A 72,089-nucleotide genomic window follows, 5' to 3' on the forward strand; every position below is an offset into this window, starting at 1 on the left:
GCATTCCATACTCTCAGATGTAGGATCAGACATGGTATGTTACTTCTGCATCATATCTCTGCTTGCTAACAACTGAATGTTTATCTATTGAATTAGAAATCATCTGTGTACAGGAAGTCAGCTAAACATAATTGTATTCATCACATTTCAATTATATTATAGTTATTACCTCAGTCATCACTAAAAATATGTAACAATATATAACCTGAAACTACTAAATCTTCTTTTTTTTTTTTTTCCGAGCAATTGGCACCCAGCCAGCCAGGATACTTACAGGCTTCTCAATCTTCATGTCTTCTTGTACTGAACAGCATTTTAAAAAGAAAAAAGTAAATGAACACTTCATTTAGAGGAGATTAGTTCTCCTTTACAGTTTCATTTTAAGATGTTGTGGAACGGTAGCTTTCTGCCTTTCTCATTACTTCTATAAAAGTTTTTTCTCACTCCCATAAGTATGGAAAATCTTATGCCAGAAACAGTGAGCTAAACCCCACCTTGACATTTGTGCATTGATACTAATCAAGGCTAATCAGGGTTGTCCCTGTGGCACATAGCAACACAATAGTTTTTCTAAAAACAATTACACCCTACAGGTCTTAATTCATTCTTTTAGAGGCCGAAAACATTGAGTTCAACTATCTATGTGTTTCTCAGTTTGGTTTCTACAAATTGAAATTTTATAACTGACTGAATAAAACCCATGGTTACCTTAATTAATCTTGTCCTATTTCCCTTTGCTTTTCCGATGAAGATATGTATTTTGTTTGATCTCATAAAGAGCAGTCACTAGTGAAAACCACTTCTTGACATATTATTTTTCCCCCATGTCTATGATCTACTTTGTGTGTTCATCAGTCCTTAGACAACAAATAATACAGGATTAGCCCTTTCCCAGGCATCTTATGGAAGCAACTTGTTGCACAGAATGAATGTTTCTTGAGAATCTTTTCCAAGAGTCTCAGTATTGATTTTATGGTGATATGTTAGTGCAGCATTATGCTTACTTTTCTGAAGCATGGCTTCAAACGTGTTTGTGCTATTCTTTCTATGCAGCCAGTTTATATTACAAAGTAAGAAGAAATTCATGGTAGGGAGCACTACACATCTTCCATATTTACTATAAGCATTACAAACTCAAATTTGCTATCATATATAATCATCCTATGTGTTAGATAATGATGCTGAGCAATAGAAACATCTTAGCATTTTTAAGAGTGGTTTCATTACACAAAAGAAATTATAATTATTTTTTTCTTTTTAATAGCAAGTTCATACATTTACCTTGATTTTATACAGCAGTTTTGAACATTGTTTAACTTTATTCTATAAATATTGTTTCACTGAAATGACCACAGTGTAAGTCTAAGTTAGATGGCCTCTGTTATTTTCAGAGAAATCTGGAAAGGTGTACCCAGTGGTCTGTATAGAGAGCTCAGACGTCACTTTCCATGGAACTTATGACAAGGTGGCGGAAAATTTTAGCCATATTTTGGCTGTTAAATCAAGGAAAAAGATTATCTTTGCCAAAAACCATTAACTTTGTGATTCTTTACCTCAATATCTGCAGCATTCTGCCTGTTATCTGTTTTCTCTCCTCATTGTCCTGATTGGCAAGGGAAGTACAGGTCATCCTGCAGTGACACCTGAACACAGCTGCACAAGCTGCTCCTTGTAATGACAAGCTTATTGTACAATAGCAAGAAATCAAAATGCATGTTTCCTGGCAAGCTGAAAGCTATCACTTTCAACAGAAGGGTAACTAATGTAATAGGGAAAAAGAATCCTTTGCATTCATATCTCTTTGTAAAAGGAACTATTGCATAAGTTGTGTCTGTGGCAAAATATGCTGAGGTCTGATTAATAAGGAAGCTGAGACAATGGGAGGAAAAATATTTTATTAAATACAAAAAGTGTTCCAATCAAACAAAATACAAGCCCCATCAACAACGGCTTGAAAGAGACTATCTTACTGCCTGCACCAAATGTGTCTGCTTTTTGAAGGCTGCTTAGGTAAAAGTGAATTATACTGCTCATGCATTCAATACTATATTTTTTTATGCACCACTTGTTATAGATTACAATAGTTGACTGAAAACACAGATATAGCAGTGTTAGGGATATTTGTTATAATTTTCTGGCTAGATAATCTGAATTTGTTTCCCAAGCAGGTGGTTTCTATGGAATTAAAGAAGCAGAAAATTGTTTCTGCAAATTGGAATTGATGAAATGTCTTTTTCTAAGGCACAAATGGAAGTAATTGCTGATGAAATTATGTGTTAAAATAATTAAGGTGAATTATTTGCTCACTGCTTTTGTATGTTTTTTGTGGGTTTATTTATACTTTATAGACAAACTGAGTGACATGCTTCATTCCTGAGTATTTATAATCATACTGCTTAATTGAGCTGTCAATTCCGTGAAGAAATATACCACAAAAATCCCCTAAAAACCATCCAAAGGTTAGGATTTAACTGAAAGATCCCGTTTCAGAAACAAATGGAGAATTATATTCAGAGTTTTGTGAGGCAATTTTTTCAATTTTGTAAAATCAGATTGGTTAAAGTAGAAATAGTTTAGGTCTTGTGCAGTTATGGTGGTTTTCTTTTGAAATTCTTCAAATCAAATCTGACTTAATTTTGACTTTTCATAAGGTAAAGACCAGATTTTTCTGAGGTTCTTGCATCTTCTTAAATCTGTTACTTTTAAAGATATTTACTGCAACTCTAAAACTATTTGCTGATCTTTCCCAAATCTTCATATTTGAACCTGGTCTCCCAAGGAAACTTCCTTGAGATTTTGACTTGTCTAGACATTTCTTGCTGAACATTTTTCAACCTTTCTTGTTAACTCAGTCTTTCAATTTAAACAGGACCCAGAAGCTAGGGATGCTAAGAGAAAGCTTATTTCCTTCTAAGTCCAGAATGGATCATTACAGGAAACTCTTGAAAATTTCCAGATATAAAGGTGTCAAAAGTAATACAGAGAAAATAGTATCAAGAAAATCTCTTCTGCACTTAACTACTCCAATAACATAAGTGGGCAATTGGCTTGAAGATCCAGGTTCATCATGAAATGAATGGTTTCTCTATCAGAATCAAAATTGATGTGCTTATCTTGGTCATTACATCTGCTTATAAACGCAGGAGAGAGGGTAGACAGGCAAATGACACAAGCAGATTTTAAACATCAGAGTGAGAATGTTCTCATGAAACTATATTGCATTATGTTTTCAGAGGTTATATGAAAATCATTTAATCATTTAATCTGACTTTACTTTTTCTTTTTAACATTATCTTTTCAGATTTTGGTTGAGGTAAAAGAATCAGACCTTTCAGTGTTATATTTACTTTTATTTGCCTCACATGACCATTGTCTCTTCCTTTCTGTTGTGTGGCTTAAAAAACCCCCCTAAAGCTGAGCTTAAAAAAAATATATGTATTGTTTATGAGCAATAAATTTCCTTTCAGTTTTTAAAAATTACTTTCTGCTTCTCACATTTGCCCTTGCCTCACATATTCCTTTACATTCAGGAAGAAATAACAGAAAGTTCCTGGTTAACATAAGCATTTCAGCTTTTAAAGTATTGCATTGCATACTTCTCAATAGATTATTAAAAGTTTTCCAGTTTCATTGGATCAGAGTCTATCAGGCAAATGTTTCTTGTGAAAGACATGGCTAGGAATTTCATTTCAGTTTATATAACCTAAAATTAGGTGTCTTCAATGTGAACTGATGTCTAATTTCCCTCAAAGTTGAAACAACTCTAGGGCTTGATGCACATTTCTCAGCATAGGCATTCAATATAATCTGAAGTGCACCAGAGTTTGAAGTTCCAACTGTCAGCTGAAAGACACAACCCTTTAGGTCCTGTGACTTGCCAGTGCTGACCTCTGAGATGGCACGATGGATGGAAACTTCTGTTCAGACCACACAATCAACATCCTAAACAATACAACTAGTAAAATCTCAAAACTGTTTAGCTAACTAATCCCTGTATATTCACTTGAATCAAGTTCTGCAATTTTTGTTTGGCAGATCTCTAATAAAACTCAAACATATCAGTACACATGTAAATGTCTACATTTATATGTCTTCATTCCAACCTTATTTCCATTCAGGCTTTTTGCCATATACCAAATTTAAGACAGCTCTTGTTTTCCTTTTAAAAGCTGAAATTAAACCCTAGTTTAAGTTTTAACCCGAACCACACAGGTTGGTGTCATTGGTAAACTTGCTGAGGGCACACTCAATCCCACTGTCCATGTCACTGACACGGATGTTGAACAAGACCAGTCCCAACACCAATCCCTGAGGGACACCACTCATTACTGGCCTCCAGCTGGACACTGAGCCATTGACCATAACTCTTTGCGTGTGGCCATCCAGCCAGTTCTTTCTCCTCCAAGTGGTCCACCTATCAAATTGATGTCTCTCCAATTTAGAGACAAGCATGTCTTGTGGGACAATGTTGAACGCTTTGCATAAATCCAGGTAGATGACAACTGCTCTATCCCTGTCCATCATTTTTGTAGCCCCGTCATAGAAGGCCACCAAATTGGTCAGGCATGTTGGCTGTCACCGAGCACATTGTTTTTTTTTCATGTGCCTTAGCGATGCAGTTCCTCAATGCAGTTCTTCAATGTTTTTATCTTGTAATGAGAAGAGAAGAATCAGGTCATTGCATGAGACTTCAAGAAATTAGGAATAGAGAATTTGAAGTATCTATACCTGAAAATCTTCCAATCTGATTACATATCTAAAGGTACTAAGCTGGACTGAATTAACAAGCTTTCTAAAATAGCATACCATTGCAACAGGATTTTTTCACTAAGTATATTGAAAGTTTAAACTTCCTATAACTGCATCAAAATATTTTAAAAATTAGATTTAAAGCTTTTGTCTTTTAAGTTATGAACTTTTCCTCTTCACTTTCTTATGAGTTGTGTGTAGCTATCTGAAGTAAAATAGTGAAAAATATGAACAGAAAATAATATTAATCTTCTAGCAATAAGACAAAATTATTGGGTTCAGCTTTAAATTTGCAGAATTATACTTAAAAGGGTACAAAGGCTCATTGATCAGCAATGAAGCTAGATTAGGTGAACATTCAAATCAGCAAAATACCTAGGCAGACTGCCTAAATTCATAAAGTGCTTGCAATAATGTTTTATTTCAAGTCATATCTCAGACTCTTACTGTGATGTGTAATACACCAAGAGAAAAATTTAGCTCTACCATCTTGCAGAGATTGCTTCCACAAGGTTGAAATTGGAGGTAAAATAGATTTAAGCAGCATCCTGAACAGACACTAGCTGATCATTGACTTAATTGGAAGTGCTGAAACTATTTTATGTGGTAGAAAAACTAATCAAGATTTATTAACTTCAGGTAACAAACCCATTTGAGAGGGCTCTGGAGAAGCAGAATAATCAAATTTGATACTTTCTTGGACAGGAAAACCATCACTCACAACAAATGTTATGCTCACAGTTCTCATTTGTGTTCCACATTACATTTGTTGTTGATTTGTAGAAGTTCTGTGATGTTTCAGACTCCGCTCCTTCATCTGGACTATGTAATTCTCAAATAAACAAACTTACTATGATAAATTCTAATTCAACTCTGTCATTAGAGAACAGGCATATTAGGCTATCCATATTTATCAAACTTCTCATATCCTCTCATTACTGTTAATAACGTGTAACACTCTAAATGCTCAAACATACAAGATTAGTGAAAAGCCAATTACAGAAGGTGTTCCAGAGATACTCTCAAAACACTGCCACTCTCAAGGCCTTTTTCAAAAGGTGTTTCTAACATGTGACTCTCACCTATAAGTTCCTGTTCCTTCCATCTGTAGAGAAGTGTCTATACTTTTATCATAGCACACTGTTGCCCTTGATGTTTAAATATTACAAGGAGATAAAAAAATGTAGCCATCCTATTCTATTGTTGAGTGCCCATATCACTATGTTTTTTGTTGTTTTTTTTTTTTTTATATGGTTCTTCTGTTTAGTTGCATTAAATGACTTCTGGAAGTCCTTTAGACTTCAGTAGCTTTTTTGTTGCTGCTTTTGCAATTATGTTTTTTGTTTTTTTTTTTTTTTTTTTTTTTTTATATGGTTCTTCTGTTTAGTTGCATTAAATGACTTCTGGAAGTCCTTTAGACTTCAGTAGCTTTTTTGTTGCTGCTTTTGCAATAAGTGTATAACTTCCTACCAGCCTTCAGCTCTCCCATTAAAACAACAGATATTTGAATAAAACTATAGCCGCTACATCAGAAGGCACAGACAAAGAGCAAGAAATGGATTGAAGGATGAATAAGGTGGTTCTACTGAAGTCAGTGAAAAGTTTCTCATTGGCACCATAACACAGCTGCAGATAATATGGTTTTATATCTTCAATATTTCAATATCTAAACTATTTCAAATTAGGTGGAAGAAAAAATATCAAATGAAATTCAGGAAAGGAGAAAATTATGAGGGCTTTCACATTTCTTTATGGTTAACCCTGGTTATCATGATCTTCCACACAAATTTAGTGCTTTCCATAGTACTAAATCTACCATGAATATATGATTATGTGAACAACTAGTTATCAACAATATTAAGAAATTAACCTAGTTACTTCCAGAGTGCACTGACTGATTTTCAGAGAGAAAAGGCAGTCTTTTCAGTGAGATGATCAGGGTCTATAGACAGGCAATCTGCACATATTTTACATTGCAACAGGTAGAGTTAATTAGTTCTGCAGAGTTTTATGAAGATATAGGTGCACTTTCTAAATTTGGTTTAGATTTAAACGGTATTATTCTTGTTATTACTATGATTTCAATTATCAGTGCAATGACGTACTACACAGCTGAGCCTGAGGTGTGTTCACACAGGGTGATTGTGTTCTCAAGATATATTCTGAGTACACCCTAACTTTATTTATTTTTCCATGAGTTGTTTCCTGATGCTGTAAAATTTTAATTTTTTTCTGCCTTATCAGATCAACTTGTAAACTGTGAACATGGCTGCTAGGCTCTTGCATAAACTTTCTTGGCAGCTCCTAACAAAATCTCTTTGTGCAAATGTTTATCTTCTTGGAGATGGTATGCACAAACCATATATTGCAGGTTGATTTTTATTTTTTGCATAGCCACATGTGGGTTTTTTGGAGTTAAAAAAAACAAAAAAAATCTATGTCATTTATAATTTCCTCATAGAAAGGAACCTCTTTATGAGGTCAAGATATATGATGAAAAAATAGACAGATATAGCCAACCAAAAGGTTGGACTTAAAAAAATAGAAAGAGGACATAGACTAATTTATATTACACTGAATGCAGTGAGTCTTTGTACCATTTTACAGAATCCTCAAACTGAATTTTTAAGATGGGGGGCTAAAGCAATGCTTTTTTGAGCAATAGATACTGCAGCACACACATAAAGAGACATAAATACACAGAGGAGGTTTTTGACATATACTGGGTTAAAAAGATATTAAATATCTAGAAACTTTAAAAGCAAGACTTGAAATGTGACAAGTTCAGGAGAAAACACCAAAAACACATGCAATGGGATATGTGGGGGGCAAAGTGAAAATAGCAGATCGGTTTACCAAGAAAGAAACAGAAAGAGCTGCCAAAACACAAGTGAAAACAAGACTTGAAGAATCAGTCAAGGATGAAAGATATGGGGAGGGTCATAAGTCCCTGATTAGAATTTTTAATCAGGGATTTCTTCTGTGTTGTGAAACATACTGTAATTTGTCTAAATTTAAATTAGTCTGCTATTTTTTCTTTCAGGCAGAATTGTTTAAAATACCACCACAAAAAGCAGGATTGATGAATCCAGGGAGTGGCTTTTGTAAAGAAGCTATACATCTCATACTTGGGGCTTATCTTTAATTTACACTTACACAAACTGGAAAATATTCTTTCAAGTTCTGAAAAGATACTGGCTGACCTTTATTACTATGAAGCTTTCTTAATAAACATGTTTATCTCCTCTGGATTTTCAGATCATTCTAATACGTTATACATTTTTTGTTCAGCATTAAAAACTGTAATGGAATATCAATTTAGAGATAGACACATACATGAAATATTAAAGTATAAAGACATAATTAATACAATCTTTACTTATAATTTATTATAAGTGAATTTATGAGCAATTGTTTACACAAATTAAGTTCCTGTGCACTTGAATAAGATAAATTTACAGCTTCAAAATTACAGCTTTTCTTTCAAATATTAATTTTTAGAAATCTCCATCATTATAAAAATACATACATTTTGTGGGGATCTGTAGAATAACAACGTTTGGATCTCAGAGAATAAATGTATAACAATATTTTTTTAAAAGTGAGTTTCAGAACCTAATAAAAAAGAAATGTGGAAATAATCCACTTGATTATTTTAATAACTAAGAAGGCCCATTAATATCTGATTATGAGCTCATATAACTGTCCCAGTTGCCTCAGTATTAAATAAAGATTAAATTCTACATTATAAAGCTGGTAATTTCAGTTGCTGACAGTTGTGATTATAGCCATAGTAATGGCTACAGTTATTCCACTGTACAATTGTGGCCATAGCTATACCAAGAATTACTCAATACATTTTTTATACACTGAAAAAAATGTTTAGATTAACCTTGAGGCTTTAGCAAGGAATTTTTAAACATTTGTTTTACAAACAAAATTTATGAAAGCCTAATTTAAACTGCCTGAACTTCTTTAAACATGTTTTTTAAAAAATGTCAGTACAGAAAAGATAATGCTGTATTATAAGTTAATGTTAACCAAGTTAAATATGTGCTTAAACCTTAAGCATGTGAGTAGTCCTGGCATGTAATCATTAATTCCATAACAAATTAAGCTTAATACACCACAATTTCTACTATCTATGGTGAATTTCAAGTACTTTGCACTGGAAAAAAAAAAGGGAGAGGCTCTGTTGGACACAGCCATAGATTTCAGATGATCATCTTACCAGCTTGTACACTTCAGAGAAGACAATAAATCTGCAACAAAGATGATAATCACAAGATAAGTGGCTGAGAAATTATTCCAGGTGGCTTGAAAACACATCAGGTGAGACAATAAGCATCTGAATAAGAGCATTCATACTACTAGAAGTTCAAGCATTTGATTATTCAGTTTCTCAGCTGGTATAAATATTTGAGGCATAAAGGTGTAGGAGTTAAAATAGTGCCAGACAAGCCCTGGGTATATTTTTTTTCGGTTTTACTTCAAAATTAAAAGGCAAAAACATTCCCTAGTTCCAAAATTAAACTTTCATTTTTCATATTTTCCCATCTTAAAGTGCTGATAAATTAATTCTGGTCTCCTGAACTAATATTTTTTTAGTGAGCCTGAATTATGACCAAATTTATTCAGCCAGCCTTTACTTGAAAATGTCAAATAAAATGACTGATGAGTATCACAGAATCATAGGATGGTTTGGGTTGAGAGGGACTTTACAGATCATCTAGTTCCAAGCCCTCAGCCATCTAGAAGGGCAGGGACACCTTCCACTAGATCAGGTTGCTCAAAGCCCTATCCAGCCTGGCCTTGAACACTTCCAGGGATCATCCACAACTTCTCTGGGCAGTCTGTTCCAGTGTATAAAAAAAAACTTCTCCAAACCTCATAACTTTACTGCTTGGTTTCCACTTCGTTGTACCATATAGCCAGTCACCTCATGGCTGTATGAACATGAGGCCTGAAGTTATACACTGTCTCTGCTACACTGTGAACACAACAGGATGGCAGCCTGTTCTCTGAAGAAGTGCACTTCAAGGGAGAATATTGTGTGGAAAAGTAGCTTCAGAGCTACTAAACAACACAACACTGACCAGTCATGGTTACCTTTTCCCTTTTTGCACCTTAGCTAACAGCCTTAGCTATTTTGTAGAAAGATATTGCATTTGGTGTTTTTTTAAACTTAATTTCCTCTACGGTATATGAAGAGACATCTTTCCATGAAGTTACAGTGAACAGAAATAATTTTCATTAGAATTTCCCTCAATTTCTGAGGAAAAGTCAAAATATTAAAAGTTTATGTTTTCAGACTTACAAAATGGTGTAAGTCTGGACTATAGCAACCTACTATTTCTTATTTCCTCAAAGGCATAAAACTTCAAGTGCATTAACGTCAATGTGCACCATGTGCCAAGTGCTTCATTAGCTCGTGTAGTCAACCTTTGTGGGGTAAACTGTTCATGACTTCAGCCTCCTGTGCTTACTGTAGGAAGTAGGTGAACTTCCTTTTCCTGGTGTTTACTTGTAAAATTATAACATCAGAGTAGGCCAGTCAAGATGGCTTTCACAAATTGCAGGCATGAAACTCTGCTATTGTCTGACCTGTTTAGAATACAGCTATCCTAATGATCTGTGCCCATGAGCCTTATGAGGTTTCCAGTTAAACATTAGTGTCCCCAAACCTGTAAAATGGCACCATGGTGTATTTTGCAGACCAGATTTAGCCATACACATAGTATTTATAAGCCTAGCATGGCCTGGCAAGATCATATATTGAAATCCCGTTACTTTTTTATTCTGGTTTTATTAGGACAATAAATACTGTCTTCAAAAATTTCTGAAAGCTCTCTGGTTGACTTGAATGTATTACCCAATAGTGTGTACTCACTTGACTCCGTGACAGTGCGGACACATGAGCAGTCTCGTATCATTAATCAAGTTCTCCTTACTGTTTGTGGGAATGTGTAGGAATTTTCTGAACTTTCTGCTTATCATTGCAAAGGGACTTAACTGAGGACTGATTATCTGTCCAGAGATCAAAGTAATCTGGAACTAAGCATTAACAGTATTCACTTCTTCAAGTATATTACATCTCTGTTTCCCCTGCAGTTTATTTACAGAAAGATGACACTTCTTAGAATGGCAAGCATCCTTTTAGCTATACGTATTACCATCTTGATTAATTTTTTCTTGTGTTTTAAATGGGTTCTCTTAATATAATAATTTTAGATGATCCACACCAATTTTTCACACCAAGATGAAAACAAATAATCTGCACTGGGTGTCAAAATTTAGTTTGTCACTATTTACATTAGAAAGAACTTGTCTGAAAAATTGCCAGCTATGTCCATTGCAATTTCAAGTAGTCACATCCCACCTTTCTGCCTTCAGTAAAGGGTAGCACATGCTCTCAGAAAGGAAGCACCTGTTATGAAACACCTGTCCCTTTTTCAGTCCTTTGAGATCCCTAGTAAAAGACCATTGGGAAAGGCCATATATATCATTAGGTTTATCAAATTTAACCAGGAGTGACTTTTAAATAGCTGATAGATACTGTCAGTTGTTTAGAAATAGAAGGAAAAAAAAAATCGGAAGAATGCCATGCATACGATAACCTTCTTAAATTTAAAGCTTTGGTAATCATCATGTCTATTGTATTTAAAAATCAGTGAGCATACAAAATGTGCAGCTTCCACTTTACAGTCTTATTTAACTATTAGATTTCAGATCATTTTCTTCTTCCAGAAAACATTGTAGCTGTGCAGGCACAGAAAGAACTTATTTTCACATGCTTATTATAGAAAAGAAACTTTCCAGAAACATGAAGAGGTAATAATGATCTCAAATGACAATTGAATTCATACACAAAGACCAATAAATGCTGTTATTAAACAGAACAACTCATTTTAATGCCCCAAATCACCTAAAATTAAGCTTTTTATGTTTTCTGCACTATACTATACACTCCCATATACAAGATATTTCTTTAGGGGCGATGAAAGCTTTTTGACTAGATTAGTGAATTTTTTATAAGTTCAACTTTTGGACATTATTAAGAAAAGTTTCTGTGAATTCCATATGGAGACAGGCTGAGAAATTTGGGGCCGTTCATCCTGGAGAAGAGAAGGCTGTGTGGAGACCTCATAGCAGCCTTCCAATATCTGAAGGGGGCCTGAAGGGGGCCTAAAGGGTGCTAGAGAGAGACTCTTCATCAGGGACTGTAGTGATAAGACAAGGGGTAATTGATTCAAACTTCTACAAATTCAAAAGCACTCCAGATCCTTCTAACAAAACCAGCTGCAAGTAACTCACCCAGTTGTTTGTTAAAAGGCAAACTTATGAGAAAGGTGCTATGTTGGCAAGTAAGTCTAACTGACGTTATGTTCACAGTCACAGGATAACTGTATGTGGAGGAAACATCTCCTAAACTAAATTATTGTTAGAGTAAGGCTAAGACAAGAACCACCAAGAACCACCTGTAGTTACTGAGATCCCTTTAAATATTATTTGGGATAGAAAATTATTGCCATTAGCACATTTTTTTTTTCTTTTAACTGATGTTCCTAAAATTATATAAAATCTGCTTTAGATCACAGGAAAACATGTAAGCGCCAGAAGCACAGCAAGAATTGAGGTGTGCCGGGGTTGTAAGCGCTCATGATAAGAAGTTTTTCATTATTCATTATATGGCAACAATTTTGTCAGATTATAGATGAAGCACATGAGCTTTGCAACCTGGAGACATGACTTTTTATTTCCTAACATTGGAGTCCTGGGGTTTTCTTAGGCATGAAGTGACTGCATACAAGGCTTACAAGCCTGTGCATGTTGGTCTCCCTCTTTGACTACATTCCGTTTCACGAATTCTGTCACTACATGATTATCTCACAAGAAAACACAAGGAAAGATAAAGAGTAACGTCTCTTCAAAAAAGAAAGAAAAATTGCATCTAGAAGAAACCATCCACTAGATCCACTATGTTATACCAGGGTTACTTAGCATTAAGTATGAGACGGCTGACTAGTCAATATGTTTATTCACTGGTTGTTAAATACATGCAAATAAAGTTTTTGCCTCTTAATGTCAACTCCCAAGGCATTTATTAGCAATAGATAACCAGTATGTTATTATTGTTGCCTTTCTGATGTTAACTTTCTATTACCTAATGCTACCTAATTTTGATCAGCTTCTTACATTTCAGAAGTTGGTACAGAACAGAAACTTACCTTGAAAACAAAAAACAAAAGCTCCTGCTGAAACCTGCTTTTTTATTCCATAATATATTTTGGAAAAATATGTAATAAATTTCACGCATCTTGCTGGGGTTTTTCTTTCTGGGTACTTGAGAAGTCTGCTTCTGTTTATACTACAATGACTATTTACATTATTTATGCAGTCTTCCATGAAGAAGCCATTCATCAGCAAAACCACTATCAAGCAACTTTAAATGTACAAAATATCCTTTGGCTACTGGAGTGATTTATAACCTTCTACTATTAACACTACCCCCACCAACAGATACTCAAACACTATGTATTTCTGGGTTTAAATAAAAAATTCAGCTGAAATATAATGATGCAATATGTCAACGATCCTTCAAGAAACCCATATTTAAGAAAATAAGTTTTTTCCACAACAAATCCAGTCATGTAAGTCTAACTGCTCATCTTTCCCATTTCTTGTCCAACTTAAATGTCTTCATGATGAGATGAAGCAAATCTGAGGTATATTATAAAAGAAAATAATGTTCTTGTTTACAAATGCAAAATACGTTTTTTAATATAAAAAATGGCAAAGTCATTTCATGCTTCCTATTTTTATCAGATGAACAGAGCTAGTTTTCAATACTATCATGTCAGGTTGTTGTTGTGAAGAATGACCGTAACATTGATCTTTCAATAGGTGGCAGTCTTATTCATTATAAACTCCAGCAATATATATGGTAGGACAGAAGATGTATATGAAGATGGTTTTCATTTTTAAATCAAAGCCAGCAGCAACTCCAGAATATAAACATGCACTAATGAACAGTGTACTAAGCTGGCAATTGGGAGAACTGGGTCATAGCTTCAGCTCTGCCACTTCTGCTGGCCTATGGCTACTATTTTAGTCTTTCTGAATGGGATTCATTCAGATAATCTAATCTGAGACACAGTTTGAGTATCAGGAACAGTCAGAGACCTATGGTTAAACACGTAATCCTAGACTCCCTTTCTTATCAAGTGAATTAAACATTTCTGGAGTGCATCTGAATCAGATTGCAGCCTCTAGAAGTGACTAATTCCTTCCATTGGCTATAAAGCAGACTACAGAGACGTTTAACTTTTAATTAGGTAAACAAGATGAACATATTCCACCCTTTATTTCTCAGTGCCTATGTTATTTGTCCTGTCTCTAGACATTAGAGTAAATACTGTTCACTTACTATGTATACAATGCCTAGTTTAACAGGTTTTTGACTGTACCTATAGCCCATGAAGAGTGCTTTTTAGGGCATAGTTACATGCTTGAAGCATTTTTTCTGAATATAAATTTAGGTCAGTGACAACAATAAAACCTGGGGGCTGGTTCACAGTGTCCCTAGAACATTTCCGTTTCAGAAGCAAGCTAAGCAATTTTTTATGCACACAGGATATAGCTTTCAAGAAATGTAAATCTGTCCATAAGGACACGATGGGCAGGGGAAAGTTTTATTTTCTAGTAGTAACTTGAATTTTAGATTTTCAAGAATACCAGTAATCTAGTTTCTATGCTAATAAAAATCTATTTTCCTTGAGTTTGGAAGATCCCAAATGTGGTGTGAAGGGTACACTACATGGGAAAGATGATAACAGCTAACAGCTTCACCTTCAAGTTCTGGCCAACACATTCGTGTCTAATTACGTTACTTTAGAGAAAGTCATTAGTACATAATTTAAAGTAAATACTAAAAATCAACAAATAAAAAAGACTGGAAGATATGAGAATGAAGCTTCTAAATTATACTATTCCTTTAGTTTCCTGAACTTTTCATTCCACTGCTCTGGGGTAAGCATAGCTGAACTGTTTTTGTCCAAATATTAGCCTTCATTTCGTGTGAAGCTTAATACGGAAAATGTACATGAAATGTAGATCATATAGAATCATAGAATAGTTAGGGTTGGAAAGGACCTTAAGATCATCTAGTTCCAACCCCCCTGCCATGGGCAGGGACACCTCACACTAAACCATATCACCCAAGGCTTCATCCAACCTAGTCTTGAACACTGCCAGGGACGGAGCATTCACTACCTCCCTGGGCAACCCATTCCAGTATCTCACCACCCTAACAGGAAAGAATTTCTTCCTTATACCCAGTCTAAACCTCTGCTGTTTAAGTTTCAACCCATTACCCCTTGTCCTATCACTACAGTCCCTAATGAATAGCCCCTCACCAGCATCCCTGTAGGTACCCTTCTGATACTGGAAGACTGCTATGAGGTCTCCACACAGCCTTCTCTTCTCCAGGCTGAACAGCCCCAACTTTCTCAGCCTGTCTTCATATGGGAGGTGCTCCAGTCCCCTGATCATCCTTGTGGCCCTCTTCTGGACTTATTCTAACAGTTCCATGCCCTTTTTATATCTTGGACTTAACTTTGGTGTATCTTTGTGCTGTGAAAACAAGCATCTGAAGTCATCTTGATATCAAGTTTTTTCATTTTAAATTCCCTGGCATCTCATAAATGCAGTGCAGTCAAGAAAAAAATTATTGAAAATATAACTGAATTATACTAGTTAGCCATATAGAGCATCTTCAGGCAGATTTGATTACAGTTTCTATTTGCACACGATTGGTGTCATTGTATGGTACTGCACACAGCAAATATTTCAGTACTGGGTCAAAGACATGTCATACTTTAGAAAGAACAATTATAATTATTAACAGGATATAAAATTGAAAAGTAAATATCAATAAAACATTAAATAGTGTTTAAATGTGAGAACATATTTCTCTTTTTATGTAACTGTCAAACTTAAGTGAATATAGATTTACCAGTCACTGACCACACAGTTCATTTCATTAAATTTCACTCTTTCTAATCTGAAATACCTATTAAACAGTCATTGATTTAAACAAACAAACAAGAAAACAAGCAAAACTTCAATTAGGAACATGATGCCAATTTCATATGAGTTTTAGAAAACACATGCTGTTTTACTTGGCTTATTTTAGCTACTCTGTCACTTAATATTGCAATGAGTCAGAAGAAATTACATGGTAACTGCTTCAAAGCCTCCCTGGTTCCAGAAGGTGGGGTTTTGGGGGGTGTTTCTTTGTTTTGGAGTTGTTTTTTATTTTATTTAGAGTTACGATTTGGGTAATGAAGTAGCATTTTTTCTTAGGAAAATGTGATGCCAGGCACTAAAGTGTCATGGTTAACTTTACCTCTGTCTGCTTTTTTATAAAGAAAACAGTTTAAACCAGAAATGCCTTAAGGATATAAAGCCAACAAAAAGGATTAAAATATTAATCTGTTACCTTGCTAAGATGAAGGAGATGGACAAGATCAACATTGGAAGAGAATACTGAAATAACCTTTTATTTATAGCATCCAGATAATGTTGTTTCTTAATCCTTTTAGACATTTATCCTTAAATTAAGCTTGCATCTTATAATTGTACAGAATTTGCCATAGAGAACTTTCCTTGGTACAAATCCTTGCAGGCAGTATACGTGCAAAAGTATAATGAATATCTGATGCTGAATTAGAACAAGTGAATCAGAACACTTTGAAAAGGCAAAATGGCAGTTTTCTGACAGGACTTTAGAAGTGCTACAGTAATTCAAAAATACATTAAATTACCCATAAGAAAATACAATTACAGTCAAATGTTCCATCAGTGAAGTAAAAATTTTATTATTTGTTTGTCTCGGTAAGAATGAAGAGATAAGAAAGAGGTTATAATTTCATCATTTTCAAAAACAAGATACTGGTTCTGCCTTCATTACTTTTGACTCCTCTAATAGCTTTTTATTTTCCTAAATGTGCCTTTGGCTTAAAACTTCCCTCCAAATAAAAATCAGTTTCATTCCTACATACTCAGACTTTTCAACTTTCATTGACAGTACTTACTTCTTATGAGACTAATAATACTCAAGTAAGATGAAATACTACTTAAAAATAGCCTTAGAATCTACATGATTGTGGTTGTCTTCTATCAGTGGTATAGCCTGCCTTAGGTCAAGTACCAGCTTGCTTAATCCCCAATCCAATACCCGTTTCAGCAGTTTTTTGACAGAACTTACTAACTTAAGAGAACCTCATATCTAACTGAACCTTTCATTCAGCCTCCAAGAACATTATAGATATGCCTCTACTGCATCATGCAAACGTTATCTTACTCACTTGGCTCCCCTTTTGCTCTACCTCAAATCAGATTACTTCTTTTCTCTTAAAGGAGAAGTATTTTCCCAGTGCTGTTTTTGCAAGTCAACTTACCATCACTATCTTCTTACTTTTGGTTCTGTCCAAGACAGTCACTGAGAAGTGACTACAGCTTATTTTGTTTGTTGTATCTATACATTGCAGCAAAGTGAATATAAATATAGTCTAAAAGTTTCAGTTTTGTAAGTAATGTGATAATTGAAAGTAAACAAAGCATCAACCGTTTCTATATGCAGTTTAGAAAAGAGTGAAAGCAATGAAATGAAAAGCTTTGGAGAAGCTATATAGACTCAAAGCCTTGTAATTGAGTAAAACAATTTGCCACAAGAACATTAGTTCAGACTGGTATTAACTTTTAGTTTAGGAAAAGACTTTTTAATCATACTCAATGTAATTTAAAAGTATTATAGGAAGAAAGATGATGATATGGCTCATTGAGATATGCCACAGAGTGATTTCAATAAGATTTTAAAGCTAGTTAAAACCAGTCACATTACAAAATTATTGTTTACAGGGCCAAAAATATACTTTAATATCCAAAGTGCCTAAAGCCAAAACCAAAATAAGATCTAGATTTTACAGATTATGCAATCATTGAAAATCTTTCAAAGCAAAAGCCCAGCACAAACCAACAAATCAAATCATATCCTGACTTTTGTCACTTGCTTTGTGATGTGGATTTGTATATAACATTTGTATACAACAAGAAATTGCTATGTTTTCATTACCAGTTCCCTGTCCCAGAGGTAATGTCTTTCCTGTGCAGCTTTATTTCAGTTTAAGAAACCCTGCTAACAATAATTTCAAATTAAGACAAAAGAGTCAATTGCCTTTGAAACTTGGACATTAATGTCAAATTCACAATGACATTTGTCAACAAAATGCTCAGAATATTTATACAATCCCTGTTTTCTGATTTCCTCTGTGCATACAGAGGTAAACAAGGGATAGGTATTTTACTTTTAATAGAGTTTGGAGTTCAGATCAAAATACAATTACCTTTATGGCCTAACTTGTAGATAAAGTCTGATTTCAAGCTGACAGTTGGAAAAATTTCCCACATCTAGTTTAATGGCTTTGGTATCAGGCATAAATCACTAATAAGAAATGGTTACTGTATATCTGATGAGAGTCATTACTTCTGTAACTGACAAAAGGCTGGGTTTTTTTGAATGTGTTGTTTAACTTTGTCACCTAAATTTTTCATCAAGCATTAGCTGTGTCAGCTGAAAAAACATCATATTTTGTAAAGTGTGCGTGCAACTGTAATTACATGTTCATGATATGCAGCTTTAAAACAATAAGAATTAAGGAATTAATAGGTGTTAATATAACCTTAGATTTAAATGAAATCTGAGCTTTTAACTAATGTAATTAGTTTTTTAAATTCAGAATTTGTTGAGCCAGTGGTACAGGGTCTTACTATTTTGCACCCCTCACTCTGAATTCTCACTGACTATATTTGCATAAACGTGATGCAATTATTACAGGGGTAGCTTGTGAAGCATAACATATGTGGCTGAGGACCTGATGCTATACTGTTATCTGGGGGTTTAATCTTGTTATAGTTACTAAATGTCCATGTCCACTGGTAAATCATGGCATTAGGAATTTGTCAGTATTAAATTCATAGTGAGTTTCCAAAGCCAAGTTTGTCAAACACTAATTTGTAATAAATATGCAACTTCACTGCTACCACTTGCATTCACTAGCATCAGTTGATGTTACCATCAAAACCAAAGATTATCTAGTCCATTAGTAAAGTAGCAGGGAAGAACTAAAGATTCATGGGTTTTATCAAAACCAAATGAACATTCAGATTAAATATACAAAGTACTCTTGGGTTGATAAAAATAGTTGCTTATATATCGCTTAGACCGAAGAGCACATATCTGACAGTTCAAGGCTTCTCAGAAGCATTCTTAATATTTTTCCACCCAACATTGAAAAAATTGCTTCATTACAATTTAAAGCAGGAAAATTACATTTCTGCAGGTTCAATTTGAAGCAGGGTTCTTTGATATTTTCATGTCAAGTTGAGAAGAGAGTTTTCTATCTGAATTTGGAAGATGTCATATAAAAATTATTGCCCTAGCGAGTTAATAAACATTGAGTAAAGAAAGCATTCAACTTCAAAAAATCCAAGATTTTCAACTTCAGAAAAACATTAAATTTATGAAATGCTGACATGTTTCAGCCTCTCTCTTCCCTTTACCACAAAGAATTCGAATCGATTCAGAAGATTTTGGCGTCAGCATCTGAAAATAGATAAATACATGTATAGACTTTCTTTTTTCTGAATATCTTTATTGCTACAGTAGATAACATTAAATTCTGTTACTTGTTAATGCATCATTTCTTAATAAGGAATAATCATTGATTTACTTTTAAAATTTTTGTAAGATATCTGGAAATAACTATGACAATAAAATGCCACTATTAATACTGTGGTAGTAAATAACTGACTTTTTAATTCAAGGTTCTTAGTTATTTTACTTGCCAAATTAAGATCCACTAAGACCATTGATGGTTGAGATAATCCTTGTGTATTTCTTCACTACCACAAGCCCAAACTTGATGAAAAGTTTTTGCTTGCACCCACAGTCACTTTTTTGTAGGAGTTGTGTGCCATCGCTATTAGAAGTCTGTGGAGGTCTTTACCTAACCAGGGGTTTTAATATTTTTTCTCTTTCTCCCCTTTCAATACCTGGTAGGTGTTTGGAGTGTTTTTGTCCCATGTTTTTTCAATTGTTCCTCTGAATATTTCGGTTTGCCAGACATTCATTCATGAGTTACTTTAGCTGGTAGCCATGTTCCTAATGCCATGAAACTATTCTGTGCATTGCCTCTAGGATTTCTGTTTTTTCTACCTGTGAAAAACTGGACTCTGGACAAATGGAGATAGGTGTCAAGTGGGTTTCAAGTATCTCCAGTAGGTATTTTAGGTAGCTATCTTCCCTTTAATATTTCTGACAATGATTATTCTTTCAGCACCTTTGCAATATGATACAGTTAACATCCAATTAGCTTTTCATCTCCTAGTTTCAGTCTGCAACTGGTTTCAGTCTTAGAGACTTATCAAAGATTGCTTCCTAATTCGACATTTTAATGAAGCGTTTGTAAAAAAAAAAACCAATATTCCTTAGCTTAAAGGCCAAGTAGTCTGGTTTACCTCCATATTGTTTTACCACAATACTGCTCCACAGCACTTCCTTATTTGTATGAAAGTCATGTGATCCAAGCTATATAAAAGAATTTATTTAGGAAACCCCAATATTTACCTTATTTAACATTATAAATGACACAAGCTTCCTATTTCCATGAATCTGCTATTTCTCTTTATGTCAAATTTGGTGGGGTTTTTTTCCTTTGTCTTTTCCAGAGAGAGCTTAAAAATTCAAAACAGTATCTAATTTTACAATTACAGAATCACAGAATCCCAAGGGTTGGAAGGGACCTTGAAAGATCATCTAGTCCAACCCCCTGCAAGAGCAGGGTAACCTAGTGTACATCACACAGGAACTTGTCCAGGCGGGCCTTGAATATCTCCAACTTAGGAGACTCCACAACCCTCCTGGGCAACCTGTTCCAGTGCTCTGTCACTCTTACAGTAAAGTTCTTCCTGATGTTAACGTAGAACCTCCTATGCTCCAGTTTACACCCATTGACCCTTGTCCTACCACTGGATATCACTGAAAAAGCCTAGCTCCATCATCCTGACACCCACCCTTTACATATTTGTAAACACTGATGAGGTCACCCCTCAGTCTCCTCTTCTCCAAGCTAAAGAGACCCAGCTCCCTCAGCCTCTCCCCATAAGGGAGATGTTCCACTCCCTTCGTCATCTTTGTGGCTCTGCGCTGGACTCTTTCAAGCAATTCCCTGTCCTTCTTGCACTGAGGGGCCCAGAACTGGACGCAATATTCCAGATGCGGCCTCACCAAGGCAGAGTAGAGGGGGAGGAGAACCTCGCTTATACTCCACTGTGATGGTTTGACCTTGGATGGATGCCAGGTGCCCAACAAGCTGCTCTATCATTTTTCTCCTCAGGGTGTGTGCGTGTGGCGGGGAGGTAGAAAGAAACTTCATAGGTCAAGATAAAGGCAGTTTAACAAAGCAAAAGCAAAGGCCATGCACAGAAGCAAAGGAAAATTAAATATTTATTCTTTATTTGCCATCAGCTCATAATGTTCGGCCCCACCCCAGAGAGCAGGACTTCAGTACTCATAGCAGTTGCTTCAAAAGAAGAATGTCATAATAACAAATGCCCCCTCTTCATCTCTCTTAGCTTTTATAGCTAAGCAAAAGTCATATGGTTTGGAATATCCCTTTGGTCAGTTAGGGTCAGCTGTCCCGGCTGTGTCCTCTCCCAGGACCTTGCCTTCCCCCGGTCTACTGCTTGGGGAAATTTTGGAGATACAGCTTTGATGCCCTGTGAGTATTACTCAGCAGTAGGCAAAGTGTATCATTAACACCTCTGCAGCTACCAATACAAAGCACAGCACTATGAGGGCTGCTATGAGGAAAGTTAACTCCAGCTCAGCCAGACGTCATACACCCACAAAGAGACCCATAAAGCCTCTGATGGCAAACAGTATCTCATAATCTTTCATCACACTTAGAGGCTGACGAGGGAAACTTGCTGCTTCATGCCTGCAAAATATTGCTAAAGCAGTTGCTGGAGTCAAAACATGTTCCCCAAAATATATGCATCAGCAGTGACCTCAGAGAATGAAACATGAGGAAAGATCTAAGGTGCATTACCAGTATAAATCCAAAAGGATACATTTATGTATCTGTCTTCAAAAAGTTCTCATAACTGGTTGCATGAAGCAGTCCAGAGAAAGCGGACAGCATGTAATAAATTTGGGAATCTTTATTCTGCTTCTTAGAAGATAATTTTTTGGTTGCCAGAGGCTTACTATAAGCCTGTATACATGAGCTAAGCATACAAGTGTTCTCAGCATTAAAGTCACCTGCTGCATAGATGAGTTTAATGTTCAGTATTATGTTAAATACTCCTGATGAATGAGACAGATTTAATGGCACTAATAATATTTAGTTAATAAAGCTTCATAATATTTGAAATTCTATGTAACTTGTTTGAAAACAAAAAAAATTTGCAATATGCAATTTTATTCACTTTATGGCAAAACAATCATTTAAAAAAAGGACAATATCTGAAATAGTTTCTATTAATTTCTGTAGTTTCTTTTAGATCACATGTGAAGAAAACATGCACTCACATGTAAGACATACAGTTATGAATTATAGGGGAAAAATTCCCAGTATTAAACTTGTGATCTAAATTATTTATCTAGTGTAATGCAAACTAGAGCTTACATTTAAATAAAACAGTATTAGATCACAGTTGGAATGTAAAGTGCTAATAATTTGTTTCTATTATTTTGAGAGACTAAGAATTTTAACATTAAAACATCTTACAAAACTTTCTTCTAAATGAAAAAAATAACTTCTATATTAAAATAGTTATTGTGATTTCTTATTTGAAATAAGGACTTTGTTTTGGGAATATGATTCAATGTCTGCTTGGTATTTCATGGTGTAAAAGAGTGATAAGATTTTTCATTAAAGGGAAATCCTGCCTGACCAATTTGGTGGCCTTCTATGAGCTACAGAAATTATGGACAAGGGTGGAGCAGCTGACGTCATTTACCTGGACTTGTGCAAAAATTTTGACACTCCCATCCTTGTCTCTAAATTGGAGAGACACCAATTTGATAGGTGGACCACTCAGTGGGTAAAGAACAGGCTGGATGGCAGCATGCAAAGAGTTATGGTCAACAGCTCAATGTCCAGCTGGTGACCAGTAACGAGTAGTGTCCCTCAGGGATCAGTGTTGGAACCGGTCTTGTTCAACATCTTTGTCACTAACATGGACAGTGGGATTGAGTGCTCCTTCAGCAAGTTTGTTGATGACACCAGGCTGTGTGTTTCGGTTCATACGCTGGAGGGAAGGAATGCCATCCAGAGGGACCTTGAGATGCTTGTGAGGTGGGATGATGCCAACCTCATGAAGTTTAACCATGACAAGTGCAAGGTCCTACATCTGGGTGGGAGCAATCCCAGGCACAGTTACAGGGTGGGCAGAGAAGAGATTCAGAGCAGCCCTGTGGAGAAGACCTTGGGGATGTTGGTAGATGAGAAAATGAACATGATCTGGCTTCAGTGTGTGCTCCCAACCCAGAAAGCCAACTGTATTCTGGGTTGCATAAGAAGCGTGACCAGCAGGTGGAAGGAGGTGATCCTGCCCCTCTTCTCTGCTTTTGTGAGACCTCACCTGGAGTACTGTGTGCAGTTCTGGTGTCCTCAACATAAAAAGGACATGGAACTGTTGGTACAAGTCCAGAGGAGGGCCATGAGGGTGATCAGGGGACTGGAGCACCTCCCATATGAAGACAGGCTGAGAAAGTTGGGGCTGTTCAGCCTGGAAAAGAGAAGGCTGCATGGATACTTCATAGCAGCCTTCCAGTATCTGAAGTGGGGCTATAGGGATGCTGAGGATGGACTCTTCATCAGGGACTATAGTGATAGGACAGTGGTTAATGGATTAAATCTTAAACAGGGGAAGTTTAGATTGGATCTAAGGAAGAAGTTCTTTACTGTTAGGGTGATGAGGCACTGGAATAAGTTGCCCAGGGAGGCTGTGAATGCTTCATCCCTGGCAGTGCTCAAGGCTAGGTGGGACAGAGCCTTGGGTGACAGGGTTTAGTGTGAGGTGTCCTTGCCCATGGCAGGGGTGTTGGACCTAGATGATCTAAAGATCCTTTCCAACCCTAACTATTCTGTGATTCTGTGATTCTATATATAATGTCTTCCATAATATATTAATGTATTTTATATTAGCACATCTTAATTCTTTGAAGTGTTATAAGACCAGCCTCAAAAACAAATGCATTCAGTCTTCAGTAGGTAGAAAGGTGGTAACCGTAAAAGCAAAACCAGATATAATTTGACCTAGGAGCTATTGTAAAAGAAAATCAGCATGATTTCCCATCTTATATGTCTTGGGGGAGTGGTAGGAGGTGAGGGAGAGAAGGAGTATTAGAATTGTTCTTTGAAATTATAGGTGTGGATTGAGTGTTTAATAAACATATACATTGCAATTAGACAGTGATTTCCCACATAAATCAATTGTTAGAGTGAGCTCAGCTCTGTAGTGTCTGTAGAGGCTTTGATGACAATATGTAGGTAGCAATGTGCTACCTATTTGAGGAAAATTAAGAATAGGTTTTTTACTGCCAAGGTTTTTTGATACATTGATAAAACATTGCATTTGTTACACCTAGGGCCATGTCTTTTAAATAGAAAAACATTCAGCCTAGTATAGAGTGTAGAATCTGAACTCAAAATGGAACAATTTTGGAAATATTAAAGTTGAGAGTAGGCATGAAAAATATTTTTATATTTCTTACAGTCATTAAAATAAGAATGGTTCCCTGTAGAGTCTACATCTTTTTCATTGCAATAAATATTTTGGGGATTGCTCTCTGACACAGAGGTCACCTTGAATACTTTGACCCACACATACTTTTCAATTTGCTCACTCCGCAAATTGAGTTGTCCTAGCTCCCAATTCATTCCACGGGGAAATCATTAACTGATCAGGGGCAAAAGCGAGCAGAAGGTGCTTGACCAATTTTATGTGATGAAAAAATGCGATCAGAGGTAATGTAAGAAGTTAGCATGAATAATGGAAGGGGAAAAAGTAATAATCTAATTACATTAATTTTCTGTACCAAGATCCCATCAACTGAAAATTTCAAAAGTCAACTTGCTGACAGATTTACCATGACCTATCTTCCTTCTTTTGCCACCCTGTTGGAAAGTACGTCATTTGGGAAGTGGGTACTTCTGGAGTTTTGTTAATCTAGAGAGAGCAGTGAAACAGATTAACAAAAAAGGCTTCATCCTTGTGACAGATAATGTCAGAACACTTCCTTTTTTGCACTAAGTATTTAGCCAGTGGAAATTTTATAGCTCTGAGTTAGCACAGTGCTGTTGAAAGCACAAAGTTCCTTATATTATCACTAATAATTGTTTCCTTTACAATTGATTTATTGCTTCCAAACATGTGTATCAGTCCAATTTTACTCTAATTCATCCAAAAGAAAATAACTGTTATTCAGAAAAAAAATCTGAACTGGAAATTCCATCATGGAATATTTCAGTAGATATATGATTTATTTTTTTTAGCAAATACCTTTAGACAGTAAAAACACATGTGCAACATAACAACAGAAAATCCATCAGTTTTGCTACAATCTTTATACCATCAAACATTTGAGATAAATATTCTGTCTCTGTATAGAACTACTGAGCTGAGTAATATTTTTAATAGTACTGTTGTATAATAGTTTCCAGCTGTAGAACAGGGGCCTTTTAAAGAGGAACACCAGCTCCATTTTACTAAATTAATCAAGTACAAGGAAGTAAGTGGAAGAGGTGGAAGATTACCACTGATTAAATGACTCTTCTCTGACAGGATCCTTTCTATGATAAATTCACAAGTATGCTCACTGTCCAGACCCGCTTATGGAATCAATTCAGAAAAAAAATAAAAGATGATATGAGGAATGAAATAAAGCAAAATTACAAAAGCCAAGTATGAAAACTGACACTCATTTTCATGTCAGAAAATAAACAGCAAATATTTAACTTTTCCAGAAGATATTTAAGAATTTTCTAGTTTAACTTCACTCTTTTTTTTAAAGAAAATATAATTTGGGAGAAAATAATGGAAAAAAAAGTGTTCATAGTTCTACAGGGTTGCAAATTCTGTAATTATTAAAATCCCACATAATTTTATAAGCATAATTAAAAAAAGGGAGCCAGAGGTGGAAATGTGAAAACTCGATAATGGAAGCCAAAATAGGCAACCTTCATTAGGAGTTTCAATTATAAAAGCAGGCCAATTAAACTAATCCCAATGCCAATGAAGTTTTTCAAATTTTCAGCAACAAAAGTAATTTAATCAATTCTACCGAGTAAAATAAGTGGCATTTCTTCAGTAGGTGTTGTCCATGTAATTAGAAAAGGTTAATCAATTTTTCTACATAGTTAAGACACATGAAACAAGATATTTGCAGGAAAGCATGACTTTACGACTTCAGAAAGACCTTTCATTACAAGCAGTAACTTTCCAAATAATTTTGTATAGAGTATGTACCCCTTCTTTTTTCCATTTTGTTTTGCTAATGAGTTGTTGTCATTCTTTTGCTGAACCATATTTCAGCAATTCTGTTTCTGTTGACTACTCAATTTTAGTAAACCACACTCAAAGATACAAAGAATCCTCTTTATACCATGCATGACAAAAGAAATAGGGTTAGCTTTAGCAGTGTGGGCCCTGTGTGAATTCATTATACATATGAGAAATTAGTATTCTTTTAGAACTTAAAATCTTATTTTAGAACAAAATATATATATTGTAGCCTGCCAAGTGGTCCCTAAATGTTTATTTCGAAATCAGAGGGCCACATATGAAAAATATGAAGCACATGAAGTGTAAAAGTCAGTTTACTTAAGAAACTTTCCAATTATGTTTATTTCAAAAGATTTGGGTTTTAAAACATGTTAACAGAAAACAGGATCATAAAAATGTTTTTATTGGTAAAATCCACATGAATTGCTGTGCTTTGTCATTTGTGCATTAAAAATTTTACGGTAGGCTGCAGAGACTTTTTTATTTTTTTTTAAATAACCTGCATGTGCCTGGATTATCATGGATCCCAAGCCACAGTAAACTTTCTTGAGAAGACCAATAGTTTATTTCTTGAAAAAACTTCTGCCTTTATAAATGTTTTATTTCATACAGTATTGTGCTTTTGCTCAGATTAGAAAATCAGTATAGTGAACAAGTTATTATAACTTAGAATCATAGAATCACAGAATAGTTAGGGTTGGAAAGGACTTTAAGATCGTCTAGGTACAACCCACCTGCCATGGGCAGGGACACCTCACACTAAACCATGTCACCCAAGGCTCTGTCCAACCTGGCCTTGAATACTGCCAGGGACGGAGCATTCACTACCTCCCTGGGCAACCCATTCCAGTGCCTCACCACCCTTACAGTAAAGAACTTCTTCCTTATATCCTTATATCTAAACTTCCCCTGTTTAAGTTTTAACCCATTACTGCTCATCCTATCACTACAGTCCCTAATGAGGAGACCCTTGCCAGTATCCTTATAGCCCCCTTCTGATACTGGAAGGTTGCTATATGAGGTCTCCCTACAGCCTTCTCTTCTCCAGTCTGAACAGCCCCAACTTTCTAGGACTATGTTCATATGGGAGGTGCTCCAGTCCCCTGATCATCCTCATGGCCCTCCTCTGCACTTGTACCAACAGTTCCATGTCCTTTTATGTTGAGGACACCAGAACTGTACACAATACTCCAAGTAAATTCACAGCAATACATATAATTTTTTTTTTTCTGGAGAAAGGCAAAGTATACATGATCATAGTGTTCTAAGCTGGACCAAATGAAAGATGCAGAAGCCTAAAGTAGGTCTTAGGCAAAGATTGTAAGTTTAAGTTTTTGTGTCTGTATTTAATATGTCGTAAACACAAACGGTACAACAGTTTTCACCCATTATCTTGTTTCATTCTAAGCTTGAGGAACTTTGAGTTCTCTCATCCCTCATTTCAAAAACTTTGTCTTTTTCTGAAGGGGATCCTAGCATTACAAATTGCAGAGAATACATTGTCATCAAGACCATCACAAAATGTTCTTGTCATTGCTGTATTTTGACTAAGACACAGCCATCAAAGGATGGTTGTGGTCACTTTTACATCAATACAGATGATCCTGGGTCATCTCCATCCTTCTTAATACAGCTGTGTCACTTCACACACACACAAAGGACAAGATTTTTAAGGCTAGTAGCTCATCTAAGAGGCTAAGCAATGCTGCTTTTCCTTATGTGGTGACAAGATAGTTTCTCTTCCTTTCACCCTAACCTCTGCAAGTGTGAGGGAGCAATAAGATCCAGTGAGTCCCTCAAGGAGGGGAAAATGGAAACAATCCCTGTCAGATGAATATACACATCAGTGTCTGAGCACGGTTAGCAAAGAGTAAACTAGCAACTGAGTTCTCAACAGCCCCTGACATAGCAAGTGACAAACTAGATCCATCCAGAGAGTCCAGTCAGAAGCAAAAGGACACAGGGACATGGACAAGCTGTAAAATAAAACTAAAGCATCCATATAAAATCCACATAAACCCAAAAAAGCAAACAAAAAGCTGAAGACCAGTGCTCTTACACTTCAGGTAAGGCAGGCCTAAGCTTTCAAGGGGTCCTAGGCTGAAGAATAGATGGTGTAGGTCTAGGAGAGATGGAGGTCTAGATGAGGCTAGACATGGTCATTAAGGGCTTTTTGGTGCCCTCAGGAACATGACTGGAATTATTTCCTCTAATTCCTCTTAGATTATTTGTGATAGAAATGGCTTATCAAGCTGTTATGCTGCAATTGAAAGTTCTCATTTGTCATCCTATAATTACCTTAGGCATAGGGCTATAAAAATACTCTAAATGAGTAATTTGTTTAGGTAGGTCATTGATCTTGAATTAGAAATTCTGGATGCAGCTTTGTACTCCAAGGGTTTTTTTTTTTTTCCTCTCTGATTTAAATGCACTTGGCACTAAATTGACTGTTCTAGATCTCATTTCAGTGGCCACACCTAAAGGTTTCTTTTTGTGCAGAAAGGAAGACAAACCTTAAAGTTTCTATCCTGCTGTTTAGGATACCCTCCTGGCAGCTGGACTAGGGATTCCTACTTGTTCAGGCTCAGGCGGTTAAGCTTTCTAAGCAGAATATTGAATAAAATACAGATGGCATCATCCTCCAGTATCCAAGGTACAGAAAAAGCAAGATCTACTCAGTTTTTGTTTGGTTTTATTAGTTGTTTTTTTTTGTTGTTACTTTTGCCTTTTGAATATTTGTTTGTTTCTTTGTTTTGTGTGAGGGGTTCTGTTTTGGTTTGTTGGTTGACTTGGTTTTCGCTTTGGTTTGGGTTTTGGTTGGTTGGTTGGTTGGGATTTTCTAAGTAATAATAGGCAAACACGCTATTACTGGGAGGGCATTTTGGACTCAGGAACTGGTTTGCATGGAACTCAGCAGTATGGAGCGAAGTTAAGCTCCTGAAGTCCAGACAGAGAATTAATCAATTTATGCATGAAATTTTCTCCTTAAGCACAGCATGGTTTTTGATCCTCCTCTCACTCCCTTTTCCCTCCTAGTTCTCCTTGTGCACTCTATCAGGACTTAATACTGAACCTTGGATTCTGCTCAGAGTATCAACTGAGTGCAAACCTTGAGGTAACTCTATTTGCAGTGTCCAAGTACTTTTATGGACTCCATCACCTTGTTGGTGTGTGCATGTCCATCTCAGTGTAATTGCATGCTTTTTTCATAATCTGTAAACTCTGTATCCCTTACAATTACATTTACAGGATCTCACCTGATTATTAGTACCCTGATCAATAAATCTTTATCTATCAAACCAAGGGCTAGTGCAAAATTGACTTGAGTGTAATTTGTGTTTCATGGTAGAATCTATGTATAGTACAATTTTCTTAGCATGACTAAGTTACTGTAGTGATACCTCTGCAATAAGAAACCGAAGTGGGTATAAGGAACAGTTAATTAAAAATATAGCTTTCTTTTGTTTTTTGTTTACGTGGAGAAAGTAAAAGTATCAGCTGTCCACAACAGCTGAGAGTGCTCTAATTTTTGGATAGATGTATTTTCCATCTAATTTTAAGTTCACAAAGACCAGATGCTTCCAATAGTTGCTCTAACCAGTTTCTCCATGTTCAGTACTCTGTGATTTGCTTTGAACTAAGGCTTTTGCTTTCTCCCAAATCTTCCATTATTTGTATTTCCTAAGTTGTCAGGCAAAGCAAGAGATATTAAGGTCAAAACGTGATTATTTTTGGCAACAAATCACTGCTCTCAGAGTATTTTCTTTTTAGACTCAAAGGTTAAATTATTATACATGGCAGAATATATACCGCTATATAATATTTGTGCATATTTTTCAGAAAGAAATTAAAGCTACAAAATTCAATGCTTCTTGTAAATTCTTGCTAAAAAAAAATAAAATTAATTTCCTTTATAAAGATCCATGTTCCCAGTTACATTCATATTGAAGGAAATTTGAGTATAGCCAATTGCTTGCATGAAGGTTGGACTAATTCCTAGAATTGTTCCGGAAAACTGGAAAAGAAAACAAACTTCAAGATTGAGTTCTAAATTTTTCCGGATCAAATCTCAATATTACAAAATGCTGAGCATGCTATCACTAATCCCATGAATAATTAGGCCCAGCAATTACAACTGTTTAGCCTCAAGGATGAGGGGCTCTCTCAATGGATTCATCTGGGCAGTTGCAGTATTTACTCCTCAGTCCACAAGTAGTTGCTCTGCTGGAGTGTGTCCAGAGCATTTAGCATATTGTTAGATAAGCACTTAAATGAGCCACATATTGATCTTGTCCTCATGCTTAGGGCTGTGCAACTCATAATTTTTCAGCACAGGCTGAAGTGATGACAGACAATTAAAGAAAGATAATTGCAATGAACTCTGTGTATTTCATATGTGATGGGACGTAAGGAGGAGCTGAGTTCCCAAAGTTTATTACCAGAGCCCTGGCATAGAGGTAGTTAAGAAAGAAAATGTCAAACCACACCCTCTCAGTGAGAACAGCACATCCATACACAATTATTCTGGCTGTGCTGAAAGAAGAATTAAACACAATCTTTCGCCTACATAGAAAAGGAAGTGAAGATTAAACAATTTATTATTTTATGTGTACATTTTATTCAATTATTCATTCTGTCCAAGAAATACAAGGCATGTACATCCTCAACTGTTAATAATATTTATCTATCTGGTCAGGGTACATAATAAGAATGAATAGAAATAATTAAAATACCTCAGATTTTAAATGCTTAATGGTCATACTTGATGAAGAATACCTGCTTCACACTGTTTGCAAAGAAATATATTTGTACTGCTAAAATAACAAAGGCATTTGATTACTTAAGCCTTGTATACATATACATATACATCATATATATATATATACATATACAAAGGTCTTAACTTGTCCTCAAACCATTTTTGCTTCTACTAGTTTCAGGTGTATCCTCAATTATTAAATGGATTTTAGTGCATACACTGAACCTGTGTCCCTGTGACCTATGTATTTTATCTTGAGATTTTTAATTTGTTGTTATCTCCTGGAGGTGACTGCTTATGTATTTGATATCCTTCACTGTCTTCTCAGCTTGGAGGAATGGGGTGTCCTATAATTTTAGTCAATTCTGTGTATCTTTGTATCTCAGGAATTTTGTTGTTAAAGTAAAATCATAGATAATCCCTCATACTTTGTAAGAACTAGTTAGAAAGCATTTTAGTTTCTTTTTGTACAAAGTGTCATCTTTTCATAAAAATGCATAAGTTACAAAAAAAAATTGAAAGGCTGTTTCTTAAATCATTAATATAAGAACAAATTTTTAAAGACAACCTAGTATCAGGAACTCAGCCTTTCTATGTGTTTTAACAATACCACAACTCTTTTCCCCCCACTTTTTTCCTGGTTGAGCTACACTGAATATTGTGACAGATTTAATCTCTCTGAGAAACTAGTTCACAGAAAAGAATGGAATGATGCGATATCCACATATGTGAAACAACATGTCAATACCAAGTTTAAATACATTTGCATTTGTTTCTTTTTAATACACCCTTTTAATTTGTTTGTATTAATTGCATTTTTCTATTACATATATTATGGCTTTATGTGTCTAAGAGTAGAAGTATAGAGAAAACAATTAAATAAAATGACACTTTGATGGAAACAGAGAAAAAAAATTTTTTTAGGGATTCATCATCCAATTTTGAGAAACTAGAATTTAACTGTAAAATAGTTAGCTAAGGCAAGCTAACTATTTTATTCATATCTGGCTAAGAACAGTATTTAACACTGGAGGACTGGGAATTCTAAGGACCATGATCATAGCCAGATACAGCTATCCAAATGAAGTCAATCTTTATTTTTATTAGAACATTCTGTAGTTTTAATGTTTTTCTAAAATTGAAAAGGGACCTTTATTATTTATAAATTGGCTCTGCTTTTATGCTTTCATCTTTTGTAAACTGAACCAGCAGGAGAAAATGGAGAAATTTGTACACTTTTTAAAGGAATCAAGGAGTTACAAATAATATCACTAATACTTCTAGCTGTAAGTAGGAGCAGTAGTAACAAGGAAACTGGAAGCATCTATGAAATGTTAAGGGGGCTATAGACATCAACTTCACTCAGTGTTGTCTCCGTGTTACAAATCAAGTGACATTACCTTGAATATCTAACTGCTTCCATCATTCAAGTTTTTCTTTTCACTTCTCATAGAATAGCAAAATATCTTTCTGTGCTTGCCTTTTCTTTCTTCCTTCCTATCTTTTTTAGTATATTAACTTAGTCCATTAGACAAAAATAACTAAGTACATTTTGACTTAATATACCTAATTGTTCTATGTATTTAAATTGTAATATGAACAGCATGTTCTTATGGCCCATACTGTAGACTTTTACAAGCACTAAAGAGTATTGAACCACTAGGTCAATGTTCCACAGATGTAGAACATTAGGTTACTATTTCAAAAAGCATTACCAACATTACCCACCATTTGGTATGCTCAGACAGCTGTGTGTGCACTGGTAACTAGTGTTTGGCTCAGTTTACAAATGTAATCAAAATTTCCTCATTCAATCCATTTCCTGGCAACTACAGTGATTCACTAGTAAATTGTCTGCCTATAAGCAATCTGCAAGCATCGCCTCTTCCCCAAATTGTTTGCATTATCTGTATTACCTTCAAACTTTAATAGGTATTTTGTGAGATATCAAGAAATGGATTAGTCAGAGATATTAGGTTTATCATATGATAGCAATTTTTATGGCTGCATATTCCAAGTAATCAAATGTATGACCCAATTTATGCAACTTCAGAGAAAAAGAGGAATCATAAGATGTTCTTCCATGAATCTAGAAAACTCTTTCTCTGGATAGAAGATTCCCTACTGACACCTCCAGTTGAAGAGGGCAGGCTTATAAACTCATAGACATTCATTAGCACAGGGGTCTCCAGTAGGCTAAAAACTCTGTAAGTCTTCATGGTTTTAGGACACGTTGCTCCTAACTACTGTGATAATAAGTATTTCAGTGTCCTTTGCTCAGCATCACTTCTAATGGGTCCTCATGATTAAGCTTCAATAGATCACAAATAGGAGTGCTTATGAACCATTCTTCAAAAATCTGCTTTCAAACACATCCTTGATACAATGAAAAATTCGGTGGTATGCAGTTACAGAAGAAAATCAAGACATTGAGAAGAACTTAAAGGCAAAGGAAACCATCAAGTAGATAACGTCTATGTGTAAAAGACACTATCCAAAGACTTGAGGTTTGTATGATCTAGATTTAACCATGATACATGAACAGGAGTGACAGAAAGACAGGCCACATGGGGTGACCTGGCTTGAACATTCTCCTTATTTCTATTCCCAACAAAAAAATTTGGCAACAGAGCTGGGGTTTGTGTTTTTGTTGTTGTTGTTTTTTGTTGTTGTTTGTTGGTTTGTTGTTTTTTTTTTTTGTAGTTTGGTTTTGGGTGGGGTTTTTTGGGGTATTTTTGGTTTGGGGTTTTGGTTTTTTTTTTTCAGTTAAATTGTAGACTTCTTGGAACTTTCCTTACAGTTGTGATGTCTTTATGTAAATGAGGCACAGACACTAAACTTGTCATATCTGAGGAAAGTTAAGCTGAAAATATACTTTCGTCCCTGTGTAGAAATGTCCTCTGAAATTCAGAGTGCCTTGCCCAAATGTTTATGTTTGTTTTAGTCAATAAAACAGTCCAGTATCCGTTCTCTGGTCCTGAAGACAAATGCAATGGCCAAACCCTGCATTCAGATAAGAGAACTCTCCAAAACAGGGTGTTTTCTTCTGGAAAGGGCTGTCCTGCTCTTCCATGGGCTCAATATCATGTACAGGCATTGCCTAAGAGAGCATTTGTGGCCCTGGGCCAGATAATGCCAGGAACTGTGCAATCAAACACTAGGCTGTTTGCAGTATGTTAACAGTTTACTGTATGTCACTGCTGCTAATACATACAGCTACTTACATGCAAGTGTTCAAGACTGTTCCCTTGCCCATATAATTTATTAGGGCACATATAACAAATGCAGTGAGGATTTGGGGTGTGTTGGATTGCTTGTTTGTTTGTATGTTTTGCTTTTAGATACCAGCAGAGCAATAAATTCTGAAATATTTTAAACTATCTTTAAACTGAAGATGGTGGATTTAATTTGGATGCCTATGTTTTGGCTTAGAAGGCATATAATAATTTCCCAGTCTATCAGACTTTCTGTAAGAGCACCAAATTACTTGGCCTCTCTGTGTTTCAGTCCCACACCTGCAAAGTTGTACTTCCCATTCTTCCCAGGAGTCCTGTGAAAATTATAAGGTTGGCTGACTTTCTGGCAATTGTAAGTTTGTCACAGTGCACACACAAATAGAGAATGATTGCTTCTAGCTGATTGATAGAACAAATTTAGTCTATAACTGCCTTGAGTATTTTGGAGTTCAACAGCTATTACCATAGCAACTTGTTTTAATAACATCCAAAGTGCACAAAATACACTAGAATTAGGTTAATTCTGTGGTTAGACACTGTACGTAATATGCAACTATCTGGATCCCCATGGAGACTAAAAGGAATGCACATTCCAAACAGAAGCTTAACCAACATATCAAAGCACCATACCTGCCAATGAAAGAAGATTCCCCCCCCTTTTAAACAAAATGCCTTTATTATCTGCAACATTTGTTTAAAGGGGAACTTTTCCTTTTAAACTACATGATCTTAGTGGAAACAATACTGTGTATAGAAACTCTTAGCATTAACTAACCTGCCTCTGGAGAATACTATGCTTTAGAATTAAGGAGGAGGTTATCCTTTTTCAACACATTTATGTGCCACCATATACCAAATCATTGTGAGAATATGCTCTTTCTGATAACTCTTTAAAAAGTTTGCTCATGTACAAAAGAATAAATTCTTCAATTTCAGTTCATCTTCCATTCAGCTCAAGTAAGCTTTTAGATAATTGTTTTCTTTTAAAACCCATTATCTTTTCATTTGGATCATTAATATTTAAGATCATGAGTGATTATTACAGATAAGTAATATACTTTGGAAGAATTACTTTAATGATTATGCACCATGAGAAAAGTCCAAGAAGAATCCCATTTACTTTCAATTCATCTCTTTTGAAAATAAGACAATAAAACATTCATAATGTAACATCAGCCTTCTGTATGCAACTCTCTTGGCAGCCTTTGGATATCATACAAAGAAAACACACTCAGAATGCTGAGGACAGATGAAATAAAATTTCATAGAAGTAGATTTAAAGGCTTTCTCCCCCTCCATTTACACAAATTCACATAAAATACATATTTCTATACTTTGCCTTCTCTTTCTATTTCTGTAGAATTCAGTTTCATGTCCCCTTTCTAGCCATTTAGGTGTTTGGGTTCTTTTCTTGCACAAGTTAAAACTGTCTCCTATAGTATCAGACAGGAGCAAGAAATTTAAAATTTAATTCATGTAATTAATGTAATTCTGCCAATCCATATAAGTAATCCCATGTTTAGCTTCAGGTTAAAAAACAGCTACATGTATTTCCAAACAAAATGATGGAAGAAATATAACCAATGGGTTGTTTCACCACAGAACGTGACATGGAACTGTTGGAACAAGTCCAGAGGAGGGCCACAAGGATGATCAGGGGACTGGAGCACCTCCCATATGAAGACAGGCTGAGAAAGTCAGGGCTGTTCAGCCTGGAGAAGAGAAGGCTGCGTGGAGACCTCATAGCAGTCTTCCAGTATCTGAAGGAGGCCTGTAAGGATGCCAGAGAGGGACTATTCATTAGGAACTGTAGTGATAGGACGAGCAGTAATGGGTTAAAACTTAAACAGGGCAAGTTTAGATTGGATATAAGGAAGAAATTCTTTCCTGTTAGGGTGGTGAGGTACTGGAATGTGTTGCCCAGGGAAGCTGTGAATGCTCCATCCCTGGCAGTGCTCAAGCCAGGTTGAATGAAGCCTTGGGTGACACGGTTTAGTGTGAGGTGTCCCTGCCCATGGCAGGGGGGTTGGACCTAGATTATCTCAAGGTCCTTTCAAACCCTAACTATTCTATTCTGTGATTCTATGATTCTAATGTGTGCAGACACTCTTGTTCAAAATTGCTAGTTTGTAATTACTGTCTAAATATTTATATTTTCTTAACAGCTTCACCTTGTAGTATGGCACGTTACTTCTTTCCTTAAAAATGGTCAAAAATTTGTCGAAATGATCCTCCCATTTAACTGTTTCAACTGCCTCATGCTATCTAGACTCTATGAAGAAAGGCTTAAGGACTTGCCTCACCAGTTCTTCTGCTATGCCAAAGAGCAGTCACATGGATTTTTGTGCCAGTTGCAGCTAAATAAATGCAAGGTGATATTACAAGGAAGAAAACATTGCCATGAACACTGCTTGAGAACTACAGTTTTCAACCAAAAAGTCAGTGGACTCTGAATATTCTTAATTTTTATTTTGAACTTAAATGGGGGGTGAGGGAATCTGGATGGTTGGGAGAAAAACCAGAACTCAGAATATTAAGTACTGCATTGTATCATGTATAAAGAAAGTATAAATATTGAATTATTTTTCAATAATAACACCTATCTACTTAAATGTTAACATTGACATGTTAGAAAAATACATTTTGAGTACAAATATATATTGTGGTCGCTGGTATTATATGAATTTCTTTACAAATAAATAAAAACTTCCAAGAACAGCCCAGCTGCTGAGAAGGATTCAAATGTGCAGCTGGCCAATGTTGTGCCACACGACAGTGTCTAAGTGATACAATTATGAAAGGAAAAAAATTTCTTTTAATGAATTTGATCAAGATTTCCATGCAAATACAAGCTTGACAAGCCATAACAGCACAAAAATTTCCTAAGCTAGTGCACCTCCCACTAAGAATATTGCTCTATATCTGAATCAGACATAAGTCAACATGTAACAATTATTTAGATGTAACAATTATATAGAACTGGATAAGGTGGCATAATGTAAAACAAAGGTCTTTTTTCCCCATTGACTACAGAACTAAAAATAATATTTTAGATCATTGCTATTTTCTTTTCACTTTGTTGCGACCTCAAGAACTAGAGGATATGGTGCACAATTATTTTTGTTTATTTGTAATCATCAAGGTTTGATTAGCTAGCACAGTTCCTCAGCAATGACCCTGAGGTTTTGTTGCCTCACCCAAGCAGGTGTAGACTAGAATATTTGTTCTTACCTTTGAAAACACTTCAGAAGATGATATTAGGCAATTACTGAGACTCTGGCCTGTAGAAGTCCACTGAACTTGTAATCTGCCACCCATCATTCTGTAGCTTTCAGGTGGCTGAACTCAGGCTATAAAGAAGAAATATTTCTGTTTCTTCTTTTATTCAACTCTAATAGTGCAGCCTTTGTTCTTTCATAAATATTTTTTGAAAATGCAGCTTGGGTTACAGTTTGATCCGGAAGAACTCCTGACAGAAAAAGGAACAGGAAATTAAAGAGTTGGTGTGTATTCATAGGATTCCAAGGTTTTTAAATCCTTTTTTTCCTTTTCTTGCTTTCTTTCTAGCAATAACAGTAACATCTGTGCTTCAAACTTCCTTCTCCTCTAAAGGTGATAAAAATTTTAAATTCATGCTGAGTTGTACCAGTAGGTATTACAGTGTGAGCTGAATTTTATCTTCTTTTTCCCCACTGATTTGGGAACATCCCCGTATGCCTCCAATACTAATAAACTTTTATTTTCATTGTGTTGGTATGATGTTCAAGATAAAAATTAAATATTAAAAATGTTGGGTTTGCATGTATATATAATTTAAACCTATATACACTCAAAATAATTTTTATACAGCTTGCTTGATACAGCTGGTTTTTACTTATTTTCTCAGATCCACCTGTAGAGAGCTCTGGACTTTCAGAGTGGTTATATAAAAATATATTCTATCCTTCTTCTTTTTAAAATCATTATTCTGCCACATTAGTGATATTTAAGATTATTGCTTTGCAGAATTTTTTTTTGGGGGGGGAGGGGAAAGAAATGGATAGATTAATTTGTGTATTAATATACTTGAAACCTAAGAAAAATGGATGAACTTCATCAGTGTAGTACATCAAGTTATATAAAGACACACTAACAAGACACTTTAAAATTAGGTTAACTTTCAGTTTGAAGAGATAAACGAAAGGAGAGGTTAAATTTCTCAGATGAATAGGGGGTAGAAACAGAGAAGTGTACATTTTAAAAGTCATGGATAAGTGTTGATTTGTCATACCATACACTTCAGGAAATATGAAGGTGTAATTAAACTAGTAGAGGAAAAAGGCACTAAACTGGTCAAAGCAAAAAAGGATATTTTTGTAGGGGGCAACTAAGTCAGCTTGTTTTACTGAGCTTATCAACACTGAAAGGACTGGAAAGTATAATATATACATATAATCTATATGTGAATATGAAATATATGTGCAACATATATAAATATGTATGTTCTATATATAAATATGCAAGACGTATAAAAGCTGAAACGTAACATGAGATAAAAAAGGTAACGTTAATATATTTAGTCTCAAAATGAATAAAGGAAAGAGATTTTTGGAATAAGTGTCTTAGAATGAAAGACAGGGAGGAAACAATTGATTCTTAAGAGGCTTGGTGTGTTTATGGTACAATTATGAGACATGGTTTCCTGACAGAGTGTTAGGCACAATGACCTCCACATTTGCAGCTGCCTGAGTTGCTGACCTCTTAATGCTGCCAAGCAACATCTTTCACCATGTTTATGGTTTGTGATCACTCTGAATTTGAATTGCCCATTGCTAGAAAAAGCCTAAAGATTTGGTAAACATGTTTGGCATGAATGTCACCCATTTAAATATATATAACTTTAGGAAAACTGCCAGAAGGAAATAACAATGAAAGTCCATATTTTTCATTCAGTCAACAAATCACTCTTGCTCCAGGAGATCAAATTGAAGTACGTTTGTAAAGTTATTTCTCTCCCAACCCTGTTGAGACACAACAACTAACCATATGTAAGAGCTTAGTTACAATAAGCTGTAAAAGGGCTAACTTTACTGTCTGCAACTAAAATGTCCATTAATGGAGCATGTAGTGAAACATTACTATTAAACATTAATTTCTTTCAAGCCTATGGTAATTTAGGAAAGAAGTAAGATTTTTTTTTCATAAATAACAGGTAGTGAAAAAAGTATTTTTTATTCCTACGCGATACTGACTTGCATCATCATACTGTGATATCCAAGGGGGAAAAAAGACAAAGCAGCTTTCCTTTGCATCTATAAAGTAGAACAGAAAGGTCTTAATGTATAGTAATAGCCTCTGTAAATGCTTACTCTGTAGAATAAGACTAAGATAATGTTAACATGCAAAACAGACATTTTTTAAATCCTAGGTACCTGTCATATACACTTCTATTATAGCCAAAACATATCAAAGGATCATATAGTCACATACAAGAATATGTTCTTAACAGTTCTGGTCATCGCAAAGACAATTTGGCTCAAACAAGGTCATGTCCGCAGGTGAAGATAACACAATTTTCTGGCATTAGAGAGAGCTGAAAAAAAAAACCACCAAACCAGAATTTTCTTCCCAAGAGTAAATGTTATTTTTAATTGGTGAAAAATAGAGCATACTAATTCTATCTAATCCGTGAGTGAACTACATATGTGACTAAGTTCACTTGATTAAGGTAATGCTTATGAAGACAGTTTTGGAAATGAAAATGTATAACTAAACATCTAAGGAAATTTTGTCAATAGAGCCCTATTTGAAGAGTGGACTCTAAGAACTATACTCTCCTACCTTTGGAAAGTTTCTCATACCAGTTTTCTACAGCTTTTAAACAGCTTAAATAGTTGAAGAATTTCCCCATATTTTATTAAAAATGTAAAATGCTAATGATTAAGAAATGGCCTGTGCTCCTATTTGCAATCAAATTAAATTCCGTAGACCCTGTTTTAAGACTTTTTGGTAGAGAAAGATAGATAAACTTTTTTTTAATAGGAAAAAACAATGGACATGCGTTAAAAAGCAAAGAAAAAAAATAAACCAAAAACCAAACAACAAGATAAAAAATTCTGCCTGGTCACAGTAAACCACTTTTTTACTATGAGGATGACCAACACTGACAGAGGTTCCCCAGAGAGTTTGTAGAATCTTCCTCCTCAGAGATACTCAGAAGCGATTCAGACACTGTCATGGGCAGCCTGCTCTAGGTGGCCTTTCTTGAGCAGGAGGATTGGACAAGACAATCTCAAGAAATCCCTGCCAACCTCAACAATTCTGTGATTTTTGTAATTCTGTGATAATTCTGAATATTTTTCTCAGACAGTCTTAATGCCTATGTATTTGCTTATCTAAACCTGTTATTGTTTAAAAAGTCATGTTGCAGCAAAGATTCAACTTTTCGGCATAATATTTTCAGTAGCATTCTGAATTAGTCTTATTCTTCACTTACTATAACCATGCAAGAGTCTTAATGCGGGCAAAATATGGTATTAAAAACCAAACCAAAACAAAACAAAGCAAAAGCAAAAACAAACCCAAGAGATTAACATTATCAATTAAAAATACTTCTAGAAGTATAGTAGAAGTATAATACAAAAGTATACAACAAATCATAATGTCACCTTGATTCTGCTTTGAACTAATTCTAGGTGCTACAGTCTACGGTTTCTGAGCAACTCTAAACTGCCTGTTTAAGTTAATGTGCAAATGGCTATTCATGCTTCGGTGCTTCTATATCAGCTTTTACTGATGGTTGTTTTCCAAGCTATTTTTATTATGTTTGCTGATTGATTAATATTTCACTTCTTAGCAGCAATTGAAAGAAAAATTGGGATGATAAAACAAATTAAATGGTAAGCCTTCACCATATTTGAATTTCTGCCCAAGATAAAAATTGAACCAATCACCAGCATATGATATGGACAGATTTTAATGTGTGTGTTGTGGAAAGAATTTCATTTTACATGAATGCCAAGATTTTTATTTATAAGCACAAAAAACCAACAGTAATTTAATAATATGTTCAAAAGTAACATCTGTAACATCAAACACAAAATCAGAAGAAATCTTGTATTTGCGAAAGTGTACATGCTTGTTCTGTTTAACAAAACAAGAACTTTATAGAAATATGTCTGAGAAGTACTACATTCTACACTGACCTTCACAATAGTGGACCCCTGAATTTCCAAGCATTGGGCTTCTGGATCCAAGTTTAAAGGCAATGTTTGCTTTAGTGAATAATAGGCAAACCATATCAAACACCAACAGGCAATTCTGCTTCCATTCACAAGGTGCTGGGCGGTTCACTTCATTATAATATGCCATTATGATACACCATTTAAAATGCAGAGCAGGACATAGCTCTAATTTGAATAGGATAAGGAGACGTTACGTGTATATGGTGCATTGTGTGATTAGGAGTGTTTACCCAATCTGGGATGTTGCCCTGAGAAAGAAGGAAACCCACTGTCTGCTTAAACATTTTGTCCCCAGTAAATCACACCGTAAAGATCAGTTGTTACAGAAAGGTTCAATTGAAAAAATAGTAGCTAGATAAACAGAAAGCAGATGTGCTATTAAATATTATATACGCATACATACACAGATAAGATTACTTGACTATATTGACAGAGAATCTTAGAATCATAGAATGGTTTGGGTTGGAAGGAAACTTAAAGATCATCTAGTTCCAAACCCCCTGCCATGGGCGGGGGACACTTTCCACTAGACCAGGTTGCTTAAAGCCCCATCCAGCCTGGCCTTGAAGACTGCCAAGGATGGAGCATTCACAGCTTCTCTGGGCAACTTGTTCCAGTGGCTCACCACCCTCATAGTGAAGAATTTTTCCTTAATATCCAGTCTAGATCTCAACTCTACCAGCTTAAAGGCATTCCCCTTGTCCTGTCCCTATATGCCCTTGTAAAATGTCCCTCTGCAGATTTCTTGTAAGCCCATACATTATGTCCATACATGATATATACATGTATAGATTTAGAATAACACATATAAGAGATCACAGATGAAGATAAAATGTGTGATTTTGAGCTATTATTTCTCTTATACCTGCATTAACAGAAGACTCTTTAATGGAAGAAAATGTATCTTTTACTCAAATGTTTCTTCAATAAAAATCATGAAATGTCCATAGAACTCACTCAAATCCTTCATAAGACTATTGACTATCATGCATCAGCTTATCCATACTGAATGCATTATTGCTGGTATTTTGGGCCTTATTGGTGTCTGAGATAGTGCAGTATAAAGTTTTGTATGAGGGTGAGTGTATCAAAGTAATAAGTATTATGCAAACCATTCTGGAATTATACTTCAGTTGAGAAAGACATTAATGTAATAAAATGTTTTAGAGAGATGCTTTACTTCTCTATGTCAGAGGAAGAAGAGAAGAATTAATACCAAAATAAACTCTGTGGAATGGGTCTTCTGCTCTGTGGAGGAAGTGATTCAACCTTTTTTATAAAGTCAAATTAAAGTGTAAGGTTTGGACAGAATATAAATACTCAAAACTGAAACTGTCGTTCTGAAAATTCTTATTCTTCTGCCACTGAGCCTTGGAGGAACTCTATGGAAGATGCAGATTTCTATCTGAAAATTCCTCAGGATCCTGAAGTTCCGCTCCTGTACATGCCCAGAAATGTCTGGGGTCTGTACAGTTCGACAGACTGTGCAAATTTCACATCAAAGCCTGACCAGTATCCCAGTGTGAACTACTTTTTACCTTCTGAGCTCTGTTTCTTATGAAACCTTGCCACTCTAAGGAAACATGGAAGAAACATTAAGCTAGGAACACAAAGAGAGACAGAGAGTGGGGGCAGTTTTGCCTTGAATTACATGAGAAACTGATAACTTGTTCTAGTAGGAACTTATTTGAAGAGGCATTTCTATATAAGGGAAGTCAAAGAAGGAGCCAGGAATTGATATCTGATTGTCTTAAGTGCTGCAATCACTGCTTTACAGAATCACACTTTTGGACTTTTTTTCCTGGGACAAGGCTGATGGCCCATTTCTACCCCCAGCATTTCATACTAGCTTGCTTAGCTGAAGACTTTGGACACCATTTCTAGGTGCTTGGCTTTCCCTGAGCCCACTATAAAGCCCTGCTGCAAGGTTCCTGGCTTGCTTCTGGAGACCAGCACCAGCAAGTGGGAATTTTGATATTCCAGAGATAGATTTTTACAGGGATTGAGACATTTTGGATCCCATTGAAAGGGAAAAGCACCATTTATTTATATATTCATTGTGTTTCATTGAACAAACAGAATATGAAGCACAAATCAAATGCCCAAATTTATGCAAGTGATCTGCAGCACATCTTGACATTTTATCCAAACTGTCCTGACTCTTTTTGTGATTATGTTAAGAGTCTTAAAATAAAAACTAAGACAGAATAAGCTATCTGTGCCCATTCTTCTAATGATTTATTATCATTTAAATTTACAAGAAATGTATTACAAGAGTAATATATTTAAAACACATTGTTGCACATTTAGCTCATGACAGAAACTGACTTTATAACATTTTCATGTTAGCATACACTTTCTTGGTAAGTTTTTGTTGTTGCTTTTGCTCCTCCCCCCCAAAAGCTGACAAAATATCATATGAAGATACTGTATTTATAATGTTTTGAACAAGGCATTAAAATGGAATATCAACCAAAGGATAAATGTTATAATCCTTTAGACTTTCAATTAGTCACAAGTTAATTACATCTTTACATAGGTAGAGATTTGACACACTGAATTAAACTGGTGGTGATTTCATGCTCTGCAGATGTATGCTATGAGCTGTAGCTATTTGAATTCAGTTTTCTGTTATCTTTTTTCATTTTATTACATGAAGTTTCAATATAAGGGCCACTCCTGCATACGTTATTCAAAGGGCAGGAATTATGGTTTTATACAGTACTATGAAATGTAATTTGTTTTGATCTTCATTTCTTCCCTAATCATGCCTAAATTTCTGCTTTCCATTAGATTTACCAATGAACATCAAGTATTTCAGACAGCTATCTGCAATATCCTATTTTCAATATCATCCTGATAAAAACAAATCAAATCCTAGTGTAGTGTGTTTCTATTACTTACCTTGAAATATTCTAATCTAATATCTAAACAGAACAGAGATATTTCTGACTCTTTATAGCAATCTTTCTCCTAAAATGAAGTTCAGTCTATGATTTTCTGACTCAAAAAACCTGAACTACACAGTTATACATACAGTTAAAAAATTTTAATGCATTTTAACAGTAGAAAAACTATAAATAGTTTAACTCATTATGGACTTTGCTATTTTAACTAATCCATTTTTTTGCAATAGCTATTGGAATATTCTATGCACATCTGGGACAGCACTGCTCCAGACAACTTGAAATGGAATCTGCAAAACTAATGCTGCTGCTGCAGTATTAAGGGTTGAGTGGTGTTTGTATCATAAAGACTGGAATTAGGGTTTCTAATGATCCACAATTAAGGGTGAAAAATAACACGTCCAGGTCCTGGAGTAGAAACACGTCTTAAATGGGCACAGTTTAAGTGAAGTGCAATATTTCTAGAAACAGAATAACCCCACAGGAAGTGGAGTAAATTCATTGTAATGATTGGCATTAGCAGGTTCCATCTTTGGTGAGCATTTACCCCAGAGAGAATGTTCAGCATAATTGAATAAGAATATGGGATAAGTAGGTCTGGAGAAAGCCATTTAATTTAAAATATCTGTTTTAATAAAGGCAAGCTGTAAAATTAATGGTGTTAAAGAGAATAAACAAATCCCCTAATAACTATTTGAAACATTCTAGTACCCCTTCCTGGAAGGGGTTTTGGTTTTTTTTATACTTATTAAGTAAACTAAATCAGAAAAAATAAATAAGCTTTTTAAATGGGAGCTCTGCCTGAGGGAAGGCTACATAAACAGGTTCTAAATAAGCACGGAAGAGGATCTCAGCTGACATAACCCAGCACAGTGTTATGGATTCAGAAGAGCTACTCCAATTAACTGTTGCTGAAGTTCTGGCAGAGGGAGTTTATTTCACAGAATGGGGTCTCAACTTTGCATTTTAGAAGTCAAATATGCTCTCTAGCTAGATATGTTTAATACAAGACTGGAATAAGAATCTCTTTAGGGTGATTTATTCTGTAGTATGAAGAAGACTGAATGACCCCTATTCTAGGATAAGTAATAACCTGTGATTTCATAAGCTCATAGAATAAGAGGAATGTATAAAGGCCATTATGAATCATGCTGCTTGACCTCTTGCTTAGCACATGCCAGAGAAATATGTCAATTGAAATACAGTGATGAGCAACCTCCATTGTTTTCTGTTTAAATGCTTGTGACGCTTGTGTTGCTGAAGACTGCAGATGCCAAGCCATAAGAGCAGATAGACTGAGGATGCAAGACGCAATTACTCAGTATCTTTTCCCTCTCCCACTGTAGCAGAACAGAATAGCAAATGTTCTGCTGTAAGCCTCTTTCTCTTGGGCAAAAAAAAAAAAGGAGCATAATTTCTTTTGTTTACCTCCCCAGGGTCTTTATTAACACACGTACTTGGAAGACATTATGTTATTAGCTGATTAGTAATGCAGAAATAGTTTCCCACATGAACTTGAATTACACATATGCCAATGATGAGCTTTCATTATTCATTCCTTATGGTCTTGTTTTGTCTTTCTACACAGTTACTTGACAACAGTAATGCTTTCCTTTTGAGAAATTCTGACAATTTGATTTGAAGAACTTTCCTGTAAGAAGATATTGTACAGGGAATTAGCACAATGGTGCGTTACAGAAATAGGAATCATCCCACTGACTCTGGGGCTCTGCACGGGTGTGCATATATTGTTGCCTTCCCGCAGACAACCCAACTGAGCTTCCAGCATAACTAAATTCTCTAATGAGGGAGCTAATCTTCATATTAAGCTTTTTACTGCCAAGGTAAAAGGGGTGACCAATGCAAGGAGAATACAGACAGCATTGCCCAACACAAAACTAGTGCCAGCTGTTGTTTCAACCCTGAAAGACATATGTGGCTGGAGTAATTTAGAGCAGCCTTTTTGTTTTAAACAGGCCTGAACAACTCGGACATAGTTTTGAGAGCACAACACTTGCAAAGATGAGCTTTCCTCATTCTCTGTACCTATGACTGTCTAAATATTCCTTAACCATAATTAAGGACTCAGCTGTTTAATTATAAATAATTTCTGCCCAACAGAGCAAGCAATCATGGAGTCAAACCATATAAGAAACCAGCTCCTGCTTCTGAAGCATATATCTTGAGAAACATGGGTAAAAGTCATATGTTTAAAAACGTATAATCAGACAAGCAATATCACATTATTATATCCCAGAATGAGGAATGCTCAGTGTTCTCTGTCTTTAACAAACCCCTTATTCTACAGTGTGATAATTTGTATCAGACTGTTTTATCATTTCTTGATTCAATGAAATAATTCCTGATTCCTGTAGAGAAAGTGCTGTCTCTGTGGTATAGGTTTTCACCAGAGGTTCTTTGTAAAACATCTCTCATTTCTAAAGTAACATTCTATTATTCTGAGTAATTTTTTATTCTATTTATTATATTTCATTATTTCATCATATTAACTGTGAATTTTTCAATTATTTGCAAAGATCTGTCAGTACATTCATTAAGTTTCTGACAATTAATTATTTGTAAAAATAGAGATATTTATCTCTCCTAAAAACATATAGTAGTGTATAAAAACAGCCTTTTGAGACAAGTGTTAACATATACCATGTAAATGAGCTTTCCCTTTAAATGACAGGCAGCTCTGCTAAAATGACTGCAGTAGTTCTTAATTCTCCTGTTGCAGTCCAATAGCCCCCACTCTAGTAGGAATTAAGGTGGAGACTAGACCAGTGAGAAATGTAGAACTATCCATGCTGAGGAGCCAATGGATATCTAATTCTATATCTCTTTTTCAAGCATGTTGACATACACACATAGAAGCATAAATAATTGCTCCTAACACGTATATAGTAATCTGCATTAATTACAAATAAGGACTAAAATGTCTCAGATATTTTTCTTGAATAAAGATGGAAGGGATTTTATTGTTTATATTATTTTTAAAATTCTTCACTAGAAAAAAATATGGCAAAAAACAACAACAAAACCTCAAAGTCTGATCACAAAGGATTTTTATAAAGAACTGCTCCAGAAAAGATATTCCCCTCATTCATAAAAATAAAACTAAATATACCCAAAAATTTAGGAATAATAACTTCAATAACTGATGTCCACTGAAGTCATGCCAGGTTTGATTTCATATAATGGATTTGATCTCCATCAGCATGGATAGCTCCATTAGTGCTAAAAGGTTAATCTGACAAAGTAACTGTGAAACCTATAACTCTTCTTCCAAGTTAAAATACAATCCTTAATTTTGTTCATGGTTTGGGTCTACTATTTGTAATACCTTCACTTCTGGGGAATAATATGACTTGAGATGGGTCTTAAAATTGCTTTTTTTTGGTTTAGATATTAGATTTCCTATTTTTTTTCTTACTGGATTTTTATGAGGTTGTAATTAATATACACTGTTTAGCAATTTTTTTATTAATAATATTTCAGTGACCAGCCTGTGTGAGCAGGAGATATGATGGGATGTGTTTCTTAGACAGATAAATACATAAACTGTTCCTCCCATCTGTCATTTACCATTCAAAATTTGCCTTTCTATGCTCTGTTCATTGCTTAGCATATGATGATTTGATCACAGATTAGTGAGGTGCCCAGGAGATAACTTGTTAATTCAGAGTTTTGAAAAGTGAATTGAGTGTCTAGATTTCTCGATTTTCAGGTATTCCAAGTCCAGTGAGAGGTCCAGATTCTCAAAGTGAATCTTTCAAGAAATAATCCTTAAGAGTCTGTAAATTCCTGAAACTCTCCAGAGGACTACTGCTGTCCAGAAACATTGGATAAGTTGCATTTCTTTACATTTGTAAAATATAAACTTTGAAGACAGAGATGCAACTGTTAATTAATTAAAATCACAGGATCAACTAGGTTGATTATCAAGTTCAACCTATATCCCAGGCCTGCCAAGTCCACCACTAAACCAAAGTCACTAAAGCCCTCATTTACACAATTTTTTGAACACTTTCTGGGCAGCCTGTTCCAACACCTGATCACACTCTGTGAAGAAATTTTTCTTAATAGCCAATCTAAACTTTCCATGGGGCAGCTTGAGGCCATTACCTCTTGCCCAATAGTTTGTTACTTGGGAAGAGAGACCAACCTGCACCTCACTACAACCTCCTTTCAGGTTGTTGTAGAGAGCTATAAGGTCCTCCCTGAGCTTTCTCCAGACTAAACAACCCCAATTCCCTTGGCTGTTCCTCACAAAACTTCTGCTCCAGTCCCTTCAGCTTTGTTGCCCTTCTCTGGACCCAGTCCTGCGACTCAGTCTCTCTTGTGGACCAGAACTGAATGCGTATTGAAGGTGCAGCCTCACTAGTGCCAAATATGTAGCCAAGAGTCATATAAATTCATTATTATAATCCAAAACAACTTGATCATGATTTTCCAACCATTTTGCCTACTACATTCTTTTTTCGTTTTTTTTTTTTTTTTGGCTTTTGTTTTTGCAGATTTTTTATGTACCTGGGTCATTTAACACAAATAAAACCTGTCTTTCTACTTAATGGGACTACCCAAATTCATAAGTCTACATCTGCATCTGCAGGTACTAGTAAAGCAGATGGCAGTACTTCTTTCATCAAAATTATAATATATACATTGTGGACACACAAAAAGGTTCTCACTGCCTTCATGTTTATGGGTTTTGGACATAGAATTATTAATGTTATCTGCCTCACAGCCATGTTTATAGAGATATCTGATGGAGTTGATAAATTCCACCGAATTCCAGATGAAGATGGTGATGATTTAATGTTTTTGGTTGTTTTTTTTTTAATGTTATTTATTCTCAAGTTTGTTGAAAGCTAGGCCGTTTTTCTTACTACTAGCTGTTGTTCATCTGCTGACATTTTTATTAAAGCTGTGGCTTGTGGAATAATTTTTCATGAGAAAGTTAATAAAAAACAGGCAAAATTATCAGCCTCTGAAGTTCCCTTTCTGTATTTCCTTTATTTTGCAAATAAAACTTTCCATTAATCTATTGACTCCTTGAGTAGTTATGTGGAATGTAACTTGTAGTATTGCATCCCTCCCAGCTAGTACCAAACTACATCAGAGCCCCATTTCATGCATAACACCTAGGGACAGCATAGGATATTCTGACTCAGAAATGTCTTTCGAGCCCTAGAGCTTCTGCTCCTCTGGAGAAGAGAATAGAATCATACAAAGGATGCTGGGAAGGACTTCAAGAGATCACTTAGACATTCTCCTTTTTTTCTCTCAACCAATTATGTCTAGGGCTAGCTTGAAAGATGTTTGTGTAAGATTTAAAATTTCCAGTGTGTAATGCAACTCTCTCTTCCTGCAATTTAAGCTCTTTATTTGTTTATATTGATTGTGAACATGAGAAAGGGATTATTCACATTCTTTTTGAAGCAGTTCTTATGTACTTGAATTCCATTAACATATTTCTCTTCTGCCTTTGTCTGTAGCTAGAAAACAAACCAATTAATCCAGTCTTTTCTAATAATTCATGTTTTTTAAACCTTCAATTATTCTTGTGTATGTTTTCATCCACTTTTTCCAAATGGTTCACATTATGCTTGAAATGCAAAGATTGAAGCTCAGATATTACAAATGACATACTATATATGGCAGCAAATGTATTATTTTGTTGCCTTATGTATAAGCATGAAATTGGTCATTCACAAGTAGCATGTAAATTCAAACCACAAACTTGTTCTGATGGTCTAGTAGTATCCTCCCCAAACTGTACTTCTGCTCTGAAATACCAACTACATGTAGATTCTTATATATGCTTTATCACGTGTAGCTTGGTCTCATTGTGTTTGTATGTAAATTTACTCCCAATTCTATACATAAATAATAAAAGCAGTTATTATTAATTAAAATATTAGGCAGTATTTCTCCTGGACTGATTTCTGTTAGAGGCTGATTCACTTCAGATATTATGGGAGACATTATTGCTCTCTACAACTACCTGATAGGAGGATGGAGAGAGGATATGTCTGGTCTCTTTTTTCCAAGTAAGAAGTGATAGGACAAGAGGCAACAGCCTCAAGCTGCACCAGGGGAGGTTTAGACTTGATATTAGGAAAAATTTCTTCATTGAAAAGGTAATGAGGCATTAGAATAGGCTGCCCAGGGATGGAGCATTTAACACTTCTTTGGGCAACCTGTTCCAGTGCCTCACTACACTCACAGTAAAGAACTTCTCATTTATATCTCCTGTTCAATTCCTCATAGTCTCCTGTTTAACTTTGAAAACATTAACCCTTCTCCTACTGCTACAGTTTCTGAAGAAGAATCTCTCACTGGTATCCTTTTATTCTCCTTTCAGGTACAGGAAGGCTACTATGAAATCTCCATGCAACCTTCTCTTCTCCAGGCTGAACAGCCCCATCTTTCTCAGGCTTTCTTCATTCGGGAGGTGCTCCAGTCCCCTGATCATAGAATCATAGAATCATAGAATAGTTAGGGTTGGAAAGGACCTTAAGATCATCTAGGTCCAACCCCCCTGCCATGGGCAGGGACACCTCACACTAAATCATATCACCCAAGGCTTCATCCAACCTAGTCTTGAACACTGACAGGGATGGAGCAATCACAACCTCCCTGGGCAACCCATTCCAGTACCTCACCACCCTTACAGTAAAGGATTTCTTCCTTAGATCCAATCTAAACCTCTGCTGTTTAAGATTCAACCCATTACCCCTTGTCCTGTCACTACAGTCCCTAATGAATAGTCCCTCACCAGCATCCCTGCAGGCCCCTTCAGATACTGGAAGGCTGCTATGAGGTCTCCACTCAGCCTTCTCTTCTCCAGGCTGAACAGCCCCAACTTTCTCAGCCTGTCTTCATATGGGAGGTGCTCCAGTCCCCTGATCATCCTTGTGGCCCTCCTCTGGACTTGTTCCAACAGTTCCATGTCCTTTTTATGTTGAGGACACCAGAACTACACACAATACTCCAAGTGAGGTCTCAAGAGAGCAGAGTAGAGGAGCAGGATCACCTCCTTTGACCTTCTGGTCATGCTTCTTTTGATGCAGCCCAGAATACAGTTGGCTCAACCTGTAGCTGTGCCTGGGATTGCTCCCACTTAGGTGTAGGACATTGCACTTGGCCTGGTTAAACTTCATAAGGTTGCCATCAGCCCACCTCACAAGCATGTCAAGGTCCCTCTGGATGGCATTCCTTCCCTCCAGCTTATCTTATGTTGAGGCCATCAGATCTGCACACAGTACTCCAAGTGAGGTCTCACAAGAGCAGAGTAGAAGAGCAGAATCATGTCCTTCAACCTGATGGTCACACTGCTTTTGGTGCAGCCCTGGATATGGTTCGTTTCTGGGCTGTGACAGCACACTGCTGTCTCATGTTTATTTTCTTGTCAACCAACACCCCCAAGTCCTCTGCAGGGCTACTCTGAATCACATCTCTGCCCAACCTGTAGCTTACATTTGTCTAGAAACTCGAAAATGCTTTGATAGTTTTCCAGTATTTTTTTTCTGCTCGTCTTACAGTTTTTTGCTCTCCCCTTACCCCACTTTCTAAAGAAGGGAATGTATTTCACTTTTCCAGCTTTCAAAACACATTGTTGATCACTTTGTTCCTAAGAAATAATCACTATTATTATGACATTGTTCCAGGCAGATTTTTGTGATCTTGAGATGAATTTTACCTAGATTCTGGTCTGTAAAACATTGTTTGCTAGTTTGTTGTGGGTTTTTTGTTTGTTTGTTTGTGTTTAGGGTTTTTTTTTGTTTTGTTTGTTTTTTTGGTGAGGGGGGTTGGTTGGTTGTTTTTTGCTTTGTTACTATGTTGGGTTTTTTTTGTTCTTAACTGCATTAGTCACTTCTCTATAATCAAACTAGTTTTAGTGATGATTGACTCAAAAGAGGTATAAAACTTTTTAACCTCTTCAGTGTTATCTACTCCCCAGCGCATCCTTCCTGATTTTTAATTCCTGTTTGTATTACTCTTTTATGTTTGTCCTCACTGTTTGAGATTGTGGTCAATGAAAAGCTTGTGACTCAGTATTTCACTACTAAATTGATGTCATGTTAAACTCCTATATTCTCCTTGTACTTAAATATCAGTTGTCAGGTAGAAATTTTCATCAATATTTTATGAATCTTTGTTGAAGTCAATTCAGTTCTGTTTTAAAACTCAAATGTTTTGAATTGGACACTAAAAAATCTTTAGAAGTTAGTTTTCTTAGCTGAAAATCGAAGTTATCAAACAGATTTCTGATTGAAGCCTAAATGTGGCTTCATCCCAAGTAACAAATCTCTTTTAATGAGCTTTCTTGAATTTTATTTTTTTTAATGCTTAGCAAATTGAGACAATGCTCATCAAAATTTATTGCATTTCTTAATTTTTATATAGTTGTTATTTACTTTATCATTTATGTGAATTAGATGCTTCACAAAGCTCTATATGTCCTAATTAATTTCAGACAACAGAGAAAAAAAAATCTGTATGTTTAATATGTTGTCTGAAACTCAAGAATGCCTTGATAATCCTCAGATGCAGACATTACAATTTAAGTGGGTTAAATGTGGACAAATTTTAATTGAAAATGTCAGAGGAACACACATTATTGTATTCAATAGGCTATGTACATCCACTTTTCGCTAGTTTTAGCTTATGAATTTTCATGTATATTTAATTTTCTCATGCTCTATCAGTCATTCAAATATTGCAGTCAATTAATTGTATGATAAAGCTGATATCACCATTTAGTTTCTAATCTTGACAGCAATGAAGTAATCAAGAAAGGTATTAAAGACTGCATTAATAATGGAATAGCTCTATAAAACAAACAGCACTGTGACAGTTCAAAAATGCTGATAAAGTCCCATCAGGAACATCATGCACAGTGCTGATAAAAATCCCACAGGAAGGAAGTTATCTCAGAGAAGGCAAGGCATAGGGAAACACATTGCTATATTCCAGAAGCCTGATTTGACTTTCCTAAAGTTGAAGCTGAGTTTTCAGAAAGCAGAATTTTTCTTTATAATGGTATAAAAGAAAAAAAAAAGTGTGAATGGCTTGTACATCTTTTTGCTTATTCATTCAGTCTAGTAAGAACAAAAGTACATGTCATATTAGTAAAGTGCATGATGGGAGTGAGGTTCCCAATGATCCTATTAGCAAAATTCAGGATTGTCATATGAGCCAGGAAGAAAATCAGTAGAAAACTGAAAAGATAAGTAACAAACTTAAAGAGCACTCTGCAACTTAGTAGGGATAATTACCCTAAAGTAGATATGCTAATTTAAAACAAATTTTGTTCACAAATATGGTTTAATGCATCAAGTGGGTAAACTCTTTTGTGAGGTTTCAATTCAGTATTGTCAGCCACAGGCACTCAAAACTTATTTCAGTACTGCACCTTGTGCCCACACCATCCAAACAATGAGATTAGAGGTTGAGCACACGTAGGATCAGTGAATGTACTTAGTTTTGTACCTCACTGGGAATGTTTATCCTCCAACAGGCTGGAGGGCTAGAAACTTTTTAGTTTTAAAAGAAGGTGGAGAAACTTTTTGTTTTAAAAAGAAGGTGGAGATTTCAAGTGACAAAAGAAGTAAAGCAGACAAACTCTGTAAAGAAAACCCCACCTATTATATAATTGATAAGAAAAACTCCTTATAACACAAAATTTGCCGATGCTACTAGTGCCTTCCATATAGGCATCAAATAGTGAAAACATGTAGAACTTGCAGACTTTACTAAGTCCATGCAGCAAAGACAGTGCTTGGACTCTTCCCTAAAAGCATGAGGCATAGCACAATAAGCAAACCAAAAAATTCTTCAAAAATTCAGGGAGAGAATGGGTATCTAGGTAAGGATTTTTGTTCCTGAGCTTCTCAATGACTTCTTTGCCTTGATCTTCACTGGCAAGGGCTCTGAAAGCACCACCCAAGTCTCGGAAGGCAGACGCAGGGACTACAAGGATGAAGAACTTGGGCCCACTGTACGAGAGGATCTGTTTCAAAACAGTCTTAAGAACCTGAAAGCACACAAGTCCATGGCACCTGATAAAATCCATCTATGAGTCCTGAAGGAGCTGGCAAATGAAGTTGTAAGCCTCTGTTCATCGTATTTGAAAAATCATGGCAGCCAGGTGAAGCTCCCGATGACTGGAAAAAGGGAAATATAACCCCCAATATCAAGAAGGGAAAAAATGGATGATCCAGGGAATTACAGACCAGTCAGTCTCACCTCTGTGCCTGGCAAAATCTGGGAGCAGATTCTCTTGGAAGGCATGCTAAGGCACATGAAAAACAACGAGGTGCTTGGTGACAGCCAGCATGGCTTCACTAAGGCAAAATCCTGCCTGACCAGTTTGGTGGCTTTCTATGACAGGGCTACAGAAATGATGGACAGGCGCAGAGCAGTTGATGTCATCTACCTGAACTTATGCAAAGCATTCACCACTGTTCCACATGACATCCTTGTCTCTAAATTGGAGAGGCATCAACTTTGATAGGTGGACCACTTGGTGGATAAAGAACTGGCTGGATGGCTGCATGCAAAGAGCTGTGGTCAATGGCTCAATGTCCAGCTGGAGACCGGTAATGAGTGGTGTCCCTCAGGGACTGGTGTTGGGACCGGTCTTGTTCAACATCCGTGTCAGTGACATGGGCAGTGGGATTGAGAGTGTCCTCAGCAAGTTTGCCAACCTTATGAAGTTTAACCATGCCAAGTGCAAGGTCCTACACTTGGGTCAGAGCAATCCCAGGCACAGCTACAGGTTGGTCAGAGAAGAGATTCAGAGCGGCCCTGCAGAGAAGGACTTGGGGGTGTTGATTGATGAGAAAATGAACATGAGCCAGCAGTGTGTTCTTGCAGCCCAGGAAGCCAACCATATCCTGGGCTGCATCAAAAGAAGTGAGACCATGAGGTCAAAGAACGTGATCCTGCTCCTCTACTCTGCTCTCGTGAGACCTCACTTGGAGTACTGTGTGTAGTCTGATGGCCCCAATATATGATGGACATGGAGATGTTGGATCAAGTCCAGAGGAGAGAGCCACGAGGATGGTCAGGGGACTGGAGCACCTTGTGTATGAAGATAGGCTGAATAAGTTTGGGCTGTTCAGCCTGAAGAAGAGAAGGCTGAGTGGAGACCTCATAGCAGCCTTCCACTATCTGAAGGGGGCCTACAGGGATGCTGGTGATGGACTATTCATTAGGGACTTTAGTGATAGGACAAGGGGTAATGGGTTAAAACTTAAACAGGGGAAGTTTAGATTGGATGTAAGGAGGAAGTTTTCTACTGTAAGGATGTTGAGGCACTGGAACGGGTTGCCTAGGGAAGTTGTGAATGTTCCATCCCTGGCGGTGTGCAAGGCCAGGTTGGACAGAATCTTGGGTGGCATGGTTTAGTGTGAGGTTTTGGTTGTGTGGTTGGAACTAGCTAATCTTAAGGTCCTTTCCAACCGTAACTGTTCTATGATTCTATGATTCTGTGATTCCAGAAAGAGGAATCAATAGTATTTAGAATAACCCCGTTTTCCCTGTTGTCTTTTGGGAATCCCATTCTGAAGCTCTTAACTTGGGTGCAAATTATTTATAAGTTGGCTTCCCATCCACAAGTTATAACTTTATAACCTGTACTTTTTGGGGCTTGGATAGAGTTAATTATTTGGTGTCACTCTTGATGCCTGTTTAAAAGTGATTAATATTCAGTGGAGACTGAGAATCTAAGCCTCTGTGAAAATTTCAAATTTATGAAAAAACTTATAATTAAGTATAACAACATGTGTTGCATTGATGCAGTTAGTTATTATTTGGTGATTAGGTGAGAAATCTATATTTTGTTCCTTTCTAAATCAGATGTATCTTTTGTTATTTGTTCTTTATTAACTTCAATATGACTTTAAAAAAGTAGGACTGCCTTGGTCTTTCAGAATTGCTGCTAAAGTAAGACAGTTTTGCAAAACATTTTAGAGTGTTCTGTCTTTTCAAACAAACCCTGTATATATCACTCACAAAGTGTGTCAGCTTTCTTGGATTCAAAAAATATTCTTCCATCTTAAATTTGAACAGTAAATTTCTCTCTTCAAATATATAATACAATTGTCCAAGTCTCATTTTAGTTATACTAGGATAATGTTATTATATTAACAACATGGAACTGTATAATTGGTGAAATGTGTTTTCATGCAACATTGCAAATTAATATAGAAAATTTAGCTTGGCTAATATGAAATCTGGGATTCCACCAAGAATTCCACTCAAACTCAAATCATATGTACAGTAGAAAAGAGTGCAAGAGAAATTAATCACTCTTTATAATGTAAATATCAGGTCTTGCTATGGTGCAGAGATATTTAAAAGAAAAAATAAAATACATTAGACACAATAAACTGCAAGTCACATTCCATGTTTTCTCAAGACCAGGCAGCAAATGAGTGGTAAACTGGTTTAGTTTTTATTTCTAGCCTCTCATAGCCCCAAGTATATTCTGAATTGAGCAAACTTTCAATAGCTGTTCATGCATTTCTATGCCAACAATATTTCTGGCATATTTTTTATTATGACTACATCTCTTACAATGGATAAGAGGCAAAGTAGACAGAGTGTGTCACACACACACTAAAATCATAGCAACTAAAATAACACTTCACCATCTTAGGTCGGAGATCTTAAGAAGCCATTTTCATTCCCTCTGACTTCTCTATACTGCTTAAGAACCACGAAGAGACAGTAGTCAATATTCACATTTATTTTCACCAAAAGTGCTTAGATAAATATGAACAAGGGAGGACCAGGATTTCATATTTCATGTTCTACTAAGAAGAAAATAACAGCTGTTTTGGTTAATTCTGTTCTTATGAACAGTTCATTTATATTTTATTACTGGCAAAATTTTTATAATAAAATTATAATATATAATATAGTTATGCATTTCTGTAAGTTCTTTGAGGGCAATTGCCAGGTAATAAGGATACTTGTGTTTCTGAAAATATACAGAGGTCTTTATGGACGTGTATATGCGGGGTAAAGCTGAAGACAGCTATCTTGCTGCCAAGTGATTTAATGTATTTAAGAAGAGAGTTTCAGGGCTCTTCTCTAGGGCAATACTGTGAAGTTTTGAAGCTTGGAATTTTTAGCACAAGCATATAAAAGAAGTTTATTCTTCTACTCTTCCTTTTAAACAAATCTTGGAAATGTTTCATAAAGTTCTATTTTATAAGCACTGTCAGAATAAGTGAGAATAATGGTATGAAACTAGGAAAAAGTAAATTTAAGCTGAGCATCAGAACAAATGAGTGGTGAGGAAATAACCGGAACTCCCAGTCGGAAAGGATAAAGCACTTTCATTTAAGTAATTTAGAACTTGGAATTTCACTTCAGAGAAAAATCCAGCACTTGGCAAAGAATGACCCAGATGAGTATTGGTTGCTTAAAGTCTTTTCTAAGCTGATTGTGTGATTCGTATGATAGACTATAATTCTATCTATTTGCTTCTTATTGCTCCTTTATGATAATGTAGTTGGTATCATACAGTATTACAGATTCATCTCCTCAGCATTTCTATAGAGCTGCTCAGGCATGCAGTTTTTAATAGGACCACAATCCCAGCTGAAGAGAAACCTAATATGACCATTACTCAAAGGGTAAAAGGAAGCTGTGCACTATTTATAAAAGTTTCAGTGATCTCCTGGTATTTATTTGAATCTTGTAGCTGAGAATAATTATACTAAACTATATCATTGTAATTAGAATAGGGTTAAAATTAAAGTTGTATTATGCATTTCTCTACCTTTCAATTTGATATGGTGATATCGCGCATGACAGACTATGATATTGCACACGGTTGATTTTTCTTAAAATAATCTGTAATGAAATATAACATCCTACACATCTTTATGTGTGCCAAGTAAGTGCTCAGATTTATACTTTTTTATTATTATACATGCATTCCCAATTCACACTGAGGATCAAATACTTTGAAATTATTCAGAGCTTCTAAGATACTGCTTTGACTATAAATTTTGGAGGATAACACAGACACACACATATACTTTGTCCGAAAATTTTCTAAATATATTTTTATTTGTCAAAAGAAGGTACACAAATCAAAAGGAGAAGTGAAAGTTTATAAAGAGCTAAATTCTCTTCCAGAGTAGCTGAGTTATGACTGCAAAAAGGTAGCACTCAGCAGGCAGGGCTCTGAGAGAGTTTTCTGTATCACGGGTTCATTTGATATCTCAGTAATTCCACTGCCCCCAATGGGATCTTGGTGTTTACCACAACCATTTCAAATTCCTAAATAAGAGCTTCATCTTGCCCTCACTCTTTGGACACCTGTAGTTGACTCTAGCCAACTGGAACCGTCAGGTAAATCTACATAACCAAGAAAAGAGCCACGGTATGATACAGCTGTCTTTCCAAATTAAAACCAAAACAAACAAGTAAATAAAAAATGAGAACTTTCAACCAGAAGATGAAAAGCATGTGAGCTGACTTGTAGTTTTGTTGTGATATTCAAGTATTATTTCCTTCTTCCAAGAAACTATGTCAGATTGATAACCACAGCCATAATGAGTAATGTTAATTTTTTCATATTTTTCCAGCATTTTGCCCTTGGATAAATTAGTACATATTACATGGTTTTCAAAAAAATATTATCCAACAACAGAGAAGCAGAATATCTTCAGAACCCGAACAATCAAAGTTTAAGCATGTGATGATCTTTCCAAATATATAGATTTGGCTTGAACTTTGAAAGAAAGGAAATATAAAAAAAAATGAATTAATTTTCAAAAGTAATTATCTTTACAAGACAAGAACAAAGATGAAAGAAATATGACTGTGACTTTGGAAGCTTTTGGACCCACTGACAATCAGGAATACCAAATGTTCTCTCAGTTAAAATAGATTTGATAAGTCATTTCTTCAAGCACCAGTAACAGATGCTTGAGTGTATGTTGGGAGTGAAATAAATTGCATTCTAATTTACATACTTCTGTGGAATTTAAAATTTGGAATCGATAGATGATATCTGGGTGCTTTCTGATGTGTTTTTCCACACCTTTGCTATGGGTTGATAAAAGTACTTAACACTGATGAAGAAATAGTTGATTTAAAGGCTAAGTATTGTTCACTTTAAAGCATTTGACTCATCTTTCTCAGAACATCTCCTGAATTAGAGAATTACTAATGCAAAGCCATGTTTGCCACAGTTTTTCATCTCTTACTGATCTCTTTCATACTACTTCAATTTCACAGTTGTTATTCTCCAATTATTTTAGCTTTACTGATAAATCCTTAAGATGTGGATATTGATATTTGTACACCAATTTTCCAGTATCACATTGCAGCTGGACTTAGCAAAGTATGACCATCACAAAAAAATACCTGAAATATATTCATCTTTATTTTAATTTAGCTGAATAATTGCAGTGATAAGCGCTGCTTGGACTGACAGACTATTAATTTTTTTCACTAAACTGTTTTTTATCAAAGTGAATTCATAAGATATTAATAAACAAACATGTAGAGGTGAAAATGGATTAGTAATGAAATGTAGTAGTAGAACTCTTTTTATTAACTTTATTTCAATAAAGTAATATTTGAGTAAAAAAAGGCTAAAAGTTAATAGTCTTTCTAGTCACATTCATCTTTTGACTCTATTTGGAAATTAAAAGTAACATTTTGTCCTTTTGAACCATTAATTAGATAAATAATGCAAAACTGAACAGGAAGTAAACAATTAGAATCAGTGGAGTGTAACCATATCTGTATTCTTTTAAATAATGTCATGCTTGAGTTTTCTTATTAACCAGTAAGTGTGCATTAGCTACATTTTTAATACATTGGAGCACCAACTAGGTTCCTATACCCCAATAAAATATATTTTGCATGGTGGTAAACTATTTCCATGTTGAGTCTTTAGCACTGAAAATGGTGAAAACAACAAGATAAGAATAGATGACGTATTTCACACTTACCATTGTGTCACGCCTTTTTATAGGCTTATTCTAGGAGAAAAATATCTAACTGCCAGTGAGATTCTCTAAAAAACCCTAAAAACTGATTAGGCAAAGAATTAACAACATTTCTCTCAGAATGCTTATGTCTCATTCCAAGGTAGATAAAGCATTCACTGAGCCAGGAAGACCAGTGAGAAACAAATTAAAACCCATCAGAGATCACTTCAGGTAGCTGCTCATGCATTTTCATGTTTGTCCTTCAGACTCCATGGGTTGTTCTGTATTTTCTAGAACTTTATTGCTGCTTTCTGAAAGCTGCAAATTATGAGAAGGTCAGATGTCCTCCTTAGGATTTGTTTGACCTCTTGCTGTTCAATTTTGGAAATGAGCATGTTATAAAGGTCTGATTATACAGTATGCAGCCTACCAACAAGCAAACGGAGTGTCTACTCCAGAGGCAGCCATTGCTTTAAGATTAAATTTTCTTTTCACCTGAGTTTCCTTGAAGTGACCAGCCAAACAACATCAAGTTTTCCTGCCTGTATGACTATTTTTTTTCTGTAGAAAACACACCCACAAATTTAGCTACATCATATATAAAAAAAAATTAATCAGATCTGCTGAGTGGGACAAGATTGATTACTTGAAAGAATTAATCCCCTGCTACTTCCCTCTGTCCCTCTCTCTGCAGCTATACTGTCTCTGTATGTTTTGCAGTTAATCTTCCTCTAATTACTCCTAAAATTTGTTGTATCTCCTTTTTGCAGACTCCTCTCATATCAGAGGATGCTTCCTTGCTATGTCTCTTAGTTTTTATCTGCACTGTAGAAAATTTTCCCAGCTAAGTATACCCACTTTTCTCAGAGACAGACTAATTTTTTCCTGTCTCCAGGAGACTCTGCATTGCCCACCCACAGCCAGAACACATAACCTGGCAGCCCTCCTCTCTGCTGCCCAACCACACCTTAAAGAAAGCATACAGGAAATGACATATATGCACTGGACAAAGAACAAACAGATTTAAATTTTCTGACATGTTTCACTCAGTTCACACCCTCCTTATACTTTAATTGCTGGATCTGGGATTGTGCCAAGGGCTAACCGATGAATTGTCTCCTAGGTTCTGGAATGGATTTTAAACATGAAATAAATAACATTAAATTGGAAGATTCCTTGTTTACTTGTTTCCATACCACCCTGGTGATTTAAGTAGCAGATTAAAAAATCTGGCAGATTACAGCATGACTGGTTGAATTACTAGAGTGAAATGAATAGTTTAGGAGTTACAGCTACCTGTGTTTTGTGTCCTTTTAGTTCCAAGTCTATACCAGGGAAAGTAGACCAACATTGAGCCCTTTAAAACTGTTTAATGGACATATTTTTTTCTGTTGAATATTATAATTTAATTCCAACTGAAATGTAAAGAAGATTATACTCAGAAATACTTGATTGCTCTCCAGAATATTTTAAGATCATTGTTTTGCTTCAGACTTTGCTTTGGCGGCTTTTAATATCGTATTTCAGAAGTTCTGAATATTTAAATAAAAAATGGCATTTTCCCAAATATAAGAGCTACATTTGTGCTTCCGATTAGGACAGATTTTTGGCAACTGCTCATACCTGTTACACTTGTTAACGACAGGTGATATGATATCTTGTATCATTGAGCTGACATTTTCAGGTCAATTAATATTACCTGACAGAAGAAAAAAAAAAGATTGCCTAAAGGAAGCCAAATGTAATGCCTGATTAAAACCATTTGGAACATTTTGTAGAAGAAAAATTTTGTGAAACACAGGATTTCATCAAAGCACAAAAAAAAATTTACATGCATACATCTGTTCCAACTAAATTTTTAATGAGAAATCTCTGGTTTGAAACACATCCAGAAAGTGAAGAAGTGATGCTTGCTTTCTCAGTATCCCTGCATACTAGCTAAATTCCTATCCAGCAGCATATAGACTGTGACTGACACATGTATCCTCTGGCTGATATCTAGTTTTACATAGGCAAGAAAAGCAAACAGGAAAACAATATTTTTTATCATTGTTCTATGACAGTGAAAAAGAAAGTAAACATTGAAAGGTTCTCACAAACTAAATCATTTGTTAGTGCCAATTATTTTTTGTATGGATGGGCTAAACTTCCCATCGATAAAAGAAATTATGCAAGGAAAGTAATTACAGTTTTAGAAAAGTTTTAATTATATTAATATTTAGATTTCAATTATATCCAAACATGTTCTCACGTTTCCATCAGAAAAAAACATTTTACCTTCTCTAGTTTGTATTTGTGTCCCCAAGTAGCCTGGACATTTCCATAAATACTCAGTTAATAACAAATAAAAAGGATAAACTTGCTTGACCTAAAGTTGAAAGGCTTTTTTCTTTTAAATGCAATTCTCATTTTCAGTTTAGTTTAAGTCATGTTAGCAGGTATTTTTTAATTATGCTGAAAGGAGCTTCTTCCAAAACTAGTGCCCTCATAGAAAGCTATGCTCTTTTAGCTTGAGCAGCTGAACAGTGTGGAATAATTCTAGTGCTCTAACTTTCTTGGAACACTGCAGATTCTGAAGATTAAGTGTGGTTTCTTAATATTCCAGTCCTTTCACTGTGTACAAGAAATTCAATTTCTCTTTACAGTTTGCCCCATCTAAAGCATCTAAAAGTGTATTAGACTTTCTCATCTTGTCTAGTTGTCTTGGAAACTATCTCAGGAGGAAACTAGCTCTGATTTTCTACATTTATTTTGTTTTTTTTTTAGAATTCTCCACCTTAGATTGCAAGTGAATTACAACAATATGCAAGTGAACATTACAACAATATTAAAATTAAATTCTTACTGGCAAACAAAAACTGAGGGTCTTTTTGCAACTTGGTTTTTAATGAGAAAAAGCTGCAGCCCAAAGAAAGAATTAAAGAATTAAAAGAAAACTTGAATGCATTGAGTCATGAAGATGAGTACAATATTTTGTCAATAGGCATGAATTTGAATGTCCAATTTTAAAATTTTGGGGCAGATTTAATTAGCAACATTAATTAGTTAAATTAATTGAAATTCTCCTGGATCAAAATAGGGAAGCTTCACAATCAAATTTTCATTAAAATGTAAGATTCTAAAAAGTTTGGTTACAGTCTGGTATTTTTGTTTAATGTATGTGTTTTTTAATTTAAAATGCACAAATGTTCACTTTCTTAAACAAAATCTCAAATATGGTCAAAATCCAGTTCAACTACTGAATTGTTTATTTCTACATTCTATGTTTATGATTGCTAAGTGGGGTAGCAAAATGATGCAAAATTTGTCATTTTGCTCTCCACTCTAGTGCCCCTCTCTCTCCACTGTCAGCACTAATGTTAGCAATCTTACTAGCCCAGAAGAATAAATAATTATCCATAACCAGTGTCTTTAATTTAATTTTGCTAGATGCTACATTTAAAAGTAACTTAAAGTTTCTTCAGAACATATTGCAAGGTAAAAATCATCATCTATCCCCTTTTTATTTAATTTTTAAGTAAGTGTCAGACTAGTAAGGACAAAAAAGAAAATGAGGGCTGGAGATGGAGCTGAGTGATACCAGCAAATGTGTTTGCAGTATCCTCCCATCCTAGACATTTTGGTAAAAGTGACAGATGTACATATTGTCTCCTCTATGAAGAGACAGTGGCAGGAATAAGTCTTGAATACTGTCATGGCTCCTGTCAGCAGGACTTCAAACTCATATCACAGTGACACAGCACTTGTTTTAAGTGGTCACAGCTTCTACCTTAAAGTCCACAATTAACTACTGGACCTGTTAAGTTCCAGTATTAGCTTGAGACCCAATGTGCTCAGTGGGTTACCTCAGTTAAACACTCCAGCTTTTTGTTCTGTAATGAACTTTGACAGGTAACAATCTAGTAGAGTTACCAATGCATACATACGGAGTTTGAAAGATGACTGCAGTTTTTAATTTATGATTGAGAAAGCTCAACATGTTTTAATTAAAATGATAATATTTCACACATGTACATTAGTGAAAATGAATTCAATTATTAACACTGAACACATTTCATGTCATAGAATCACAGAATCATAGAATAGTTAGGGTTGGGAAGGACCTTAAGATCATCTAGTTCCAACACCCTGCCATGGGCAGGGACAGCTCACACTAAATCATGTCACACAGGGCTCTGTCCAGCCTTGACTTGTCTGTCTGACTCTTTCCTTATATGAAACATATTGCCACAATTTCCAATATTGTCCATATTCATGGGGAATATTTAATCAAACACAAACATTTCTAGACAAATGTGTTTGTGTTTCCCCTTCTCAAATGAAGAAGCATGCTTTTCTGAAACGCACAGATATTTTTTTTGGAAAGGGCATATAATCAAACCCCTGCAGAATCCCCTTTGTGGCTGCAGTACGAGTAACCCTGTTCAAGACACAGAAGACCAAAGCATGGAAGGATTATGAGAGCAGGTCCTTCAGAGGACTGGACATGGAACAAAGAACAAACAAGAGATCAGAAGCAGCAGTCTCATATTCCAAGGCAAAACATCTAGGTACATAGAAATACATGTACTATTTATATTTGCAAATTGACTGTCCATGAAAGGAAGACACTCAGTAACTCTGCTCAGTGCCAAATATTACATCTATAGGCAGTGAGAACTTTTCCCACCTCACAGTTTTATTACACTTTGATTATTAGAGGGATTATTATTTTTGTCACTTTTCTTCTAAGGAAAATAATTCATAGTTTTATTCTGGGACACAATGACTGTGATACAGGACAGGCAATGATATCCTGCCTAATGAAATTTTTACACTAGCTTTTAGTTGCTATAGTAACTAGTAAAAACACTGATTAGTCATTAACCCAGGCAGTCCTCAAACAGGCAGTCTTGGCTTGAAAACCTAATATAGCAAAGAAGTGGGAAAAGAAACATGGATATTTTAGTTGCCTTCCTGAGATAGATTCAATAGGCTAGTTGAAAAATCTAATAGTAAAAGTTTATGGTACTCCTGAACCGCAGGTCAAAATCCCATATCTATCAGACCAGAATCACACAATCACAGAATGACTGAGGTTGAAAGCAGCTTGTGGAGGTCACCTGGTCCAACCACCCTGCTTAAGCAGGGACACTGGCTCTAGGCAGTTACCCAGGCATTTGACTATCTCCAGCGAGAGATATTCACAAGGGCTTTGGGCATCCTGTGCCAGTGCTCAGTCACCCTCACAGAAAAGTATTTACTGATGTTCAGACCGAACCTCCTGTTTTTCAGTTTGTGACCACTGCCTCTTGTTCTGTCACTGGGCACCAGTGAAGAAAGTTTAGCTCTCTCTCCTTTACACCTCCCACCTGTCAGGTATTTGTACACATTGATGAGATACCCCTGAGCTTTCTCTTCTTCAGGTTGGACAGTCTCAGCTCTCAGCCTTTCCTCATAGGAGGGATGATCCATTTCCCTAATCATCCTAGTGTCTTGTCACAAGACTCTTTCTAGTATGTCCCTTTTTTACTGGAGAGCCCAGAACTGGACACAGTACTGCATTTGTGGACTCATCCGTACTGAATAAGGTAGGATCACCTCAACCTGGTGTCCACCATGACCCCTAGGTCCTTTTCTGCTTTCCAGCTCGGTGGCCCTCAGCATCTGCTGATGCATGGTGCTGTTCCTTCCCACGTACAGGACTTTGTACTTCTGCTTGTTGAACTTCATGAGGTTCCTGTCAGCCTATTTCTCCAGCCTGTCAAGGTCACTCTGAATGACAGAATAACTTTCTGGTGTATCAACCATTCTTATTCTGTGGACTTGCTGACAGTATACTCTGGCCAATTATCCAGACCACTAAAGAACTGAGCAGGACTGGATCCAGATTGACCCGTGGGGTACCCACTAGCTACTGGCCTCCAGCAAGAGTTTGTATTACTGATCACCACTCTTTGGACCTGATCATTCAGACAGTTTTCAGACCACCTCACTGTCTCCTCATCCAGCACAAACTTTATGAGCTCTCTATGAGGATCTTACGGAAGATAGTGTTGAAAGCCTTACTGAAGTCAAGGTAGATGATATCCATTGCTCTTCCACTATTTATCAAGCCAGCCATTTCTAATAGGAGGTCACCAAGTTGGTCAAAAGATATAGAATATTTCTTTATAGGTAAATTCATCATAATTCTCTTCCAATCTATAGTGTTTAGTTCACATCTCAGAAGCTAAAAAAGTTTAAATAACAATCAAAGAGAGAATACCATGTAAGTTCTAAGGATAAAAATTAAGCACCACTGCAATATAAAACAAACAAACAAAAAAAAGACAAAACCTTTTTTTTCCTCATTAGGTACTAAAAATGAGAGAAAGGGCTTCATGAAGAAAACACCATGACTGGAACCTGATTCTGATGTATGTGAAACAGAGTTTTGAGATTTATGATTTTCACCAGCAACCTCAAGCTATAATATCTCAAGTATTCCTAATACTGGATTTATTTTGTTGTTTTTTTAATTCCCCACAAATGATTCACTAATTGGTCCCCCGTGTTCAAGAACCATATACTTAAGTTTGGGTGATACTCCCTGACACAAATGTTCATTGTTTTTCTTGGTTCTTGGTGTTTTTACAACTACACTTAAAACAAACCCTTTTTTTTTTTTAAGTCTACACTTAAAGCAACTCCCTTTTTTTGGTTGTTTTTTTTATATCATTTCAGGCTTGAGCAATCCTTAGATCAATAGTATTGCCATCTGCAGCACTATAAGTTCAAAGTATAAATTCAGTGATGGAGAAATGAAGTATAGTTTTTCTGGTAAGATTACAGACAATGAGAGAAATGGAGAAAAACAGGTGCAAACAAAATGAAAACCTTGATGCTGTACTTAATGTTTATGTCCTATATTGTTATTTTCCCTTTGTTACTGATAAAATATGGCAGGACATCAATCTAGGAATCAATTGTTGGATTTAACTTTTGATGGAGAAATATACATTAATATCTGGGTTTTGTTACCTGAAAAGTTTTACATATGGAGCAGTGAAAGGTAGTAGCATTTTGTTTACAGTCATTCTAATTTATCTAATAGGCTTTATTACTTGCCAGGCACATAGTTTTGGAATATGAGTCAGTCCTTGAAATTGGCCAAAATTCACTCTTTCTTTCATACTGTTCCTTCTTGTGGACTCTATGTTATAGTAGAACCTTTGTTTTTTCAGTGTACTTTATATTCCCTTCATCATAATCAAATCTGGGAAGTAAGATGACTCTTACCTAGGAGCGTCGCTCTCATTTCTCAAAAACTTATAAAAGTGGTAACTGTAGATGGAATCATAGAATGTTTAGGGTTGGAAAGGACCTTAAGACTATCTAGTTTCAACCCCCTGCCATGGGCAGGGACACCTCACACTAAATCATCTCACCCAAGGCTTCATCCAACCTGGCCTTGAACACTGCCAGGGATGCAGCATTTACCATTTCTTAGGGCAAACTGTTCCAGTGCCTCACCATCCTCACAGTAAAGAACTTCTTTATATCTAACCTGAACTTCCCCTGGCTTAGTTTGAACCCATTACCCTTGTCCTATCTATACAGTCCCTGATGAAAAGTGCTTCCTTGAAGGCACCCTTCAGATATTGAATGTCAGATGTCAGATACAGTTATTAACACTTATTCTACATTTTTATATTTATATTCTAAGTAATGTTTTTTTTCTATAATTTCGAGGCATGTGTTCTACTTTTCTTCATTGCTGTACTTTGCAACTGTTTTATATATAGAGAAGACACATGGGGAAAATGCTTTTACTGAGACCTTCCAAGAAAGCAGAAAATCAAGCCTGTGTCTCCTAAGATCCTAGATCTTAAAGGTCTTTTTTAAAATAAAGATTCTATGGTTCTATAATTCATATTTGTCATTTCCAGTTATTAAAAAAAATATCTAAAGGTTTTGTATTTATGGTGGGATTGTTATGTTATCCATTCCCAAATAGTGTTATGACAAACACATGCTTAGTGATACTATGTACTGGTGTTCCTATTACGTCATCAAAGCAATACTATTCATGTAACTTTAAAAGGTGAAGTACACGTGGTACAGCCCTCCCCACACTGAGATACCCTTCAGTTAAAAGTAAGCGTTCTTTGCTTGAGACTTATATCCATAAGTAAATCTTTCCAGGGTGTAATGCATTGTAATGTTTATAATTTCTAACATATTTCAGCTCACCTTGTAATTTAGAGGGTTCATTTCATCTCCTTTAGCCACCACTGAAACCTTTCATTACATGTCTGAGGTTTTGAGGTCAACAGTGTTCCTTTAATTTGCACAGCAGCTTTGCTATTAATAGTGATCAATAAACTCAACAGCAGTAAAAATGTTTTGCACCATTTTGTCAACTCTTAATTTAATTTTCCTTTTTCTACTCCAGAAGGTTTTAAAACAACCACATCTTATAGGAGACATATGTTTCTGCTTATCTGCAAATAATGAAAACCTCCTCCAGCGACATCTAGCAAAGGACTTTACAGTGTGCTAGGGATTTTGTATTTTGACCAATTAAGTTACCTCAAACTGCTTTCTTTACCTGAAGTATTCCCACCAGGTATTTTTAATGTTGATAACCTTTAAAGAAAGTCTGAAGGAAAATCAAAACTAGATTGGTAGCAACTGCACAGGAGGGTAAAATCAGCTCCAAATGATATCAAAAAGTTTGGAGTTATAAGGTTTGGAGGAAAAAAAAGAGAAATTCTTTACTAACAAGTTAAGGCCTACATATCAGGAGGGGATATTACAAAACCAAAAAAACCCAAACAAACAAACAGAAACTACACTCCTCCCAAAACAAAAAACCAACAAAACCACAAAATCAAACCAAACACCCCTCCCCCCCCAAAAAAAACCCCAACACCAAATCTAAAGCATAAACAACCAGCTGCAGCTGTTAGGTCATAAAGTTTGGGGGGCTGGGTTGGTTTTTTTTCATCATTTCATCATTTCATCTCTTTGATACTGAACTCAGAATTATGATCTTGTTTTCCTAAAACAAGATTTCCCTTTTCTTATCTGTTAGAACTATTATGGAAGCCTTTCTCTTGAGTTTAAATTGGTCAGAGCTGTAGTTCACCAACTTTCATGGACTCAGATTTGCAATCAGTTTATGGCTGACTTGCTCTATCTGTCTTCATAGATGTTCTTAAGACATAAAATAAGAGAAAATTGAACCAAATTGTATCATCTTGTGTTTGCCACAGGCTAAAAGGGTACCCACAATAGATACTGTGACTCAGTTGATGTGTCATAACTTGTGCATTATTCCCACTGAGTTAGTAAAAATAAAGTTTCACTTGATGGGTCTGCAAACTCCTTTAGATATTTTGACTCCATTTAAGCAATTTGTTTACAATACCAGCTGAGCTCTTTGACTCTGGTACTTTTAATATTCAAAAGCTGAAGGAAAACTGTGAATTTTAAGTTTTCCTACAGTAAGTGGAAAATCATGTAGTTTATAATGAAATATGAAATACTCAGAATGCAAAGCATGAGTATGTGAGCATTTTGTTTTCAAATGAAATCACTAAAAACTTTGTATGCATTAAATTTAGGACTGTGTACAAGAGTGGTTGAGGTGTTTGAGATGTCTTCTTATTCTCGGGAATCTTAGGCTGGAAGTTTGTCTTTAGTCCTTTATACTTTATTTCAAAATCAGCACTAGTCATCCCAACTTTTTTCAAGGCACCTTAGCATGGTGTTTCAAGGCATGGTGTACTGAAGTAGTAGGAGATGAAGATTCAGCAGGAATTTTTCTTGTAAATGTTTCTTGCAGAAAGAAAATAGTGTTACATAGAATAGTCATAGCCTTCTCAGGTGAATATCCTTAGCAGAGAAACATACAGACTGGTATCTTCTCTACTCTTAAAAAAGGGAGAGGTGTAGATTTAAAACACCTCAGGCCAAGGAATCCATTGAATTTAGCTGGTGGATACCTTCAGCACCAGTCCTTATCCTCCAGTCCTCTACAGATACTACTACGTTACCACATAAAATATCCTCCAGCTAATGCAGATAATCTAACTAGACCAGCCTTTTAACTTGTGTGGTCTAAAACCATACTGAATAAAGCACAACAGAATCCATGTATAGGTAAAATACAGGCACCCTGAGGCCAGTAATTGGACACTGAGATGGCGGAGCACAAATCTCCTTGTGCTTTGCACAGTCCTCTCTCCTAGCATCCACCAAACAACCTTTTTAAATAGAGAAAAGAACATTAGTGTGATACAGCATTTAGTATGATAATCACAAAGGCATTTCATTAACATAGAAGAGTCACCACCCAGTACTACCCACCTCATGACTAGTTTACAAGCATCTTATTTCAGAAATACAAGCGACACTTCCTGTTTCAAATGTCAGTCAAACGATGTTAACATATGGTCTTTCATGCTTAGATAATTCTGCCAACAGTATTGTGGATATCAAAAACCATTATTTTGGAGAAAATTCCCCCTTTGATTTTCCTATCCAATTCAAATATCTTCCACAGTACAGTAATCTATCCGGTTTTGGCATTAGTTTAATTGCATGCATAGCAATCATACAAAACTGTACCAGTTTTTCAGCATAACTAATTATCTCAAGCAGGCAGAGAGAGACAGCCACACCAACAACACTCCCACCATCTTTTTGCATAATGTGTACTTTACACTCACCAATCTGTTCACATATAAGGATTTTTTTTTCTTCAGCCATTGTACCCAAGAATTTTAAAGAAATAATATGTAGAGAAAAAGACTGGCAGTAAAAAAAAAAAAAAAACAAGCCGGACAAAACTTCCTTCAGCAAATACAATGAGTCCAAACTATATCTGTTCAGAGCTATTGAAACATTAATCCAGAAAGGATACAGACACTTTTCATGTTCACACAACTGTGCATTTCCTGACTGCATCTATTTTAAGAGACATCAACCTACATACCATAAAGCAATATATTCCAACCATCGAGTAAAAGATAAACTGGAATTTTTCTGAAATAATTTGTACAATATATAATACATTATATAAAATAGATAATGTATACTATACATTATAGAGTATATACTATATACTGTGTGTACTTTTTTAAAAGAATGAATAAGCACTTGGACTTCATGAAACTCATTAGAACACATTTCCTGCCCTCTTCTTATAATTCAGCACTAAATCATAAAAATAGCATTCACCAGTAATACACATCCTTCTCTGGAGTAAGAGCTGCGTTACAGGCTCACAGAGGAGCTCTGTAGTGCAATTTGTCAAAGGGGAGGCCAGAATGAACTGATTCCAACTACTCATGACCCCTAAAGGACAGTGCTTCTCTGCTGAGTTACAGCATATCGCTCTGCAAAGAGAAGTCAGTCACGAGCGGTTTCTGAGAATCTCAGAAGTTCTTTGAACTTTCCTCTTTAGCTTAAACTACTTTTATTTCCTTATTAAAGGAGAGAATCAGAGGGAACTCATTCAGTGGTATAATTAAATGTAGATGGAGGTGTTGAATTTGGGAAGCATTTTCTCTTCTCATTGTTTTTCCTGGAATAGCAGGGAGATAACTTTACCCACTCACCTTATTTTACACACTGCTATT

The sequence above is a fragment of the Melopsittacus undulatus genome, chromosome 5 (genome assembly GCF_012275295.1).
Source record: "Melopsittacus undulatus isolate bMelUnd1 chromosome 5, bMelUnd1.mat.Z, whole genome shotgun sequence".
Lineage (NCBI taxonomy): Eukaryota > Metazoa > Chordata > Aves > Psittaciformes > Psittaculidae > Melopsittacus > Melopsittacus undulatus.